General features: G+C 42.5%; 2 long non-coding RNA genes across 6 annotated transcripts; both read left to right on the top strand.

The window, feature by feature from the left end:
- The first annotated feature begins 28,244 nt into the window (after window positions 1-28,244).
- On the top strand, window positions 28,245-30,819 carry LOC307212572. Its single transcript, XR_013837031.1, has 3 exons — window positions 28,245-28,463; window positions 28,743-28,803; window positions 29,634-30,819. It is a non-coding gene; the product is annotated as an uncharacterized lncRNA (long non-coding RNA).
- Window positions 30,820-40,115: 9,296 nt separating this feature from the next.
- On the top strand, window positions 40,116-60,825 carry LOC307199604. 5 transcript variants are annotated; one of them, XR_013832101.1, is made up of 6 exons: window positions 40,116-40,584; window positions 52,623-52,860; window positions 53,856-53,973; window positions 56,416-56,481; window positions 57,075-57,142; window positions 60,249-60,825. It is a non-coding gene; the product is annotated as an uncharacterized lncRNA (long non-coding RNA). The 5 variants fall into 5 exon arrangements; XR_013832098.1 differs by lacking the exon at window positions 57,075-57,142 and having other exon boundaries at window positions 40,116-40,531; XR_013832099.1 differs by lacking the exon at window positions 57,075-57,142 and having other exon boundaries at window positions 52,623-52,837.
- Window positions 60,826-70,482: the final 9,657 nt, after the last annotated feature.

Raw genomic sequence — 70,482 nt, 5'->3', positions numbered from 1 at the left:
ATTTTTATCCACTGCCTTGCTGTAATCCCTGTCTGAATCCCTTCCAAATAGCAGTCGGGCGGCTGCTTGTACAAGTCAAACATTGATTCAGCTGCCTTTCGGAAGGTATTCAGGAAAGAGTCGGGATAATGGGATTTCTTGGCTGCATGGAGAAGGGTTAAATTCTTTCTGTGGGGCTCCATACAAGAGTCTCTCGGCCCGTTACATGCACGAGGAAGAGGAGGAGGAGGAGGTATTTATAGAAAGGAAAATTACTTAAGCAGTGAAAGTGGCAACTTAAGGATCTCTCCTGCTTTTCAAGGAGGATGCGAAGACCAGGTAGCTCAGTGCCTGGGCTGGGGAAAGCATGGAGAAAGGCATGCAAAAGAAGGTTGTAGCAAATGGGGCTACCAGATGGGTCTTAAAAGGGCAGCTGTCCCTCCCCACATATGATTCTATGGCACATCTGTTTAGAAATCAGCCATTTTGCTGCAAAGAAATATGCAGAGGCATGGATATGAATGCCCAATGTACTTTACAAGCACTCAGAAGTAAGCACCAATGAATTCAATGATGCTTACTCCCAGGACATAGGATTGCAGTCATCGTGGTACTCATAAATTGGGTATTATGATACATACTGCTGTTCTTTTGTGTGTTTGTGTCTGTTGGTCTGTCCATCTGATTATCAGTCTATCTGTCTATCTACTTATCTACCAACCTACCTACCTACCATCAACCATGGATAAACACGGCTGCTTGCATCTTTGGACACTCCTTGGGGTGTGGCTATGGGGCTTCTTCATTTCAAAATTTCCCACTACAGCACTGACTTCCCTTATTGCCTGCAGCATCATTCTGTGCCACACTGTGTGGCTGTTCTCGCACATTAGCCTGGGATGGACTTCTATAGATGTAGTCACGTTGATAAAATAAGATGAGGCTGAACACGAGACTGGTGGATCCATCGTTTTGCAGGTTGCACCTGCATTTTCAGATGGGCAGAGGTCCTACATGAGCAATGTGATGGCAGACTTCATTCAGCAAAAGGAGGGAACAACCCCCTCGCCGTCACCTGCATGTTGCATTAGAACTCTGGGAGTGTGTGATGATTGCTAATGATTTTGAATGTGAGTTCAGCAGGGCAGGAACATTTGCCCTAGATTTTGTTCAGCTATGAATACAATATTAATGATTAAAATAACACCCCATTCTCCTGCCTACAGTATCAGCCCTATAACATAGCCCAATGGAGGGTTGGGATTTCTTGCAGCAGTGGTCCTGGTGATTCTTTTAGACAAGAGGACTACCAAGATATCTTTGGGGGAGAGGAGTTGCAGACTACCTTCTTATTTATGTCTGGGATGACTGCCTTCAAAAATTACCATGTGTGATGGCCTGGGATTCAGACTCGGATGCTGAACCTGAGGGATCCCAGCCTGCACAGGATTCCCTGCCTCCAGAACCAGCTGAGCCAGGCTGGGGCATGAGCCTGAAGGGTCCTCACCTGTGCTGGATCCTCAGGTGCAGGCATCAGCTGAGTCTGCTCTGGCTCCTGAGGTGATGGAGGACCCATTGCCTGCAGGTGCTCCACTCTCAGCCCCGTCAGAGGAAGCTGAGGTTGCCTCTGGGTCCGGTAACCCTCCAGCCTCTCCTGAGCTGCAGAGGCTCAGGGCAGAGAGGCAGAGGGAACTAAGTTCCCGCAGCAGGAGGAGTGCTCACCTCCAGGCCAGGAGAGGTGAGTCACCAGAGGATCGAGTCAGATAAAAGCAGCCAGCCCCAGTCCCAAGTTGCGGGAGCAACATTGTTGGTTGCTAGTTCCTGCCTGAACCCTGTCCTGCCTGAGCTCCTGACCCGCCCTGGCTCCCTGCTTGCATGCCTGTTCCTGAATTCACCCGACTCCCTGCTCTGCACCCAGTTTCAGCTACTACGGACTGCCTCCTCGTTGCACCTTTGACCACAGACCAGACTTGGACCTCGCCTCTTGGGTAACCCATGGGATCAGCACACCATGGGAAAAATATGGTGGCTGCCATTTCCCACCAAGGAATTCCCTCCCCATGATACTATGCTATCACATAGTGTCTTGCTGAGGGGATGTTTGAGTGTTGCCATCAGCCACTGGGAAGTGTGTCACTGGTAAGTGTTTCATTCCCAAACATACCCCTGGTTGACCCAGCTTGTTGTTGTGTTGTTGTTGTTTAGTCGTTTAGTCATGTCCGACTCTTCGTGACCCCATGGATCAGAGAACGCCAGGCACTCCTGTCTTCCACTGCCACAGTTTGGTCAGACTCATGCTGGTAGCTTCGAGAACACCATCCAACCATCTCATCCTCTGTCATCCCCTTCTCCTTGTGCCCTCAATCTTTCCCAACATCAGGGTCTTCTCCAGGGAGTCTTCTCTTCTCATGAGGTGGCCAAAGTATTGGAGCCTCAGCTTCACGATCTGTCCTTCCAGTGAGCACTCAGGGCTGATTTCCTTAAGAATGGATAGGTTTCATCTTCTTGCAGTCCATGCGACTCTCAAGAGTCTCCTCCAGCACCATAATTCAAAAGCATCAATTCTTCGGTGATCAGCCTTCTTTATGATTCAGCTCTCACTTCCATACATCACTACTGGGAAAACCATGGCTTTAACTATACGGACCTTTGTTGGCAAGGTGATGTCTCTACTTTTTAAGACCCAGCTTAGCTGACTGCAAAATGGGTAGTGAAATTAAGGGGGAGCATTCAAGATCAACTTTAAGCAATTCTAATCTACAGCTTCCTTGATGCCACAACTCCTCTCAACTCTGCTTGTAAAGGGCTTTCTTCCTTATTGTTCTTCCTAGGGTGAGGTTATTTCTGAGTTGATGGTTTTTCACATAAATTTCATGAAATGTACAGTAGCGACACTACTCCTTTGTAATACTTAAGGTGTGATCAGTCCAGCACAGCTACCTTAAGTACAGTGTAGGTAGAATGATTTGTCCCTAATTTGGATTTGACTGTGATGATTCTTTTACAGCTCTTCTTCATAAAAGGAAGACATCTTTGTGGGCTTTTTTTATACCATTAACTAAATATACTGTATTTTTCATTACATATGCCTTTTACTTGGTGTACACACGTCAGCTTTACTTGACACTATTGAGAGTATTAACTGTTTTGAGGTGGCTGAGAAATTATGTGAAAACTCTGAATTATGTGTGGCTGTTCCTGCCTTGTGGCAGGGAGATGGTACTAGAAGGATGGGTACTCTGATTCTGATACATGATCATCAGATCTTAAGCATCCATGGGCACCTGGTTATTAGTGTGAAAACCATCCTGGCCTTTCCCCACACTATAAATACATCACTGAGGTGAGCTATAAATAAAACCAGCTGAATAAGATCTGATTCATGAAGAAGCTATGAAGAGCAATGTGGTCCATGAGCTCAAGCGCAGGGAACCTAAATCCTAATGCATATTTCCTAAAAGAGAAGTGTGCAGAATCAGTGCTGTAACTAACCATTGCTGCACCCGGTACAAACCATATATATTGTGTGCCCCCACCCACTATGGATGACTGTTTAAATTTGAACCATAGCTTTTGAATTAGAATGAAGTAAGAAATGTCACAATAAGTGGCGCCTGGTAACATGTTGACTTGGTAAGGCTGCAATTTTTAACTTTGCTGTTTTCATCACAATAGGACTTGCACAGCACTTATTGAGGAAAGTGTGCCAGTACTCATGCGCAGAGTGCCACTTTCACCTCACTTTAAAGACAAACACCCTCCATCAATTATTCTATGCACATCTATGGACAAAGAAAGAAGTTCCATGCAAGAGGGCCCAACTTTGATTTTCAGGCAAGATTGACTCCATTTCTCTTATTTAGAAATTAAGCCATACCATGTGACATGGGTTTTCCAATTCATGTATTGATTACACCTACACATGTATTGCCAAAAATCTAAACAAGCACACAAACTTCTAAGATGTGAGTTGCACTGGCATGGAGTCACACAAGATTTCCTTACCTAAGAAGCTGCTTCCTCCTCCCTCAGCCTCCCCTGCTGAAGGCAGATTCTCTCTCCTTCTCCATCCTCTGAGCTAGTTTGAGTCGGGGGGGGGGGGAATTTAACTATTGTTATATATTTATTTATACTCTGCCTCCCCCCCCCCAACAGAGACTCAAGGCGGCTTGCACATGAAAATGAGAACAACTAAAAGCATGGGGGGGAGGAAAATAATTAAAATATAATTAAACATTGATAGAATTAAAACTATATATTCTTTGCTGTTTAACAACTTCTTCCTCCTCATGATGATGATGATGATGATGCCCTGCCCTTTCCTCTGACAGGGACTCAAGGTGGCTTACAGAAAGAAATGAGAACAACTAAAAACATTGGGGGGGGGGAAATCATTTATAAACAGTTAAACATTCATAGAATTAAAACTATCTCTATATAGGATCTATTAAAAGCATACAGATAACTACCACAAAAACAGCGCAGCACCAGCCCTTTTATTAGAAGCAGTCAGTTACCAAAATCCTGTTGCAACAAGAAGGACAACAAGGATAACTCTTTTGCCGGATCCGCAGCGGCCCTTCCCTGCTCCTTCTAATGCAAAGCCAGTTCCCCCGGACTCCATTTATCTCTATAGATAGAGCATAAGCTGTTGGTTCTGCCAGAGTGGGATCAAGGAAGTCTATGCCTATGCATTGCCCCAGCTTATCATTTCCCTCTTCTAGCGTCCCCAGAGCTATCTTATTCTCTGGTGCTGTTTTGGCCCTTCAAAATGCACCCCCCCCCAGTAATGAAAGTAACATGCAGCATCCCCGTGGCACACTACAATTCTGAGCCCAGAATCTTGAAACAGAATGCTTCCATGGTGACCTTTGTTGACACATGCGTTAGTATGTAACGTGTGACCGGGGACATGTGCAGGCTTGGTAACAAAGAATTATTAAGTACACACATTGCCCACTTTACAGAAGGAATGTAGAAGTCACTATTCGTTTTCAAAGGAGTTCCCCCTTGTGACATGCCTCATTTTCTATTGGTGAGAATTTGGAGAGTATCATAGAGGCAAAGAGTGAGCTTTGTTGTTTGAGTAGATGGTGCATCTCTCCGAAGGATGGAGAGTACGTACCAGGGATTGTTAACTGAGCGGAGCTTGCTGGAGGAGACCAAAATAAAACCAACAGGGTGATAATGCACACACGTCTGGCTTCCTTCTCTTAAGAATCATGGTCAAGACTGAGCCAATGAAAGCTCTGGGGTCATCTCAGGAGCACGGAGGGGAAGGAACAGAGCTGTCCACTCACAGAGAGAATGAGAGGCTTTTGGCTGTTCAGCACTGGAGAAAGAAACTGACTCGCCTGGAGCTTGCAGCCTTGCTTGAAAATGATGGAGGCTGACAGATCTGGGATTAATCTAAAAGTTTCAGCTCTTTGCACACCAAATGGAAATTTGCCTGGAAACCATAGTGTGTGAGCCGAGAGTCTCATCACAGACTCTGCTGGGAAGAGGGGCCTCTTGTTGGGGCTTCCTTGCACCCCCATTTTCCGTACCCTAATGCTTCGGTTGCCGGCATGCAGAACTAGAAGCCAAACATGAACACCTGTCTAGAAAGAAATAAAATAGCTTCCCTTTCTATACAAGTTTGCCGACATCATTTCCTTAGCTAAATGACTTTAAAAAAGAAAAAAAAGAAAAACCCTCTGTAATTAGATGTGAGGGGCTATGCTGCACAGACCATTCTTAGCATCTGCAACAGTACCTAGTTACCAGATTGCGCACAGTCCCAGCAGATGGAGGATTAAAAGGGACAATTACGATGGCAAATAATTGTGCCTGTGATGGTGATCCTGCATTTAAGGGAAAACACAAAAGTGCACCTGCAGCATCAAAAGCAGAGTTGTAATGAATCTTGCTGAGGCAGACCTGGATGTTACCCCTCTCCCTCCGACCCACCCTGCGAAACCAGCCCCCATTAAAACATTTTGGCCACTGTCCAAAGTCGTCGTGTGCAATTAATACCCATTAATATCAATGGGACCGAAGGAGGCATAATCATGGCTAATTTCTCGAAAGCAAGGTGCAGAATTTGAGTCTATTTCGTGACCAGCGATGGGTGATTTGATTCAGCTCAATTTAAAACTGGCTGGGGAAGCATTCATGAAAAGCTTATCTGTTGTCCATTTAATTCTTTCCCGGCACATAATGTTAGCGCATGCAGACTAATGGGACCAAGTGCAAGCTCTGTTGAGCATCAGTTGGCTTTGGGGTGCCTGGTCTGCCGGATGCTGCTTTCATGCTTAGAATCTTGTTTAGCAATCTGAGTTGGAGAAAAGTTTTGCAAAGAAATGGGTTTGTATTATGAGATTGGCATTAGGAGCTTGACAAAGTCATATGCCAAATCAAAGAATAACTACAAACTTTTGCAACATCACTACTTCTTTCCCCTCTGCATCTTTTTTTAAAAATGAGTTTATTGACAGCTTACAAAGGTAAGAGGATCACAAAAGAAAGCAATATATCAACATAAAGTGACACAGAGGCTTTGCAACAGGCTTAAAGATGAATTTATTTTATGTTGCTTTTCATAGAATCATAGTATTGTAGAGTTGGAAAGGAATCTGTTAAGACAGATGGCCATCCAACTCTGCTTAAATACATCCAATGAACAAAGGTCCACCACCTTACAATATAGACCATTCCACTGTCGAACAGTTATTTACTCAGAAAGATCTTCCTGCTGTTTAGTCAGAATCTTCTTTCTTATAACTTGAAGCCATTGTTTTGAGTCCTACTCTACAGAACAGGAGAAAAAACATGCTTGCTCTATCTTTCATCCTTGAAGATGACTATCATATCTCCTCTAAGCTACACTGCAGACAGTGGCACTTGAACTAGCATGTTTAGGATTGCACTGAATTAAATTGCTCACCCCCTAGCTGTTTCTGGTGGTGCTGCCCCCTCCGCTTATGGAATCAAGGGAATTCTCTATTGACTTGCATGGGGTGAGAAAAGCTATATCCTCACAATTGTTGGGGGCAGAAGTAGTAGAATTGGACAATCTCACTTACCCTTTAAGAATAATTTTACCCTAAGGGTCCTTGGTGGGCTACCAGCCATTTTTTTTTGGGGGGGGGAAGGCCCTGCAGTTTGTTCTTTCCCCGTATGCAAGTTCATGGAGAGAGATCTCTAGCCATTACACTGCACAAGTAGGGGAAAGAATTGGCTGCTATCCTAAGTGTTTCTAGTGATGAGAAGACACCTCCCCCAAATAGATATGTTTGGGTCTGCAGCCTCTCTCCACCACAAGCAAATGCACCAACTTTTACAGAGGAGCAGACAAAAGTGGAGGGAAGAGAAAGCAAGGCATGGATAACAGGGAATGACTATGATCAAGTGGTTACATCTTCATCTTCTTTGTTGATCACTCTATAGCAGGCTTCCTCAACCTTGGCCCTCCAGATGTTTTGAGACTACAATTCCCATCATCCCTGACCACTGGTCCTGCTAGCTAGCTATAACTCCCGTTATAGGCCAAAACATCTGGAGGGCCGAGGCTGAGGAAGCCTGCTCTGTAGCGAGTGCCCTTCTGAGCATCCTTCTTATTGTGCATTCATGAATATTTGTGCTCAAGACAGTATCAAGGTTGTTATCCACAATCCTGCTTCCTATACTGTTTACATCTGCAATGGTTCAAGGTAGACATACTGTTTCATTTGTTGTACTAGAAGAGCAATAATGTTGTGACATTGGGAAAGCACTGCAAAACAACCAGTACAGCAGAATGTGTGGATGGTCCAGTATAAATCCATCACAAATGCCCTATTGTGTCAATGGCATGTTGCAGAAAACACCCTCAAGCAAACAGGAGCCTGGAGGGAGCCTATGTTAGGAAAAGGCCATGATTTGTATATGCATGTTTCTTTGATCATTGACCTAGTGAGCATGAAACTGTCACTATTTGGAATCTGAGTATTATTATTTATTATGCAGTACCATATACCTGGCATAATGCAGAGTAACGTATGCAAAAAATAAAAATAAAAAAGGCAGGTCCTATTGTCATGAAAGAAGCAGCCTTTGGAATGCTGATAGATCTCACTTATGATTACCTATTTTTCGCCCCATAGGGCGCACCGGCCCATAGGGCACACCTAGTTTTTTTTGGGGGGGGCCCAGAACAGGCTGCTATCTGCAACCTTGGGAGCCCTGCGGGAAGTCGCGCTGGGCTCCCAAGGGTTGCGGAGAGCTGCCCGAAGCCCGGGGCGAGCTGAACAGCACGCCCAGGCTTTGGGATGCAGGCAGCTCTCCGCAACCCTCAGGAGCCTGGCGCGACTTCCTGCCGGGCTCCCACGGCTTGCGGGGAGCTGCCCGAAGTACAGGGCACGCTCCGCTGCGCTCCCCAGGTTTCGGGCTGCAGGCTGCTGTCCGCAAGCCTTGGGAACCCAGCGGGAACTCGCGTGGGCTCCCAAGGCTTGCGGATAGCTTCCTGAAGCCTGGAGAGCGAGAGGGGTTGGTGCGCACCGTCCCCTCTCGCTCTCCAGGCTTCAGCGAAAGCCTGCATTCGCCCCATAGGATGCACACACATTTCCCCTTCATTTTTGGAGAGGAAAAAGTGCGTCTTATAGGGCGGAAAATACGGTAAAAAGAGAGAGACAAAAATCCCTGCTATATGCCAACAACGCCATCAGCCGCACCCACCACAGTGCCAAACATTAGCAAACCAGCAGAAATAACTATCATTACCATCAACCGCTCCAAGACACAGACAGCCCAGAATATTCTGTTCCAATTCAACAATACCAACACAGTCAATGTAAACATAAAAGGACTGAAAAAAATCACATTGTAGTGAAGAGCCCAATCTTTTAATTTACTGTGTCATTATGGGATGTATTATTTATATGCATACAAAATATGTTTGGGCATGATTTTGTTTAGCAATGTATACCATGTAGCTGATCTGATTATTTTAAAGACAAAGGGCCACAAATAAGCTGGTGGAAAGTACCCCAGTTGTGTTGATTGGTGTGGAGCGACGCCCGTTTACGCCAGTGGAAGAGCTGGCCCACTTATGTCAATCTCTAACAGAAGCTTGTTTGTATTTCTAATAAGCCAAGACATTTTGATTGTGTAATCAGCTCTGCATTCTTCTCTCCGCCTGCGCAGGGTATAATTGTAGCTCTTGGATGATAATTGTTATTAAATTATTAAATAATGGAGGATTGGAAGGTCACTTTAAGGTTGTGCTTTGCAGACTTCTTTGGTCTCAAGCAATGAGGGAGAAACTACCATTGAATCGAAATGGGAGTGCGTTGGTCTGCTGAGCACAAATTGCACACACAAGCAATTGTGAGTGTACCAGTGTCATTTCAAAGAAATACAGTTTGCCTCTGGAAAATGCACCTCCTTTTGACACTAGCAGCTCAGTCATTCTCGCTTCACTAATCTATAGACTGACTCATGCTTTTGGGAGGACACCATGATAGTTTTATCCCAGTTCCCAGGAATATTTAGAAGGCCCTGACGGCAAAACATTAGCAATTTTGCTCTGTGGTCTGGAACAAGGGACATTGCACTGTTCACTAGGCTTTATGGTCACTCCCACAAGTGACACAAAGAACATCTTTGAATAGCTAACATCTGAAGGAAATGAATGAAACTCATGAGCATCTTTGATGTAGTATGAAAAATGGCCACCCCTCACCCCCTCCATTAGAATGGGACCATTCTAAAAACAGTTCTTTGAATGCTGGTGACAACTAGTTTTACAAGCAGGACAAACAGAAGATGGGGGGTGGAAATTGGTGGCCCACTGACTCATTCTCTCCCAATCCTGCAAAGTGGACTGGCAAGAAATCATCCACATATCTGGCAGTTCCTCAGCATCTAATATATAGAATGAAAGAACATCCATTAAATCCCCCAACCCCCTTGAAAATAAGGCAAACATAACAGGAAATGCTGTACCTCACTCACGAGCAATTGAATGGATTTTTCTTTCTCCTTTTTTATAATTTTCAAATGAAGTTCCTTTTCTTATTAATTGATGGAGAATAGTAGGAAAACACACTGGATAATTTTTTTGGCAAAGCACTATCTTGGAGCGACACAGAACTCTGACCGAGGGAAAGTCCCAGCAGGGTATATATGTAAGTTCCATTTTGAACTGTATTCTGCATCTTAAACTTCCTCAATCAAAAGTATCCCAGTAAGCCTTTGTCCCCCTGGAACAGGTGCCTAGGCTTGCTGGCCCCTTGCCTGGGATCTCTGCTCATCTGTGTCTTCATATGTCTGTTTCCATAAAGGTTGAATCTTGAAAGGCTTATTCATGAGCCTATTCCCCGAAGGAAGGCCAGTCAACCCTCTCATTCCCAACATGTAGTAATGCTTGATTAGATTCAGACCCAGTAAGAGGAGGTCAACACTGCTGCTTCATGCCAAGGAGAGGAAAGGAGGGAAACAGCTCCCCCTCAGTGTGGATCCCTTTCCTCAAATTTAATGAATGGATCCCTTTATAAACAAGTTAAAATTAAACCAATCAAAATCAGTTGCTCAGTTACTTTACAGCAGTTCATTATTGGGTACAAACGTAAGGATCTATACAGCTATACAGACTGATTACTTGAGTGACTGCCTTATCTTTTATGTAAATACCCTGTAGGTCACTGTGGTCTGTAGAAGAGCTTCTTCTTCAGGTTCTATAGATATCAGAAGACTGTTCCATAGTAAATGAGAGCAGGGCTTTCAATGTGGCTGCCCCTGTTCTGTGGAACAGCATTCCTGTTGAGATACGCTTTGTTCTGACAAGCTTTGCCAGTTTGAGTGAATATGTTTCTGCCATGGCTGTCCACTTTTTATTGTTTTAAAGTTCACCTTCTGTTGATTTTTGTGCAGTTTGTAACTGTTTTTTCTTTTTTAGCATTTTAAAAAATATTTTGCAGCTTTCACAAAATAGTTCCATGATTCTAATCTATGTCAACTCAGCACAATCCTAAGCGTGTACGACAGACAGAATTTAATTGGGCTTTCTCTCCAGCACACGAGTGGGGAATCTCTGGCCCACAAGATGAATTAGGCCCTCAAGTGGCTCACCAGCTCATTTGGGGCAAGCCATGCTCTCTGGCCTACACCTGACATCATATAGGACATCAGGTGTGGGGCGAATGAAGCCATGGTTTGGCCAAAAGGGTTTGCAACCACATTGTTTTGCAAACACCGACAATCAGCTGATTGCTGGGGCTTGAATAGTTCAGGACTTGCCCTGCCCACCTACCCAGCTTGACACACTGGTTGTGTGGGAAATCAGGATTAGCCCACCAATCCACATAGAATTGTCAGTGCCCAATTCTGTACGTGTTTACTTAAACATAAGGCCCACTGAATGCAGTGGAGCATGTTTCAAAGTAAGTATGCATCAGACTGCAGCCTTAGAAGAATAAAACACGCCAAAGTTATTTTTCCTGTTTTATTATCTCTGACTCACCTGCAAATAACCTGGGTCAAATGGAGCCCCTTCAAACAAATGACGTGTGTGCTTGACACACTCCAGAGTTTTATGTTTATATTCATCTCCACCAGAAGTTGTGTTTCAAATCAGGTCAGCTGGATCTAAGTCACTCACCAAAGCCAATCTTTAATTTGTCTCACAATGATGAAACATCCCCTGATAAGATTCTGCTGCCTTGATGTTATTTCCATTGCATTGCATTCCCTGCTTGAACAAGCCTCCTCTGTGGAATATATATATCCTTCCCCCTAAGCAACTATCTTGCCCCCCTCTTTGTCTTTTAATTATTATTTAAATTATTAATTGCTATTAATCCTGAATGAGTTCATGACGGGGTCTACCTTTAAACTCCTGGACCCCTGCCAAGCTGTGTATATATAATATTCCTTTCGTCATAAACCAGTCCTTGTAGCCCTTCCATAATTTATGGCTGCTTTTCTCTGAAGTACCTCAAAGTTATCTGAATAAATTCTGAGGCTGAAAAACCACAAAAGATTCAGCAAAGGAAGGTGAGTGACTTCAGAGTCTCTGGCTAGAAGGAGGGGATTCTTTAGGAATGTCAAGAAAGCGATCAGAGGCCATTGGCTTCTTTGAACAATCAACATTACTGCCAGGCTACATTCAGACATGGGGATTGCTGTGTTTAATTTCCCTGGATGTAATACTTTCCCAGTTGCTAACGTTCCTTTTACACTGCAGTACCTGCTGCATTATGGAACTGTGGCTTTCTGATCAATATGCTGCCATGTCATGCTAAATCGTAAAACTATGGGAAACAAATGTATGCGGAGATACTGCCCCAAATTTTGTTTGGTGATTTTCTGGATCAGCAGGTTTGCAAACAGACTTTTTTTCCCCTTCTGGAAGCAGTTAACATGAAAATGAGCCACTAAACTTCCAGTAGTTTCCGCTGGATTTCCAGAAGTGACTTCTGCATCGTGTGAAAGATTGCATAAAATGCAAAACAAAACAATTAGGTGAGGAAATGTCAAGAAAGTGGAATAAAGTGCTTTCTGAACATAGCCTGTGTTTTGGCGGAGGCAGGAATGGATAAGCATATTGAGCCCATATATTAAGATCATCTTCAGAGTCTGTCCTCCATGTGCCCCCACCATCCATGATATAGTGACCAGTGACCAGAAAGAGAGTCTTTCATTCACAGTACCCCGTTTGTGGACTTCCCTCACCTACCTGGTACCCACATCTTTTCAGCTCTAAGCCAAAACCTGTCTAGTTTAAATTAGAGCTGAGAAGATGTGGGGCTCCCCCCTTCCCATTTGATCCTCACCACAATCTGTGAGGTAGGCTAGGCTGAGAGACAGTGACTGGCTCAGTGGCTCAAGAACACTCAGTCAGTTTCACGACCGAGTTGGGATTTGAACCTTGGTCTCTCAGGTCAAAGTCCAGGACTTTCACATTTCTTGGCATTAGGTGTTTGAGCTGTTGTTCTGTTCAGTGCCTATTTGAATTCTCCCTCTCTTCCTTGTATTCTTTGTAATTTCCTGGATTTTATGTAAACAACCCTGGAGGCATGTCTGAAGGATAATATATAAATTTAGTAAGTGAGTAAATCAATGCAAATGTAGGACCATTCTGACTTCATTGTGTAGACAGACAAGCCGTGTCTCGTATTTCCTCTAGCTGTGTGGTAGCTCTCATCAAATAGCTGTGGAAGAAACCCCCTGTCAGTGGAAGTGTGCTGCCATGGCTATCCCCAGATCCACCTGTGGGATTTTGGGGTCACTATGTTGCACATATCTCCTGTTTTAATGGCACTGGTATGCTGACAGGGCATCACTATCTCTTCTGAAACAGCAAGTCTGCCCATCATCACCCCTCTGCTACCAGTGAGGATGTGAGAGACATCTGCGAAGAAGCGATGGGACCTGTCTAGGGCCATTTGGAGGTGGTTCGGCTATCTAGTTTGCTTACTCAAAGGAGAGGGTGCTTGGCACTCTTTGTTTATAAGAATTGGGGTGGTGGAGCTGCTTTGATATCCTGTGTGAGCTGTATGAGCTGATCTGGTATTGAGCATATGGTTACATGCCTAGGACTGATAGATAGAGAGAATGAGCAGTGTGTTTCTGTGCAGTGCAATTTATGGAATCTTCGTCTACAGGGACAGATGAGCTATTATTGAAATCTTGGGTTCAGAGAAGCCTGTCATCCCCCCCCCCCATACGTTAACAAATACAGTAACATTTAGTCTATAACTATGCGGGGGAAATAATAAAAATAGGATTCTCCTGATTCACCTTGCATCTACACTGAAGAGTCATTGGCCTTGTTAAAGGGGGGACGGGACCTGACAGCAATTCTTTACTCCAATGCCTTTCAAGTGCCCTCCGCTACATAATGAATTGCTTGAAAATTGCTGCACATCAGCATCAACACCATTTTTAATTTGAATTTGCAACACTTCTCAGGAGAGTTCTGCGAATCTTTAGGTTGAGGAAGGCTCTAAAAGTTCAGCAATATCTGTGGTTCAAGACAGCCAGTGTGGTTGTGGTAGGTTTAAATTTCCACACAGCCGTGAAGCTCACTAAATGACCTCAAGTTAGCATCACAGTTTCTCAGCCTAATCTACTTCACAGGGCTGTTGTGAGAATAAAGTGAGAGAGGACCCTGTGGAGATAGCCCTGAGCTCCTTGGATGAATGCAAAGGCAGGAGACAAATGTGACAAACACCCTGCTGCAAAATGATTGCTTTCAAAGCCCTTTGCTTTGCACATTTCGTGTTTCCTCTATCCTGCCTGCATCAGAGTGAACATGCATTGGAGGTTTTTGCTGATTGATAGGAGGTGAGATAAAATGCTTTAGCCTGGCTGTGCGGGCGCAGAAGAGTGTCTGCCTGTCACCAGGTGTTTAGATAATAAATCACTTGGATTTACTCTCCTCAGGACACTATAAGGCTGGAAGTGTAAACAATGTGGCTGTGGCAGTGATGGAACATCACAACGACATCACAATGGGGGCAGCATGTCATGTGCTGACTCTGTGAGATGCATCCAAGTTGCACAGGAGTCTTCAGGTAGGGTATCAATTAGCAGGATGTTGGGGGAACTTGGAGAGGGAGGAGAAACTACCCATTCATGGGGCCACATTTTATTTCAGTTTTCACCTGCTCCAGAACGAATGCAAGGGCTTCTGATCCAATTTTGTTTTGTGCTCCTCTAAGCTCGCAAAAGTTGATAAATATTGTAGAGGCTCAAGCAAATGCATAGCATGTGTATGTTGAGAGCCTTCCTTTCCCTGCAGCCGCTGTTTCTGAAGCAAATGAAACAAGAACTGTGTTAATAATCCTACTTGGCACTTTTAATCATCAAAGAACTTTGCAGATTTTAATGAAATCACTTGCCTTTCAACAAACCCAACAAGAGAGGTGGGGAAAATATAGAGAACATGCAGAGACCCCCCTAGAATGAATCTGAAAGCGGAATTCGAGAGACACTGGGTTGGACTCGATGGCCCTTGTGGTCTCTTCCAACTCTATGATTCTATGATTCTATGATTCTTCCTTTTTATTAATTTTTTACCCATAATGTTTTATTGATTTTCATACAGTTCAACACATTCAATTCAGTTTCACTACAACATTCCCTTAGCATTTTAACTTCCCATCCTTACTTCCATGATGCTTTTGTTCAGATCCTTTATCTGCTACCATAAATACAGTACCTGTTTCTAAAACATATATCCTACATTACATTCCTTAGTCCCACTCATTCTTTTGCTTATAGGCACTAAGTCTCTTCCAAGGGGTGCAAAGACTAGACTTCCTTGCCAAATGCTAGTTGCATTCCCTTCTCTTGGGCTACATTCACACTACATGTTTAAAGCACTATGATAGCACGTTAAACACTATGGCTTCCCCAAAGAATTCTAGCAGCTGTAGTTTGTTAAGGGTGTTGAGAGCTGTTAGGAGACCATATCCCCCCCCCCGAGCTATATTTCTCAGAGTGGTTTAACAATCATTCCCTATTCACAGTGAACTCAAGGAACCCAGCAGTTTCATGAGGATGTTCAAAAACTGTGGGAGGTAAGTTGGGTCATTGTAGGACTCCATAAGCCAAAAAACATCAGCTGAAGTTGGAGTCTACCAACATTCCCATTCTTGGACCAATCCTCCAGGCATGATGGGAACTGCTGCAGAATCCTTTCATTCCGTCCCAGCTAAGTGGAACCTGAACAGGTGCACTACACACTACAAGAGTCCACTAAATACGGTAAAAGAAGTACAAGTAGATTATTTGTTTGTTTGTTTGTTTGTTTGTTTGTTTGCTTGCTTGCTTGCTTGCTTGCTTGCTTGCTTGCTTGTTGCAGGTCCCACTAGTAGTAGTAGCAGCAGTAGTAGCCATGGCTGTGTCTGTTCATATGGCCGCTCTGCTTTTGTGCTGAGTCAGCTGAGGACATTCCAAAATTTGTTTGTTTTTTCCTCTTATGTGCAGTTCACACATCCTCCTTTGCCTCCCATAGCTCTGGCTGTGAAGGCGCAATTGTGGCCTCATTGATTGTTCACCTCCTGGAATTGTCCCACATGTGCCAGTGCAGTGTCAGAATCAATATCGCAGGCTTCATGCAGAGACTGTGCTGGGGCCAAAAGAAGCAATTTGCTTACTGGGCAGGTTGCTGTGAGATAATATTGTGTCAGGAGGTGAGGTTGCAGTAAGAGTGGCAATAAATGTTTCTTTTCTTCAACAAGGAAAAAGAGGGGATTGATCAGCTTCAACTTCAGATCCTTCTAGAGATAAAATGTAACTGGAGGAACAATAATTTCAATGTACTAATGCTCCCTTAAGAGGAAGCCCTTGCAGAGCTTCACAGCCCTCACTCATTGCAGAGGTGGCAGTGGGGCAGCATTTCGCCTCAGGCGGAAAAACGTCTTGGGCTGCCCCTGCTCTCTGGCAAATAAATCTGAGCTTTACTCTCAAGTGGCAGGAAGTGTAGAGTGCTATCTGGCCTCTTTCTGTGTTGTCCAGCTGCCCATCTCAACCCGTTGATTATGCTGATCCAACACTGCTGAAGGAAAGATCCAGCTACGTATGAGCAATATCCTACACCAAGGTCTGCAAAGATGTGCACCCCTCTACTCATTGCTCACTCAACCACAGCATGGTGCCACTGCACAGCTGTTCTGGGTGTTCACTGGGTAATACTGCGGCAGTGCCAGCTGGGCTGAACTGAGACAAAGATCAACATGGGAAACAAACTATGGTGGGTATCACCAACTGGAACAACTGCTTCAAAGTAATGAAGCACATTATTACTGTAATGCACAAATACAGCACAGAGGAGAAATGGTGAGGAGGACTTCCACTCAGGCTTGGCTCAGCATACCTCTCCACATCAATCAATCAATCAATCAATCAATCAATCAATCATTTTCATGGGATTGTATATTTTAATTATATTTCAATGCTTGCATAGTAGGCTTCTAAGTTATTTGCAAGTACAAAAACCAATTTTGGCATTAAGCCATCTATAATGTATTATTTCTTTATATATTTTCTAATTGCAATGTGGTGTTGGAAGCAGGACGTCAAATGCATATAATAAATACATGTGCACACATCTTTCAATATGCAGCCCCATTTTATAGCTGAGAGACACCAGGGCACACCAAAATGTGGGTATCCTTGCTGAATTGGGACATCTGGAATGCAGCAATCAGGGATGGGGAAAAAATTTGGTCCAGTTCACATTTTAATGCAAATCTATCTAATTCACAGTTCCCAAAACAGTAAGCAAAATAAAATAAGCTTTGCTTTAGTACTTACACACAGCAAAGGATACCCTCCATTGAGGAACTGTTAACACTTCACTGGTATCTTTGCATTTTCCTGGGAAAACTCCCATTCATGCAAGTTTTGCCTGTCTCTGCTATGTGCTTCTCCAGTGAGCATTTAGCTATATAGGAATCATGGCTACAGATTTTGTTCTATTTTTGGGCCATGTCTTTGAATGCCTTGCATTGTGGTGTACAGGAAAACAAGGGAGGCACACACATGCTTCACATGCTGGAAATAGAAATTCCACATTTATAGGCTGCTTGTTGCTTTCTCACAGCTTCTGGCATGCTTCAGTCTGCCAGTCACAGTGAACACAGTGTCCTGGGAGTGATGATCATTGTGAACAGATGGTCCCACGAGGGACAGACAGATGGCCCAGAGACTGGAAGCTTCTAGGGATTTTGATGGAACAGAGAAATCAGGCCCTATTTCTCACTCCAGGGTTCCATGCTAGGGACAGGCTAGAGCCCACCTTCCCCACCTTGTCACCTCCAGCAACTTCTCGTCATTTGTGCTATTTAGTAGGAGCTAGTGAGTGCTGGTGCACTAGATCCCAGTGGTAGAGCAGTGCTCACCCTTCTGCTCTGCCTGTGTCTTCAGAGCAGAAGACGTTTAGCACAGGAAACAATGAAACAAGCAAGGAAAGCACTTTGACTATGGGGAAAAAACAATTTCTTTGGGTTTCCCAGGTAGTTCACAACATTGTTTCAGACTACTGCCTTAGCAGTGCAAGCCACATAGTATTGAGACCGGAGACCCAAACCTTTCTGTTAGTCACTCCTCATCTCAAGCTACTTGTTCTCTTCCTAGGAGATTGCATGACCCACATAACTCACCAGACTTGGCATCAGATGTTGAATTCCTCATGTCTCTTTGAAAAGGGGGGACATGTTTCTGGCTTTGAAAACAAGCTGGGTGGGTGAGAGCTTCTGGGCTCTTAATTGGGGCATTCAACCCATGGCAATTTAATCTCTAAGGGGTCTCCAGGGGAGAAAAGAATCAAATGGCTCTTAGGTCACTCAGCTGCAGCACAATGCAATACTTTTGGACATCTAACTCTCTGCTGCTTTGATTGAGAATTTGGGCTCTGGCAGTCCTCACTAGGGATAGAAGGTTCTCTCAGCTTTGGTTCATTCCACTTCTCTTTTCCCCAATCTCAAATTCAGTTCACATTTGTGTAGCAACTAGTGTTAAAAAAAACCACACCCCTCGTGTAAATTCTTTAACGTTTTAGTGCAATTCAGCAATTAGTATCTTGTGGAGCAGTCAGGGGGGTTGTCAAGTGAAGTAAGCAGTGGGGCAGAGCCCCCACAGTACCTAATGAATGCTTTTAGACACACATTGGTTGGAGAGCTGTATCACAACATTCAGGTAAGTGCAAATGTCAAAGGATGGCTGTGTTTCAATTCTCATTGTTTCAGAAAGTGAAGATTTGATCATTCTGTGAACAGAATCAGATTTCTTCCCCATCTCTAGTCCTCAGCTTCTGCTGGAGGTTATGAGATCTAAGTTAAGCTATTGCAGGGAAGCTATTGTTGGAAGAGCATTGGCTATGCCTGGGAGCTGTCCCAGGTCCTGAACTTCTGGGTCCCCTGTTGTTCCCCATCTTGTTCTCCAACTCTGTTAAGTGCAATGCAGAAGTTGCTTCTGAGTGACTCTAGCTGATAGGCAGTACCCATGAGTTCTAGCTTACTGTTCTGGAGGCATATAGCCTATCCAGAAGAGGACACAGGGCACAGCAAATATGCACAACAGGTCTGCTGCTTCATGGCTGATGGCAGCTCTCTTTCATCTTCATTTGCCTCCTTTCTATGTCCAGCAAGAAAAGGAAAAAAAGAGGCAGGCCTCTCGTAGACAAAAGCAGGAAACAAAATGAAAAACCAATTGCAAATGTACAGAAAGAATATATAATAGAAATAAATCACAAATAACAACAAACAAGAATAGCACGTGCATCATGCGCTGGTGCAAATTGATTTAGCACACAGTAGGACATAAACAAAGCAAATGCTCAATATGCATGTACAATAATTATGAATTCACTAGTTAATATAGTGATTTTACAGAGTAATTATAAATTCACATGCTGGATATAATTGTTTGATGGATAGCCTGAAAAGATCCATTTTGAGAAATTCTTCAGCATAAACCATCCATGTATTATGAGAAGAACGACAATCGGAATCAAATATGAGGCATACATTTATTTATCTTTGTTAAATGTGGAATTTATTCCCCCAACAATGCCAGCCACACAGCATTGTGAGTTGGGTGGTAGACCTCAATTTTAGTGCCTCCCAAGACCTCAAGCCAGGAATATCTGCTCAGACACATGGGCATTCTTACTATTCAATCTCTTTATAAGGTGATTTTTCTTATTTCATCAGTAACTTTTTTTGGAACGATTGTTGATCAAATATTTGCCATCTTCAAGATTCAGGCATTTTTAAAAAAATGTTCATTAGGGAAGCACTTAATGTTTAGAATCAATCAATCAATCAATCAATCAATCAATCAATATTGTATTAATCTGAGGCAAAATACAAGCCTATTTCATTGGTCTTTGTTGGGGTCAGTTTATAATAATTGGGCAGTTGTGCCATGACAAAATCCATATGTAGTTTGGTGTGTGTGTGAGTGTGAATGGGTTCACAACTGGCTTACAGGGCACCATGTTGGCAGAGCACTATTATGAGGCCTCATAGTGACATTTACATATTTGCCCCAGGGTGACTGGACCAAGTGGCAAAACAGCTGAGGGGAACCCCTCCTCACAGACCCTTGAGATTCATGATGGAGATTCCTCAGTCTCCACCACCCTTATCAGCTACAATCATTACTCCAGGTTTTATTGTTAAACTAGAGCTGCTATCAGCCCCAGCCAGCATGGCCCATGGTCACAGATGATCAGAACTGGCACCAAAGATTTTGTGCGCACCAGTGTCTATCCAGGTCAAGACTCTACTGTCCATAAAATCTCTGCTTTACCTTGCTACTAACCCAACTGCACATTGATCTCTTAAACTGTATGCAACATAGCACTACATCTATGGTTCCATCGGGACAAAAATTTTCCTTTAGCAATGGAAACTTTCCTCTCACTTCCCCCTGCATCCCTCAAATCTGTTCTAGGTTCTACCCAACCTTCTGGAGTTCTGTCTTCAAGTACTGCCTCTTGACTCAGGAAGTAACTATTTGCACATTATCAAGGCTTCATTGTTCCTAGGTCTGCTTCTGCCTTCCTTGAAGCAGACTAGAGTGCCCTGTCACACTGTTTGGTAATTGCTGGTGTAGTGTGAATATGCAGAGCCAAACTACCAGCTAACTCAGAGTGTCCCATTGCAAGGCACAACTGCCCAGAGGGTATGGCTTGTGGAGGATGCTTGCTGTGGCCACAAGTGTGAATTCCACAGGATCTTAAATTTCTTTGACACTCAGCTTACATTTGTAGTTTTCTCGCTTGTTCAACTTGGCAAAAGAGACTTGCATCCTCCTTCTGGCATGTATATATGCAGACATTTTTTAATCACATAGTTGTGTTTTGTAAATCTGGCAAACATTCTCACCTTGCAGCATAAAAGAACTCAGACATAAAATTTAGACTAAAAGCTGTTCTAAACCCAGTCTTCTTTTCTTTGCTTTGTCAATCCAAAGTGCATTAAAATTAAACTCCTGTGCTTCTCGAAGCTGCCTCTGTTATTATTGGAACTGATGCACATTTACTATAGCCAATCTATTTTTATTTGAACCACTTATGCTGTATGAAACCGAGCATAATAACTCGAGTCAATACAGATATATTTGTTTTTATTTAAACTTATAAGTGTGCTAAAAGCAACAAATGTTTTCCCCACTGAAAACCAATACAGATATATAATACATAGAGAAGATATGCAGCAATCAAAACAGTGGTGTCCAGTTGCTCCAGGGGCTGTTTTAAGAAACCATTGCATCTTATTTTGGACAAGTTTAGGAAACCAAAGTTAGCAGAAGCTGCATCCTGAGTGCAGTGAGTGGTATCTGGAGTTGGTCCCTTTTAGTAAAGCTGCTATGAGTAAGCAGGGAACTACTCATTAGTAGGAGAACTAAAACCAGCAGGGGCAATTTCATGAGATCAGCTTGGGTCTGAAGTAGGAATTCAGCTTATTACACCTTGGCAGAGAAAGACCTTCTAGAATTTGTGGAAACTGTTGTGCAGTTTACCTTATGTTCACATGAATATCCTTCCATTTAGTTAGGCCATGCATAGTAATCAGTGGTGCACATGTGAGCACACTTCCCCCCACAGCAAGTGATCCTAGATACACTGTGCAACATTCACTTTTGATAAGAAAAATACTAGTTCACTAGTTGCATATTGTTTCCTAGGTGCATTGCATAGATTCCACCCCTTTTGAAGAGAGTTGCAGGTGTGTTCTGGGATGGTGATGGAGACATGACTTAATTGTGCATGGTTCCTCAAGTATTATTTCATTTATTTATTATATGCATTAATATTCCATTCTGAAGGTGTGGACCAAATAAATAAAACCAAAAAGAGACCATATGAAAACTAAAACCAAAAATTGACAATAGAATTTAGACCTTGACCAGTCTGTTCATTTGGTTCTCCATTTAAAATCCTCTTTTACCTTTTACCTATAGCTATTATGCTGCTCAGAGCAGAGGTTGATAACATGAGGGCCACCTCCAGATACTGTTGAAGTTCAACTCCCATTAGCCAGCATAACCAATAGTCAGAGATTATGGGAACTCCATACCTTGGGCTTAGAGTGATGCTTAATAAAAGCATAGAACTGTAGAGTTGGAAGGAACCTTGGTTATCATCTAGTTCAGTGGTTCCCAGTTGGTTGACCATGGACCCCAGGGGGACTGCATAACCCACCCATGGGGTCTGTGGCACCATTCACATAACAAAATGCCATAGAGATATCAAAAATTTCAAAATAGGGAGTCCGTGGCTTGACTTTTCGAAACAGGGGTGCTCAGTACTTAGCTATTTGGGAACCACTGATAAAGCCCAACTCCCTGCAATGCAGGAATCTTACATGGTCTCCTTACATGGTCCCCCATACTGGATCCCGTGGAACTCCCTTCCATTAGAGGCTAGACTGGTCCTCTCTCTACTTTTCTGTTGCTGGCAGACAAAGACAGGTCTTTGGCCACTAACTGCCTGTTGTGAGAGGGTCTGCTGTTGTTCTGTTCTGTTTTGTGTGTGCCTTTAAATGTCTTTTTCAGTGCTGATTTTTAATAGGGGGAGGGAAGACGTTTATGCATATGCATGTGTGAGGAAGTGTCAGTGAGGAAAGGCATGGTTTGCGCCTCTGGATCAACCCACGTTACCCTCAGTTTATACAGATTCAGCAGCAGATTAAGTTCTGATGTTTCCACGACTCATTTGGCCTGAACCCAACAATTGACACTGATCTCATGTGATTTTTTTCCTCAGCCCTTTAGAAGTCTGATTTCCAAGTCGTCTCCCACCCAGGTGGTGGTGGGAATGCCTGCTTTAGAAAGGCAGTGGAGTTTCCTAATGTGTTTTCACAGCAGCTGCTCATGGGTCCCTCCTGCTGTGAGTCAAGAGGTTGCCCTGCAAAGTTGGATGGTGTAAAGGCTTCCATTGCTGTGAATCTTTGCCTCTCATCTCTGCTGCTTTCACACCTCAGTGGATCTCATTCTTCCTCATGCCTTCACCACTTATATTAGCATTTCTTTCTCAACTGAGGAGCCTGGCATTCAGATAACGCCATATTCCTTTGTCCCAAATCATTCTCCCTCTCCTCTCCATGTTGCAGTGAGCAAGTAATACTCCTGTGTCAAGTTAACCATGAGAGACCAGGTCTGAGCAGTACAACACGAGGAAAAGAAGGGAGACAGTGTCTGAGTTCTGGCATTAATAACACCCAAACCTCCACCAATACAAATACAGTGAGCTCCAATTAATCCTGTGGCTAGCAGGGATCCGTGCCAACACAGAGTCTCTTGGTGTCAAACTAAATCTGAATCTCACATTGACAGTATTGGCATCGTTCTTCTTAAAGGTAAAGGTAAAGGTAAAGGGACCCCTAACCATTAGGTCCAGTTGTGACCGACTCTGGTGTTGTGGCGCTCATCTCGCTTTATTGGCCGAGGGAGCCGGCGTACAGCTTCCAGGTCATATGGCCAGCATGTGAACCAGAGCAGTGCATGGAAACGCCATTTACCTTCCCGCCGGAGCAGTACCTATTTATCTACTTGCACTTTGATGTGCTTTCGAACTGCTAAGTTGGCAGGAGCAGGGACCGAGCAACGGGAGCTCACCCCGTCATGGGGATTCGAACCGCCGACCTTCTGATCAGCAAGTCCTAGGCTCTGTGGTTTAACCCACAGTGCCACCTGCATCTCTATCGTTCTTCTTACACAGTAGCTAAGTGCTGATGGTAGAGGATCGGGTAATGCTGGAATGGGGAAGCTGTGGCCCTCCAAATGCCATCAGATTGCAAACCTTGTCTGTCTTCATGAGCAGGGCTTATAGTTGAGGATGAGCCACAGGCTCCCCATCTCTGATGTAGCAGATGACGGGAATGACATCTGCCTGAGACCCTGGAGAGCAGCTGCCAGTCAGAGCAGACAATGCTGGGAGGTGGATGGACAAAAAGTCTGACCTGGTATGAAGCCATTTCCCATGTAATCCAAGCTATTCATAACAGTAGAGCAGAACAATCAAAACTGTAGGAAAACAGCATAATTTATGTTACAGATAGGTAGCCGTGTTGGTCTGCCATAGTCAAAACAAAAAAAATTCCTTCCAGTAGCACCTTAAAGACCAACTAAGTTAGTTCTTGGTATGAGCTTTCGTGTATCTGAAGAAGTGTGCATGCACACGAAAGCTCATACCAAGAACTAACTTAGTTGGTCTTTAAGGTGCTACTGGAAGGAATTTTTTTTTGTTTTGAGCATAATTTATGTCTGGGTAAGTTATTCTGAAGTCACATGCTCCTATGACACACTCCATTTGGCAGTGAGGCTACGGCCAGCTGAACTGAGCATGGCAGAGGGAAAGCAAGCCTTTAAAATAGGGGTTGATTTACACCACCTCTTTTGCCAGTGTGGCTTCTACTAGGTTGCTAGATTATGTGACCAAGCTCAGCAGAATATGGAAGAGGGGAAGCAGGGGGGCCAGGGCCCCTACAATATTTTCATGAAGGGGGATAGGCCCCCACAAAATTCCATGGTGATCCTCAAAAGGATGCGTCAGGACAAAGATGCTTGGCCTTGCGATGTCATTTGGAGGCTTGCCAGAGTGCCCTCCTGGAAGGCGCTCTGGTGATCTCTACCTGGGATGCATGCGAAGAAGCATCTTCACTCTGTGCATCCCTTTGGGTAAGGCAGCTGGCAGTGGGTGAGGGATGGTGGGCTGAGTTGGCCTGGCCTGGCTAGGGGGAGCATGATGTCATGCTGCACCGCCATGATGTTGTGGGGTGGCGTGCATTGGTGCATTGGGGTAAGTCTTCTCCTGCGCTGTCCCCCCCCCCATTTTTGAGACTTCCCACAGCCTAGGCTTAGTGAGCTTTAACTGGCCTATGCTGACATATCTCTGGCTGAGTTTGGACAGCATAGCCCTTGTTGGCCCAAACCCAGCCAGAGATCTATCTATTCCAAACTCCACTCCTCCTGCTGGATCTTGGGTCTGGATTGCTCCCTGGTCCCCACCATGTCTTCTCTTAACCATTTTTGCCTCCTTTCCCTCTGTGTTGCAGTGACCAAATAATGCTTCTTTGTCAAATTCCAGATATGGCTCTCCCCTTGAATCTTTAGGGGCAACTTTATGCTGAGTTTTCCATTACAAAAGGAGGAATATTATGTCAAATATTTACTAAAATACGAGCTTCAGCAAAGGGCATAGTTTGTTGCTATACCCCCGTGCTCATTCTTCCTTTGTAAAGTCTCCTGCCCATTCTTTTCGTTTCCTGCTTCCTTAAGGGAAACAATGGTATTCCCTACAGTGCAAAAAAATCTGCTAAGTTTACCCAAGAGAGATTCTATAGTGGGGCGGGATAATGTCATCAATACTGAAAACTAAAGCCTCTTCTTGTTCATGTCTGTCTTTTTAGCTCACTTTGGCTTACCCATTTGCTCCCATTTTTGCAGTCCTCCCCTCCTTGCAAAAAAAAAAGAAGAAAAAAAGAGAGGATCTTTATGAAGGAGAGTATTTATTTGAAATGATGAGAGGAAGCAAACAAGATAAAAATGGAGAGATAAGTGACGAGACGGGATTTCAGTCCTGGCCTAGGTTTCAAGTGAACGATTGTCAATACTAATAACATAAACCTAACTGTGAAGGGGACCCAATACACAGTGGCTTGGGAATGCTTACAGACATCTGAAAATTTAATCAGAGGGTGCCATCAGAAATGTAGCCAGTGTGTCTGGAATTTGGGTTTAATGCATTTGTTTGAAATATTCTACATTAGCGAGGGGGGAAAGTGCAGGAGATATTTGCATGAGGTGCAGTTGCTTTGCTGTGTGGGGAGAAAAAATGTGTCTTCTGTACAATCATAGAAACAAAGGAGAGATAACTCACCTTGCGTTCCACAATAGTTTTGCATGGTCCATGTGAGAGCCAGTGTGGTGTAGTGGTTAAGAGCAGTAGTCTCGTAATCTGGCAAATTGGGTTCACGTTCCCGCTCCTCCACATGCAGCTGCTGGGTGACCTTGGGCCAGTCACACTTCTTTGAAGTCTCTCAGCCCCACTCACCTCACAGAGTGTTTGTTGTGGGGTAGGAAGGGAAAGGAGATTGTTAACTGCTTTGAGACTCCTGAAGGGGAGTGAAAGGTGGGATATCAAATCCAAACTCCTCCTCCTCTTCTTCTTCTTCTTCTTCTTCTTCTTCTTCTTCTTCTTCTATGATAACTGTGGGATTTCCCACTCAGACATTGGTGTGGTCCTTCCTTGACCCTCCATGAGAAGGTACTATCCATCTGTTTAACCCCTCAGCTCTGGATGGCGATGAAAGAAAACTACTCTGAAATCTAAATGGTAACTTTGCAGCTCTAAGAATAAATAGATAAATAGATAAAATCCTCAGAAACCTAGTAGATTTCTAGGCCTGCACCCGTGAAAAAGTGTTGTTGACATTAAAGGCTCATTACCTCAAAGAGGAATAAACAGAAGTCATTTATCATCATCATTATGATGATCATCGCCATTATCATTAGCGCTGCCATCTTGAAGTCAATCTCACACTTGTCGTTGGATGGAAGCAGATTTTAGTGTGTGCTTATCACAATTGTACATAGTGAGGTTTTGCATGCAACAGATTACTTTGTGACATTGAAAATAAGTACATTTCATAAACAGTAATGGAGCTGAAACACAGCTTGATCCCAGCAAGGTACACAAAAATGATTAGAGCCTGAAATGAGAAATTAAGTTTCTTTTAAAACAAAGGACACAAAAGTTATTCACTGTGGTAAAGCTAAATGAGAATGTGCTTATAAAAAAAATCTCCTTCAGTGACTTTCCCCCATAATGTCTCATTGTGGCTCAGTGGATAAATTATATGGATTTGGAGGGGGGGGGGAGGTTGTCCATGAAGCTCAATCAGTGGCAAGGGCCAAGACACAATCACTCAGAACTAGCCTACCTCACGCAAGCTGGCTGTGGGGTTAGGTGAAAACTTTAAAATGTACTATACAAAGAAGGGATAGTAACAACATGAGGAATGCATTAGCTGCAGGTGTAATGACTTTTTTGCCTTACGAGTATTTAGAGGGCTTGTCCTATCATTAGACAATGTGAGGCAAATGCCTCAGGCAGCAGATGCTGGGGTGCACAGTGGAAGGCAGAACTGCATTTGCTACATAGCATCTCCAGACCTGCCCTCCAAACTAGCCTGCTGCTTCAAGTGTGGCGGAAGACACAACACTTTCATCAGTGTCGAATAAAGATTCAGCTGCCAGTCCAGTCAGCTTCTCTGTGTGGAAAAGCAAGAGTTAAAACCAACAATGCGTAGACAAAGATTCCATTGCAATGTTCTGAATGAAAGCTTTGATGCATGAAGGAAGTATCAACAATAAGTGCACCTTCCTGAGTTTGCAGGCAGCCTGAAGTGGAGACAATTCGTGAGTTTGGAAAGGATATGAGGTGAAAGGGTATCATCAAAAGCTCTAGGTGGTTCATCGCTGCTTTTGTAGGCAGTGGGGACAGGGATAAGGAGGCAATCATGTACAGTGGTACCTCAGGTTAAGTACTTAATTCGTTCCAGAGGTCCGTTCTTAACCTGAAACTGTTCTTAACCTGAAGCACCACTTTAGCTAATGGGGCCTCCTGCTGCCGCCGCGCCGCCGGAGCACGATTTCTGTTCTTATGCAGAAGCAAAGTTCTTAACCTGAAGCACTATTTCTGGGTTAGCGGAGTCTGTAACCTGAAGCGTATGTAACCCAAGGTACCACTGTACTCCTATTCATGTGGCATTGTGTTCAGCAGAGGTTTGTAAGTCCTCGTTTGCTAATATGTCCAACAGCATGCCAGGGTATAATTCTCGACAGGCGCAACATGTCCTGTTCTACTGCCTAAGGTGATGCCCCCCCGCCACTGCCCCAGCCCTGCCCTACCCCGCTGCTACCTCCCTTACCTGAGAAGTGTTGCAGTGCCTGTGAAGCAGTGATGCTACTGCCAATGGTTTCTAGTGAGATCTCATGAGATCTCGCCGAAATCTCATGAGATCTCATGCACTTGAGGTCTTGTGATATTTTGTCAAGATCTCAAGAGATCTTAGCAGAAGCCAGCGTCACTGCCAGTGCCATGATGGAAGAGGCTGGAAGGGAGGGGGCACTGCTTCATGGGCAGGCCAGCCCTGCTTCTCGGACATATGTCAAGTAGAGAGATGAGACGTGAGCACTGAAGATGGGTGGAAATATTTGCACCAGTATTTCAACCCACTTATGACTATTTCTTAGGAGTACTTTGACTTTCTGGTTATCAGAAGATATAAAAATGAAAATAATAGATGCTCTTAAAATACACTGCCTTGTTGAAAAATGTGTTAGTTTGGTACATTTGTAAGTTAGCCTTTGAATCTTCTTAAGTGAATCTCCCCTTGCCGATCCATAACTCTCATTATGCTTTCCTTCTAAAACCTGAATCAACATGTTCGGAAGCAGAGCCATGGGAGGATGCAAAGCTCTGTTTTGTGCACGTCTGGTAGCAGGTAAATTTGGATTTCCCTCTAACTTCCTTTCACTTTTTGTTACGGCTGCTGTGCTGCTAGATCTTTAGTTAGAGGTATGCTGGTTCACTTCCTTATCTTACTATCTTGACAGCACTACTTCCTGTTGGGTCTCTTCTCATTTCCTGCAGATTTGCAGAAGAATAAGAAGAAAAAGATGAAGTGAAGCAAGTCAGAAAGCAAGTGACAGGATAGAAGTAGCTGTTTCAAGAGACACAAACGTGCTGCCACTTTTCTCTCTCTTCACACTGTTATCTGTAGAGTGCAATGAAGCCCCATCAGAGACAGGAGAGACACAACTGTCAGAACAACTGCAGAGCAGGTAAAACACTTGCCATCCCTTAGAAACATTGAATCATAGAGTTGGGAGGGACCCAAGGGTCATCTAGTCCAACCCCCTGCTATGCAGGAATCTCAACTAAAGCATCCATGACAGGTGGCCATCCAATCTCTGCTTAAAAACCTCCAAGGAAGGAAAGTTGACAATGTTCCACTGTCAAGCACCTCTTAATGTCAGAAAGTTCTTCCTGATGTTCCATCAGAATCCCCTTCCTTGGACCTTGAATCCACTGGTCTGAGTCCTATCCTCCAGAGCAGGAGAAAACAAGCTTGCTCTATCTTCATGTGACAACCCTTAAGATATTTGAAGATGGCTATCATATCTCTTCTCAGTCTCCTCTTTTCCAGGCTAAACATACCCAGCTCCTTCAACCGTTACTCATAAGGCTTGGTTTCCAGACCCTTGATAATCTTGGTTGCCTTCCTCGGCACACGTTCCAGCTTGTCAACATCCTTCTTAAATTGTGGTGCCCAGAACTGGACGCAGTATTCCAAGTGTGGTCTGACTAAGGCAGAACAGAGTGGTACTATTACATCCCTTGATCTGGACACTATACTTCTGTTGATGTAGCCTAGATAGGGTTAGCTTTTTTTTGCTGCTGCATCACACTGTTGACTCATGTTCAGCTTGTGGTCCACCAAGATTTCACATGTACTACTAGTAAGCTAGGTGTCTCTCATCTTATATTTGTGCATCTGGGTCTTCCTGCTTAAGTGCAGAACCTTACATTTGTCTCTATTGAAATTTATTTTGTTGGTTCACTTTTCCAATATGTTTAGGTCATATTGAATGCCGATTTTTCTCTTCTGCAGCTTTAGTTACCCCCTCCCAATCTGGCATCATCTGCAAACTTTATGAGCATCCCCTCAATTCCTTCATCCAGGCCCTTCATGAAGACGTTGAACAACAACGGGCCCAGGACAGAACCCTGCGGCACCTCACTTGTCACTTTTTCTCAGGAGGGCGAGAAACCATTAATGAGCACTTTTTGGGTTCAATCAGTCAACCAGCTTCAAATCCACCTAACAGTTACCTCATCCAACCCAGAGGCAACATGCCTCCTATATCAGTTGCTGGGGATCTCAAGTGGACAGGGTGCTGTTGTGCTCATGTCTTGCTTGTGAGCTTCTCAATGACATCTGGTTGGCCATGGTGGAAATGCAGTGCTGGACTAAATGGGCCATTGGTTAAATCCAGCAGGGTTCTTTTTATGTTCTCATGAGCAAGCAGGCTACAGCAGCCAATACTTTTTTTAAAAAAAAGAAAGAAAGATAGTTTAAGGTTTGAGCAGCAGAGAAAATAAAGGAAAGGTCAGGATGGTGCTGGATGGTAGTGCCAGAGTTGCAGAAGTGGAAGAGCAGCTGAACGCCTAGTATCCCTCAGGGAAACAGCAGTGATTGAAAAAGGCAACAGCAGGCAGCTCAATACGGGTGGGTTTGTTTTCATTAGCAACAATCATGAAAATATTTCTCTCCATGCTCCACTGCCTTTGTCCTTTTTTCTTCTTCTTTTTTCCTAGAGTGAGCATTTGGAGTCAGTGTTTCTGCTATAACTAGGTCAGGGAGCCTAAGTAGGTCACGTTGTCTTTCTAAACGTGGTAAATCTGGAAGTGAAGCGAGGAGGAATGGCCTGTAAACAAAAGACAAAGGGCTGGGCTCATGCGTATATGTGCAGGCAGGAGGGCAAACCCAGAGAGATGTGTCATTGGAGCCTGCCATCATCTACAGCTTGGGATGTTATGGAGAGAATATGGAAGATGGGAAAGGAAACAGAACATGGAAGGTGCTAAGGTGCCACGTGAGCGAATCAAGGGTAGTCAGGGCAGGAACAGCATTTGCAAAGTCTGGGCTGCCTACATTGGGCCATCAAACGGAGACTTCAATCTCCATGCCCAAACTAGTCAGTAAGTCAAAGCCAATGGGAAATTGGGATCCAGATGCTGGTGATTGTCCATGGAGCAGTTGTGGAGATTGGGAAGGTACAGGGGGAAGACTGGTACTACTGACACCCAGGTGGGGTGAGCTCAGGGATGGCAGGAGCACAAGAGGTCAATAATTCACATTCGGGTCAGTATATTGGAGAGATAAAGCAGATGTCCAGAAAGGAAGGATCATGGCTTAGTGGTAGAGAGCCTCTGCTTTGCATGCAGAAGGTCCCAGGTTCAGTTACCTGCATTTCCAGGTGGGCTATGAGAAACCCCAGCCTGAAAACGGGCTGCTAATTAGTGTGGACAATACTGCGCTGTATAGGCCAGTGGTCTGAATTGGTGTAAGAAAGTTTCCTATGCATATAGAAAAGCCATTGTAATGCTGGAATAAGAACAAAAGGACAGCAGTAGGAGCTTCAGGAGGAACAATGAGAGGAAACCTCAAAATTATTATTCTGCAGTATTTATACTGGGAGCAGCCAATCAGTGCCCAGACTGCAGCCAGTTCTGTAGTGTTTTCTGTTCTCGCATCATATGCCTGTAAAGTATGAGTAACATACCCCTACATGCAACACTGCATCTGACATGGACAAAGAGCTGGTAACCAACCAAACTTTCTTTAAGGTTTTCGTCAGGCAATCTCTAATGCTCCCAAAACATTGGAAAACATTTAAAAACAACAGAAACGAGAAGCATTTCAGAATGCAATGTTGTAAATGACTCTGAAAATATCCAGTCCAAGGGCTTCTGCTTGTCCCATGCTTTCTAGACATGGCTCCGAGTGCTTTTCTGTTCCTCCTGCCACATTCCCCGGGAAAACCTGCTCTTTAGTGCTGATTTGGAGCAAACATCAGTCTGTGAAAAACCCGACTGACATTTGCTACAATTCAGCAGTAGTGAGTGGGTTTTCCCTTGGGAAAGTGGTGGGATAAGTGGAAGTCTGGATAAGTCCGAAGTTACTGAAGTCCTGGCAACAATTGGCCTCACTGGGAAACAGGTGTGGGTAGGTGGGAGTATCTAAGGAGAGACCCAGCACTGGAGTGTTCATTATACAGTATACAGCATATTGCCATTCTTAGCTAGGGAAAGGGGGAAAAGTCAATTCATATTTAAAGCTGGATCTATCTCATCTGCACTCATAGCTGCCAATGTTTTCCTTTTTTTAAGGGAAATTCCATTATTCCGAATAGGATTCCTCATAAGAAAAGGGAAAAGTTGACAGCTGTGTCTGCACTTTCAGAAACAATAAGCAATTTATTTATTTTTTTGCAATGCAGTTTTCCAGCCACGTAATGTGTACAAAATATGTATATTAAAGTAAAGCGGGGGAGGGGGGACTTTGGCTCCATGAGATATATTATTATCAGGATTGGGCTTGCAGGACAAATTTGACAGGTGAGTGGGACCACTCAGTCTCTCAATGATATGATTTCATGTGATTGACAGAGGAATGGGGCTGCCCACCTGGCAAATGCACAGTATTCCAAATTTTCCTCTCCCCCTTTAAGCTCCCAATCGCAACATTTTAAAAGGGAATGTAGGGAAACTTGTAAAGGCTTTATGACAGCCCCCATGCTCACATTTCAGCCTGAAATATGAGTGCAGGGGCTGCCTTAAAATTTTGCAAACATAATTGTGAAGGAAGTGGTTCAGTCAAATAGTGTTTTTGAGAAGTACATTAAGGTAGCAACCCCACTGCCCTTTCAGCTGAGATGGAGTGCTGGGGATGCCTTAAATAACTTCTCAAAAGCGATTCTCAAAAGAGGATGAGGCCAATCTTCCTCTGAGTGAGTAGGTGGCAGTGGGTGGGGTGGTCAAGATTCCCCAACCCCACTGCTGCTGCCTACTCACTTAAAGGGTGGGTGCTGTCTGAAGCAGCTACTCACTTCTCCTTGGGAAGTAGAGTGGGATGGATGCTTCAAAAAGCACGCCTGAGAACTGCTTTTAGGCAGCCCCAGCTGAAGCAGGATCATGGGCACTGCCTTACATCATTTCTCAAAAGCACTGTTTGAAACAGCTTGTGTGCTTCTTCCACCCACTTGGTGAAGTGCACGGGCTGCTTTAAACAGCGATTCTGAGAAGCACTTTAATCCACTCTCATCAAATGATGAGCGAGGATTGAATCCTGCTGCCTTGACTGTGTGATCCTGCTTGCTGCTGGGAACAGGTCATATAGCCAAGGCAGGATGAAACTGTGTTCTCCTGTTCATGGGCTCATGTGTGGGTGGATGTAGTTTGGGGAACATGGCCCAAGCAGGTCAAGATAGGGTAACATTGTATATAATACTGAAAATAACATTCAAAAATGTATTATATTAGAGAAAACATAAATATTAGGCAAAATAAGCTTTGCAAAAACGTGTAAGACAAAAATTGCATGCAACATTTGTATATTAGGACAAATTCACAATAAAAGGCTGATAAATTTTCATGTGGAATTTTTTAAAAATCACAAACTGATGTGGAAATGTGGAGAACTGAACTTAAAATTGGAAAAATGACAAACTGAGAGAAAGTGAAATTGATAAGTTTGCTCATTCCTATTCTCAGCTATAAAAAATTCTTTATTTAGAGCACACACATATCCCAGTTTGCATGGCATGTGTACAATGTAGGCATGAACGGTAGTTTGTTTTAACACCAACTGCTGCAGTTTTTTTTTATTACTTGTGTTAAGGTTGTGGGGGTTTTTTTTGGCTTAGAGACAATACTTTAGAGGTGGATTCTGCTGACCATATGTGTCTAGGCTATCATTGTAAACTGTCAGAAGATGAAGAGCTAGAAGATGTACTAACAATCCAAAAGGAAGAAGGCGACAGGCTTTAACAAAAAACAAATTTTTTTTTATGCATGTCCCACATTATAAGACAAACCATTCATTGTATCTGGAAAATTCATCCCCCACAATGTTTAATGCCTGCTGTTTGTTAGAGCTGACAGTGATTCCTGCCAGAAAGAAAGAGTTGTATGAGTCTGATGTGAAAAAATAGCTGCTTTGACACAAAGGGAGGGGTTTCTCCCACATTTATAGCATTTTTTTTGTCTTGTGTCCCCATCTTCTATGTTTATGGCACATTAAGGCCTTGGCAAGTTGAAAATTATGCATAGGCCACCTCCTTTGACTGCCCTGAAGGAGCTCCTAAAACTAATGTTCCATGTAAATGATTCCCGTTGCTCCATCTGTGGCTCCTTGATGCTCCTATCACAATGACAGTTAATGACTCTCCTTTTCTTAGTGGCAAGGGGGCAAAAACGTTGCTTACTGTGCCAACAAATGTTATATTTATGCCCATGCTCTTCTTTTCATACGACAACTCTAGAATTCTAGATGTCTTGGGGAAATGATTCTAACTTCTCCTTGGCAATGCATGAACCTCAGGTAATGGATTCATCAGCTGGATTATAAAGCTTTGGGATGCATGCATTTGCCTGTACTGGTGCTGGTAAAAACCAGTGGTCTGCAGTGTTGTACACAAGCAGAATATAAGAACTTGCACATTTGTGGAGCAAGGAATGTGTGATCCGAGATCCCAGTCTCAGGGACTGCTGTAACAATGTTCACCCAAACATGCCCCTTCACACTTTCCTGCTCAGCATAAGAAACCTTTGTCTGAAAAGGTCAGTGCTGGATTAGGGCACCAGCAAAGTAAGGACACAAGAAAGAAAGAAAGAAAGAAAGAAAGAAAGAAAGAAAGAAAGAAAGAAAGAGGAAGGTAGGTAGGTAGGAAGGAAGGAAGGGGAAAGGATTTGACATTAAAAAAAAATTTGAAGCAGTCACCATGGGAAAAATCAGGACTTTCTTACACACCAGTACATACTTTCCCCACATTTTGTGTTCTTCTTTTGTTGCTTATCCCCACCTAAACCAGGGGCATCCTACTAATGTAGATTGAAATAATGTGACAAAATCATATCCTGCCATGAGTCACACATGACATATGTGTAGATGCATTTCATCATACATATAAGTTTTATGTCATTTTGAAAAGTACATTCTTATTTTCTGGTTTTTGTTTTGAATTACACAAGAGGGGGCACACCATAATCTTTTCCGTACTTAGGGACTCTAAAGGTCTTAATCCAGCCCTGAAGAAGATATCATAAAATGCCCATCTGATCAGAAGTTGCATCAGATCACCCAGGCTGTTTCTTTACAAGGTGCATCTAAACGCCTGACGTGCCAAAAACACATATGATTTGGGAGATCTTTGACCAGATCATTTAAAATAACAACTTAAAAACAGCTAGGGGTGTTTAGGAATCAAATTGCCTCATTTGGCACTGTAGTTTCTGGGGCCTATGCAGTGCCTAGGGGCAGTTCAAATAAGCCCTCCAGATATCCAAATAGGTATCCACATGTACTTGACAAATATGTTTGAATATAGCCAGGGCACTAAGGTCATCAGACCCTTGCATAAGATATGGGAGGTATTTATCCTTCCAGGTTTGAAGTATAAGTCTCTTGGTCAGTATAAGAGCTCATAATGGCTACTTTAAAATTTTGCAACCACCACAAACTCCACTGGGATTGGTTCCACTCAGCAATCCCCAAGTGGAGCCAATCTCTGCTGAAAGTGGAGCTTGCAAGACCTACTTTCGGCAGGAATCTTTGCAGCCCTGGCTTGGATTCAAACCATTTCTGGGGGTGGGGAGAAAGAACTGGGGTTGCCTTCCTTTGATGATGAACCACCTGCCATCATATAACGTCAGGCGATCAACAGGTGGATAGCCAAGCCCAGCTGAAAAACTGGTCCACAGAAGGTGGGTCAGTTCTGAATCGAGCCCATTGGTTGGATCCAGTCTGCCACCCTGTCTTATCCTAGGACTGCTAATTTTAGTCAGGGGTCTTTGGTGAGCGACCACCTGCTAACTACATACTTATTAACATTTGAACTCTAAAAGGTGAATGAAACAAGACAGGGATGACTGTAGGCAGATGGGTGACAGCTGCCATCCAAAATAATGTGCCTTTTGCTTTGGCACTGCCCCTTCAGTTTCTTCCTTGTCCTTTCGTGGGTACAAGCACAGCCAGGTCCTGGTGAGTGACAACACAAGGTTTTTTCCCCCCCTCCAATGGTCAGACGCCTGAATTGCTTTAAAGGTCACATGAATGTGCTACGTGCCCTTGAGGCATCCCTGACTTTTTCAAACTTGAAAATTCCTGAGCCAATTGATTGCTCAGGAGCCAATGTATTGTTTTGTAAACTATATCCCCTTTCATTAAAAACCAAAAAAAACACCACACCAATTTTAGTCAATTGCAGCAATTGTCAAGATTAAGGGGAATAAGGGGTTAAATAATTGTCTTCTGAGCATACACCAACAACCACTGCCTTTGAGTGCCCAGCTTAATGAATGCAGAGTGCGCAGGTACAAAATTTGATGCATACATTTGTAATATCCTTGTCCTGAAGCTCTCCCTGGAATACATCTGGGTATTATGATCTGGGGAAATTGGTATTCTGAATTTGTCATTTTTGAACTTCATCAGGATCACCATGGGGAAGAACATCAGTAAAGAGGAAATTTGTGCTGCCCTTTTCTATACTTCGTAATTGTGGCATTAAGGCTTCAGGCCATTCATTCCATCAGCACTCAATCCACTTCATAAGGGAAGTTGCACTCACCACTGCCAGCGAACAGAAAGGAGAGTTGAAGGCAGAGTTGATAGAGAAATCATTTGATTTCATTCCTGATCACAGTAAGAAAGTTCAGATGCCTCCGTCTCCATTGGCGCCGAGCACTCTCAGCCTTAATTAAAGTTAACGAAAGCTGAAACTGCTTGCCCTTTTTTTGAAAACTGAGCAACAGCAAAGGTGTCCTGGCTGCTATTAAATATACTACGCTGGTGCCCTTCAGATGCTTTGGGTTACAGTTCCCATCAACCCCAGCTTGTATTTCCAATGGTCAAGGATGATGGGAGTTGTAGTCCACCAATATTTAGAGAGTGCTAAGTTTGGGGTGGCTATTCTTTGTATGAAAACCATAGCCATATCTACCTCACAAGGCTGATTAAGTTTATTTGAAAGTAATAGTTTTAACTTCTGCAGTTTTAGAAGGAACCAACAGCTTTATGAGTCAGTTAATTCAACGACAGTAGAAATACAAAAAACAAAACAAAATATCAATAGCATAAATTGAGACAACTGAAAAATTAAAACAACATAAGAGAAAGGAGGCTGCTTTGGTAAGAATCTGCTCTGATCAAGGATACATGTTCCAAGAAGCTACAAACACTCTACAAATATGGTCATACTGAGGCTTGAATGAGATGTCCTTTGAAATGTTGCACCAGGACATCAGCCTTTTAAAGGAATTTGGAAAGACCCATGCAATCAGCTCCACTTATATAATTGTGGGCCTTTATATCGGGGGGGGGGCAAGCTTTGGCTTTCCAGGTGCTGCTGGACCACAACTCCCATCATGCCTGACCACCAGCCACAACTAGCTGGGAATGGTGGATATTGAAAGTCCAACAACTTTGGGAAGGTGGGGGACACTGCTTAACCATGCCTGCTTTATATGTTCAGAAGTGCCTGGCACTGCCCAAGAGTTTGAAGAAACCAATAAATATTGAGATTTATAAATGGACAGCGTAGTCTGTTAGGTTTAGTCCTCTACACAGCTCTCTCCCAAACCAGAGCTCTGGCTGCCCTGTGGGAAACCTGACCTGATCTAGTCTCAAATAAATTTGGGGTGGGGATGATGTTTAACTGGGTTTTGAAAAACCCTATATGGTCAGGAGTAGGGTGTGGGAAGGCGGCAATGCATCTCCCCACCCCCCTCACCACACTGCAGAGAGTAGGAGGGTTCAGTCTTGTTTGGTGTTGCCTGCAGGAAACATGCTGACAAAGCAGATCACAGGAGGTTTATCTCTCTTTCTCTCTCCCCAAAAGTCCTGGGGTTAAGTCTCCTCTTCCAGCCTTTGCAGACTTGGCCAACTCCTTTTCAGTCTTGCTGGGATCTGCCTCCCCAACACATTTCCTGAAGGCATCACATGGTGAAGAAGACCCCTGCAGCTAGCCTTCTCAGTGACTGATCCCAGACTTTGGAACTCCCATCCCAGGCATGGGCAAACTTGGCCCTCCAGATGTTTTGGGACTACAACTCCCATCATCCCTAGCTAACAGGACCAGTGGTCAGGGATGATGGGAGCTGTAGTCCCAAAAACATCTGAAGGGCCGAATTTGCCTATGCCTGCCCCATCCTAATGAGACTCCCTCCTTCTTGTCCTTCTGCCAGCAGGTGAAGACCCTTTTAATGTCATTTTAATTTTTTTTTTTTAAGCTGCTTTGAGTCCTGGTCTGGGGAAAAGGTGGAATATAAATAAATATAATGATGATAATAACTATTATTCTTATTTTTATTAAACCCTCTGCTCAACAGTTGATGACTGGAGGGTTCAATTTTGCTCATTTTGACTGTTCCCATGTGCTGGGCACTGGCGTATACAAAGTGCAACACAAGGAAGTTTGAAAGCCCTCTGTTTTTAAACAATGGCAGACATTTGAGTAAAGCAGGGGTGTAGAGACACTGAGGAAATGGGTAGTTTTAAACAATGGCAGAGAGCCATTGTGGTGTAATGGTTAGACTGTTGGATGGACTATGACCTGGGAGACTAGGGTTCAAATCTCTGCTCAAGTTCATTGGGTGTTCATGGGCCATTTACCATATCTTAGCTTAGCCTACCTCACAGGGTTGTTGTGATAATGGAATGGGGAGGAGAAGAACCATGAATACCGCCTTGAGCTCCTTGGAAGATAAAGGTGGCATATAAATGCAACAAATAAATAAATAAAATTTGAGTGGAGCAAGCAAGCGAGCCACAGAGGGGGGAATGGTGGCTTTAAACAGCAGCAGAGGTTTGAGTAAAGCAGAGTGGGAGAGACACTGAAAGGAAAATAGTAGCAGTTTTAAACAATGGCAGAGGTTTGAGTAGAGTGAGCAGGAGGAACTCTTGAGGCAGACAAAGTGCTGGTTTAAAATAAGGTTTGAGGGTGATAAGGGAGTTGGGAAAGGCTCTGTTGTGTTAGCTTTTTGGTGTTAGCTTTTGTGTTGTACCCATCTCTGCTATTTCTCCTTGTTACTAACCTCAGTGCTTCTCTCTTCTGAATCCATTCAGATCTCTCCTGTTGTTTTAATCACCACCTTCTGACTCTCCATGAATCTCCTTTCTCACCACCATGCCACAGCTGCTGCTGCTGCTGCGAAACCTGCCTTCTCTTTTGCTCCCCTAGCCCACCCTGCAAACCCAGGATTGTGATGAGGCATTACAAATCCTCCAACAGGGGGCTATGTGATGACACCCTTACATTTTCATTATATGTAAGACTAGCGCTATGGAATCTGCCCATGGAAAAACCCCTCCACCAACATGGTTATCATGTTTAATGAATATTATTATTAATAATAATAATTTATTATTTATACCTCGCCTGTCTAGCTGGGTTTCCCCAGCCACTCTGGGTGGCTTCCAACAGAATATTAATAAAAAAGCGATAAAACATCAAACATTAAAAACTTCCCTAAACAGGGCTGCCTTCAGATGTCTTCTAAACATCAAATAGTTGTTTATTTCTTTGACATCTGATGGGAAGGTGTTCCACAAGGTGGGTGCCACTACTGAGAAGGCCCTCTGCCTGGTTCCCTGTAACCTCACTTCTCACAGTGAGGGAACTGCGAGAAGGCCCTCAGAGCTGGACCTCAGTATCCGGGCTGAACAATGGGGGTGGATGCGCTCCTTCAGGTATACTGGCTCGAGGCCATTTAGGCTTTAAAGGTCAGCACCAACACTTTGAATTGTGCTCAGAAATGTACTGGAAGCCAATGTAGGTCTTTCAGAACCGGTGTTATATGGTCTTGGCGGCTACTCCCAGTCACTAGTCTAGCTGCCGCATTCTGGATTAGTTGTTAAAGAAGTGCCTAGCTATACAGAAAACAATATAGGACAAAAGTTGTTACTGGATACTGCCTGACTTAATTTTATTTATTTATTCAACTTACCTGTTACCCAATAACAATCATTCTCTGGGAAATGCACGAAAAACAATTGAAGCAATTTTAAAACTCCAAAACCCACACAAGTAAAATTCTATATGGCAGCAGTAATGCTAAAAACAATCATTTTAAATCAGAGAAGAAATCTAAAATCATGGCGAACAGCAATTAACCTAAGGCGTAGGAAGTTCCACAGAACTAAATAACCATGTGAAAACACAGTGTGGAGAACTGCTGTGTATATGGCTGTCTGTTGATGTTTTGTGCTTTGAAGCGGATTTCTATGGCAATGTCAGAGCACAACTGTCAAAGTCCAAGGCCTTGTGCTGTTCATATGTTGCAAGACTGCTTAGTGGTGGCTTCTTGGTGACAGGCTCTGAAAGGGGAGAAAGAGGCAATCACTTTTAATATTGATAGACAGGGTCGGGATCAGTAAATTTTGATTGGTCGGGGGGTGGAGAGAGAGACTCTGTTTAGCTGTATATTCAAGCCAGTGAAGAACAGTCAGTTAACTGTCAGTTGGGAGATAACTGTCAGTTGGAAAACAAAGTTGGGGAAGTCAGTTGACGAGGGAGGTGTGAAGCAGTGGCCAGAGAAAGATGAGGTGAAAGTGGAAAGATGAGGCCCGAATATTAAGCTGTTCATTCCCAGTGTGTAAACAATACTTTGCTGGTAAAGATCGGAAAAAAGGAAGCAGGTGGCTGAGTTAGGCTAGGAGAAGCCTAATGTCTTACCACAACCAGATTTTTTAAATCAGCCAAACTGTACAAGCAGCCGGAAGTCCAGGTGACGAAGCTATGGGATCATAAGCAGACTGTCCTTAGTAGTTGCAATGGGTTGTGAGTTAATTCAGCTGTGGTTTAGAGAATTTGGCTTGAGGTAAAAGCTGTTTAACTGTGGGAGGCAGTGGAAGACAGGAGTGCCTGGCGTGCTCTGGTCCATGGGGTCACGAAGAGTTGGACACGACTAAATGGCTAAACAACAACAAAAAAAGCTGTTTAGAGGCTGGTGTCAGCAACATTGTCTCTCAGTCTGTAGAAACTGCCATAAAGTGCATGCAAGACACCAGTTTAAATATCAGTATTGCCTTAAATACACAAAACTCTTTAATAAACAATATTCTCAACAGATCATACTATATCCAGTGCTGGTGTCCATCTCATGCTTAAGCCTACTGCACCAAGCAGTGAGGAGGATTTTAAAAGGAACGAGCAACTGTCGAAAAGGGTCACCTTGAGGAACTGAATTATTGTGGCAGGGAGTTCCATGGAACCCAAAATATAAAAATTAGAAAGCACGAATACCCAAACTTTATAAAAAGTAAGATAGTTTTCCTGTACATGGTGGGACTGGTCTCTTCCCCTGATAATGCCAGAGATTTTAAAAGTGGAGCTTAAAAGATCAGTGAAACCGAAGAAACTCTTCTCAGGTACTGAAGAGACATTAAAAAGGGGTGCCAGGCAAAACAGTCTGGAGGAAGCATTCCATAAATGGGGGTCACTTCTAAAAAAGCCTTTTGTCTTGTGGCCACCCATTTTATCTCAGCTTGTGAGAATCCTCTGTTGGTGATCTCAGGGTTCAAGTGGATTCGGCATGGTCCCAAGTTGTAAAAAAATCTTTAAAGGTCGGAATCAGCACCTTGAATTGGACTAGAAACATTGCAGGAGCCAACAAAGATGAAAAAATGCTGGCATAATATTACTGGAGTGTCTATTTCCAGTTAGTACTCTTGAAGCCACATTCTATGCCAAATGAATTTTCTGGACCATTTTTAAAGATAGTCCCCACCTACAATGCTTTGCAACAATCTAACTGTAAAAAGTCTCCACTGTTCTCACATCATTTTACTGGTGCTTCTGGCCTATGATGAAAGCGGATTATGCGTTCACCCTCTGCATCTCTGCTGCTTTGTTTATTGTCTCTCAACTATGCTTCTATAGCAAAAGCACCAATTTGCACCACCAATCAAATGTGTTCTCTGAAAGGAAAGGCACCAATGAGAAAGAACAGTTGCTTCCATTTTCATCCTGATCTCTGTGGAGCAATAATGGAGTAAATAAAATATGTTTCCCCACTTGGAGCAAAAGAGTTGTAAAGTAGAAAGCCAAAGTAAATATACTATACAGGGACAAATAAAAGGTGTCTGTGAGAAACAATTAATTGGCATGTTACTAGCACATGGGGATTTTAGTTTCAAATCTCTTCTTCATGTTTATATAGTCATTCTGATGCTAAATCTCACCTTCAAAAATCATGCCCGGAAGAGCTTAGATGCTAAATGTTACCTTCTTTAATGACCAGCCTGGCTGGATGAGGCTCTCCAAATTGCTATGCTGCAGAGGTTCACCTCATGGTGATCAGGAGAAGGGCCTTTTTTGTAGCGGCCCCCTTCCTGTGGAAACACTTCCCCCTATGAATTGAGGCAAACATATCCATTAATGCAACGGTGCTTGCTGAGGCCTTTGCTGACCATTAATCCTTGTTGCAGTCTTTAAATTACCTGCCGTTGACCTAGCGGTTATCTGCCGTTGACTAGATTTCAAGTTTGTGGGTGGAATATGACATTGTGCTATTATAAATGTTCTGTATGCACAAGCATATCAGCTTGCCAGGTGAAATGATCTCCCCTTCCCCCTGTCCATGTGCTGTTCTGGGGATTCTCTCTCCCAAACCAATTTCTTGGGGGGGGGGCACATTAGGTATGTGGAGGGAGGAAATGGGGGGGGGGAGGCCAATTGCAAAAGTTCTTGTGAGTCTTGCTGATAGGGCTCATTAGTTGAACCCTGCCCACTCTATTTTTCTTTTGGGAGACCACTATATGAAGGGTCAGTATATAAATATTTTTATAAATATAAAACTGACTGCATATTGGTTAACCCATGTTAAAGAGGTGCAAAGAGTTACATTCGGGGGAACATTGATTCAAGTCTTACTGAGACAGGAATTTGCTAAGAGGCCTCGGGCAAGCCATTATCTCTGAGTTTGTTTATTTATTTATTATTTATTAAAGGTCTACACTGCCCTTCATCCAAGGGTCACAGGGTGGTTTACAATATAGAAACACAAAAATACATAATAAACAAAAACAATAGTGCCCCCACCAGTTTAAAGGGCCATAGGTTGTTTAATTAGCTGAATGCCTGGGAGGAGAGGAATGTTTTCACCTGGTGCCTAAATAGATGTAATGAAGGTGCCAGGCAAGCCTCCCTGGGGAGAGCATTCCGCAAATTGGGAGCCACCACAGAAAAAGCCAGTGCTCATGTTGCCACCCTCTGGACCTCTCAAACACATGATGAAGGGTCTCAGATGATGATTTCAGGGTCTGTGTTGGTTCATATGTGGAGAGGTGATCCTTGAGGTTCCAGTTCTTCATCCATAAAATGGGAATAAAGACACCTATATCAGTATTATTGTGAGGAAGAAAGAAGTTATATACCAGCCTGCCAAGTAGAAGTGTTGAAATAACACAAAGAGGCAGGCCAGGTTTAGGTTACACAATTGTGGTTAATGTCAGGATACACCCTAGGGCCCAGGCAGCCCCTGAGATGAGACGAAACCTCTCTGGGCATCCTCCTGGTGTTGCACAGTTCTGGGATGTCCATAAATCTTTTTTTGCCAAATATATTTTTATTAATTTTTACAATACAAAATTATAAAAAAGACATCCACTTTATCACCAATACAATCTTTTTGGACTTCCATCAGCTCCTCTGAGAACCCTCAGTTTTAATCACTTCCCCTATTTAATATTGCCTTACGTTAATAACATATCCTGTCTTTTTCTTTTTTACAATATTTCTACTATTAATTCTTCACAGAGCTTCCTGTAAACTTACAAACGTTGTCTGATCATCACATATACTTTTCATGTAATCCGTAAATTTACTCCAGTCCTCAGTGAAGTTCTGGTCCCGCCGGTTCCAGATCCTTCCTGTTAATTTATCAAGTTCTGCATAGTCCATTAGTTTCATTCTCCACTCTTCGGTTGTAGGTAATTCTTCTTGTTTCCATTTTTGGGCCAATAGTATTCTTGCTGCTGTTACTGCATATAAAAACAACCTCTATTCTTTCTTATTAATTTCATTTCCCATTATTCCTAAAAGAAATGCCTCTGGCTTCTTTATAAATGTATATTTCAACATTTTTTTCATTTCATTATATATCATCTCCCAGAAGCATTTTACCTTTTTACACTCCCACCACATATGATAAAATGTTCCCTCTTTTTCCTTACATTTCCAACACTTATTACTTACTTTATACATTTTTGCTAACTTTACTGGTGTGATATACCATCTGTATATCATTTTCATCACATTTTCTTTTAATGCAGTACAAGCAGTAAATTTTAATCCTTCATTCCACAATTTTTGGGATGTCCATAAATCATCAGTCCCAGCATGCTCCAGTGACACGCAGCAAATGTCTACGTGCACACTCACTCAGCAGAGATCAGCAGAAACGAAGTGGAGAATTGTGTGCTCATTGTAAGCTTTTATTCAGCAATATTTACAGGACAAACGGTCAGGGCGTTCTCTCACTTCAGCTCTGAGAGAAAACAGAAAGTAAAAAGTACACAAACACAGAAAGCGGAAGAGACAAGGCTAACTTCCGTTCTCAGGCTTTTCCAAGCTTAGAAAATAAACACAGGCAAGTGATGTAACAATCACACACCCAGCAACAGAGGACTGATATACTTTTTTTTAAATAAATTATTTTTATTCAATTTTTCCAATACAAAATTTATACAAATCATACCTCTTTTTTATATCCATTCTCTTTTTGACTTCCCTCAACTTGCCTGATACTCCTTCCCTTCTTAATTTCTTACACATTTCTAAAGCCTTTCTTCAATTGTTTTTATAAATTATTTCTTACTCATATTTTACTCATATTCTAACATTTCTTCTTACAGAGCTTCATTAAAACTTACAAACGTTATTTGATTATCACTTAATTTATGCATATATTCTGTAAACTTTTCCCAATCTTCTATAAATCTCTGATCTCGTCAATTTCGGATCCTTCCAGTCAGTCTATCGTGTTCTGCATAGTCCGTCATCTTCATTCTCCATTCATCTAGTGTAGGCAACTCCTCTTGCTTCCATTTCTGAGCCATCAGTATTCTTGCTGCAGTCACTGCATATAAAAATAACTTCTTATTAATCTCATTCCCTGTAATACCAAGTAAAAACGCTTCTGGTTTCTTAACAAAAGTTTACTTAAATATTTTCTTCAATTCATTATATATCATTTCCCAAAAGCTTTTTACTTTCTTACACTCCCACCACATATGATAGAATGTACCCTCTTTTTCTTTACATTTCCAACATTTGTTACATCCTTTATACATCCTTGCTAACTTCACTGGTGTTACATACCATCGATACATCATTTTCATCACATTTTCTTTTATTGTTGTACATGCAGTGAATCTTAAACCTTCTTTCCATAATTTTTCCCAATCCTCCATTTGTATATTATATCCAAAATCTTTGGCCCAGTCAATCATAACCGATTTTATCTCTTTGTCCTTTGTGTGCCACTCTAGTAATATCTTGTACATTTTAGCCAGCACTTTAAAATCACAATTTATTATTTCTTTCTGAAATTTTGACTCTTTATCCTCAAAGCCTCTTAATCTTAAATCTTTTTTAAACATTTCATTGATTTGAAAATAATGCAGCCAATCATTAACATATTCCTTAACTACCTCAAACGGCTTCAAACTCCATTTGCCTTCAATTTTTGTTATTAGGTTCTGATAAGTTGTCCATCCCCCTTTCATATTGATTTTTTTTCACACTCAACAACTCCAATGGTGATAACCAATACGGAGTTTTGGCTTCCAACAAGTTTTTATACTTTTCCCAAACCTCTATCAGAGATTTTCTTATGATGTGGTTTTCAAAACCTTTATGTACTCACTTTTTGTCATACCATAAATAAGCATGCCACCCAAATCTGTTATCAAATCCTTCTAGGTCTAATAAATCAGTATTTTCTAATTTCATCCATTCCTTCAACCACCAGAGGCAAGATGCTTCATAATATAATTTCGGGTCTGGCAGGGCGAAGCCTCCTCTCTCTTTCGCATCTGTCAATAGCTTAAACTTTATTCTCGGCTTCTTACCCTGCCATATAAACCTTGAAATTTCTCTTTGCCAATTTTTAAAAATAGCTGCCCCCCTGATTACTGGAACGGTTTGGAATAGAAATAGCATCTTAGGTAGCACATTCATTTTTATTATTGCAATTCTTCCCCAAAATGAGAATTTCATTCTTCCCCACACCTCTAAATCTTTTTAAATCTTACTCCAAGTTGGTATATAGTTGTTCTGATACAAATCAATACTTCTGGGGGTTAACTAAACTCCTAAATATTTAATCTTCTTAACCACCTCTATTTCTAGTTGTTGCTGCACTTTATCAATAGTTTCTCGGTCCATATTTTTACTAATCATTTTTGTCTTTTTCTTATTCAAAATAAATCCCGCTAATTGGCCAAACTGCTCTATTTCATTCAGAACTTCTGTTACAGTGTTTGTCGAATTTTTCAGAGTTAGTACCAAGTCATCAGCAAAGGCCTTAACCTTATATTGTTTACTTCCTACTGTTATCCCTTTTATCTGTTCATTACCTCTTATTGCTCTTAAAAAGACTTCCAAGACCGTGATAAATAACAATGGTGAAAGCGGACATCCCTGTCTTGTACCTTTGGTTATTTTTATATTTTCTGTTACCACATTGTTCACTATTAATTTTGCTCTTTGATCTCTATATATTGCACTAATACCATTCATAAATCCTTGTCCAATATCCATCATCTCAAAGTTTTTTAACATAAATTCCCAAGAGATATTATCAAAGGCCTTTTCCTCATCCACAAATATCAACATAGCTTGCTTGTCATTCCTGGCATTCAAATACTCCAAAATATTAATTACATTCCTAATATTATCTTTCATTTGTCTGCCAGGAAGAAAACATGCTTGATCTTCATGTATCAAACCCTTCAACACCTTTTTCATCCTATTTGCTAATATGTTAGCAAACAGTTTATAATCATTATTTAGAAGTGAGATCGGCCTATAATTCTTAACTTGAGATAAATCTGAGTCTTGTTTGGGTATTAAAGTAATATATGCTTCTTTCCAAGTGTCTGGTATTTCTTTTTTTTGTTAATATATCATTCATTACTTCTCTCAGTGGTACAACTAGGATGTCCTTCATTTCTTTATAATATCTTGCACTAAATCCATCTGGCCCTGCAGTCTTTCCGCTTTTTAATTCTTTAATTGCGTTTCTTATTTCTTCTATTTCTATCCTCTCATTTAGTTTACTTTTCTCTTTCGTCGGAATCTTCTGCACCCCTTTCTCTTTTAAATATTTTTCTATTTTCTTTAAATTGTCTTTCTTCTTCTTCTTATATAGTTGTCTATAAAAGTCCACAAATCCTTTCCTTATTCCTTTCAGGTCTTCAATCTCTTTATCTTCAATCACAATCTATGTACCGTATTTTGTTCTTTCCTTTTTTTAATCTGCCACGCTAGTAATTTCCCAGATTTATTTGCATATTCAAAGTTCTTTTGTCTCATCCTTTTGATGTTCCATTCCACTTCCTTGTTTATTATCATAGAGAATTGCGCTTGTAATGTCTTTATATTAAGTTTCAGTTTTTTATCGTTAGGTCTGTCAATAAGTTTCTTCTCGTTTCCCATAATTTGTTTTAGGATTTCTTTTCCCCCTTTCTCTCTGTAATTGTTTTTGATTGCATTCTGTTTTATGAAAAAACCTCTCATAACTGCTTTGCCAGCGTCCCAAACCATACTTGTTTCTGTTCGATTCATGTTATTTATAAAATAGTCCCTCAAATATTTTTGCGCATTCTCTACTATTTTTTAATCATTGAAAAGATTTTCATTTATTCTCCACCGAAAAGATTTTTCTTCAAATCCTTTTAAGGTACATTTTATTGGGTTGTGGTCCGAAAGCACCTTAGGTTGTATTTCAATCTTTAAAATTCTTGTTGTAAGATCATTTGTTATCCAGATTTGATCGATTCTTGACATTGATTTGCTTCTGATTGATAGGTAAACTGCTTTTCCAATGGGTGTTTCAATCTCCAAATATCAATTAAATTGCAGTTTTCTACCATCGAGAAGAAAGTCTTTGGTAATTTCCCTTCTTTTGATTTTCCTGTTGCTCTTAATCTGTCCATCTCCATTGAAACCACTGCCTTCATATCACCCATAATTATAATCTTTTGATCAAAATATTCAAATAGTTTCTCTTCTAAGTTTCTTAAAAAGTCCATTTTGTTTTCATTAGGTGCATACACTCCAACGATTATTATTTTTTCACCTTGCCAATTGACTTGTACTGCCACAATTCTGCCTTCTTCATCTTTAAAAATTTGTTGGGCTTCTATTTTATTTTTAATATATAGAACCACTCCTCTTTTTTTAGTTTTATCCGATGAAAGGACTGATATACTAACAGTTCTATCACATGGAGAGGGATTGAGGTTTTATAAAGTTATGTCATGAGATGTGCCAGATTCTGCAACATATGAACTGTATTGTAGCATAATGAAATTGTCCGCAATACAATTTGAGGAAAGAGAAGGGAATTACCTAGGATGGTGATTAACTAGAACATCAGCAGAGATAAATATTTATCAATTTTATTCACTGGGTTTCTAAAATCCAATTAAGGCCAAAACCCAGTTGATATTTTGTCCATCACCTTTTCTGTGGCTCTCAACTGCGTAACTTCAGAAATATTAACACAAATGTGACTGCATGGATATAGGTAATCTTCAATTCTAGAGGATTAGACCTTTTCTGAAGTATAAGAGCCCTTCAAATGCTGTGGCAACTTAGGAAAGCTTCAAAGTCACACATTTTCTAAATGGAAAGTAGGTACAGCAATGAATACTATATATAAGGGGTCCAGAGTGGCAATTGCAAACAAATACACATTGCATATATGTATGGCTTTTCTGCCTGTAAATATGGTCTCTGTTCACTGGGAAGTGCCATGTTCTGAGCACACATGCACACAGTAAAACACACAAATTTGGGTGGGTGGATGACTGTTACACATGTTTCTTTATGTGCTTAGCAGAAAGTTCTTAACAGCCCAACTGGCTCTCATAGCCATATACCAGCCATGTATGTCGTCTTGTCAGTGGGACTGATAAACCGCCCATTTTTGCTACCTGGCTGGAACTGCAAAACCAGGGGTTTATCCAGCACAAGCCACATGGCTGGTAGGCAGATTTCAGCTCATATAACTCAAATTTATAACTTCTGAGTTGTCTTTCTTGCTCTTATAGCTTTAGAATGGAATTGTCATCAAGCGGAACCTTCTTTACAGTCTCGGTTTACCACTTGCGTACTTTATGAAGTATCTCCTGCTCTCCGATGTTTTTACTGATTCTTTTAGTAGGTCCTAAGGGTGGAATAACCGGGAATTTGCCAGGGTTTTAATACTGGAAAAGGACTCACCCCTCTGATAGTCCTTCACATCTTACTTTCCACAGATTCTCTAAGCAAGTCAGAAGGATATCAAGAGACCTCTCAGTTTGCACACTCCACCTTTTCCACATGGGGGTCCATTGGGCTAACCTATCTGAGGAACCCCCAAATCCTGGTTCTTGAACTGTCCTTTAGGGTGAGGAAAGAAATACGGCACTTTCTGCTGCCTCTATCAAATCTCTTGACATGGAAGATGCAGCCTGTTCATACCATGTCTGCTTGGGTTATGCTTTTATTTAGGATTAAGAAGAAAGGAGAGATATTCTATTGTGGTCCGCCATGCCAACATTTTAAAAGTCACTTATTTCCTTTTACTTTATTATTAAAAACAAAGTTCCATGAAATGTATATGCAACAATATTTTATAGCTCTATAACTATCCTGACAGCTTCCACAACCTCACCTATAATGCTATATTGGCATTTCCTTTTGCATATAAGCTTTACTATAGACCAGCCATTTTCATCCTCCATATAATATTAGAGGTAGGTTGCAATTATCCTCCAGATTCTAATTTCTGATGAATTACCTGTAGTTGGTCTGTCCAGTGAGCACATGCCAGTTCAACATCCGGCAGTAAAACATCTGCTTTGCATGCAGAAGATCTCAGGTTCAAACTCCAGCATCTTTACATAGGTCTGCCTGAAACCCTGCAGAGTTGCTGCCAGTCAGTGTAGACAGTACTGAACTAGATGGACCAATGGTCTGGACTTGGTATATGGCAGCTTCCTATGAAACAGTTTGCTCCTATGCAAAGTTAAGCACATCTAAACTCATTATTTTCAATGAGCTTTGGCATGTCTAACTGCCTAGGGCTGTAAAGGTTCCTGATCTCAAATGATCTCAGCACTGGACTAGCTAGCTTGCTTTAACCTGTTTGAAGAGAATATCCATGGCAACCTGTGTGATGTCATAAGTCTTTGTGCTGGAAACACCAAAGAAGGGCCTTGCCAAGTACACAGGCAACTAAAACAGGTGATGTCAATAAGCTGCCAATAGTTAAACTAAGGAAGGAATATTGCAGGTGAGCTAGATGGACCAGTGGTCTGGCTTAATATAAGTCATGTCCTATGCACCTATGGAACTTCAGCATAAGGACTTGCCAATTTACTTTAATGAAGGGAGAAGCTCCTGTCTCTCCATTCTGTGGCTACGAACGAGGAAGCCCTTGCAGACGTAAACATTTCTTGTGTGCACTGGAACCCAGTAAATGGAGATAACTGTGGGATTGTGATGACTGATTCATAGGATGTTTGCAGCCCCAAAGTACAGCAATTACCTGTTGGTAACCAAGAGGGAAAATGTTGTTTGTATAAACACACAGGAAGCCTGCTGCTTGGGTTTACTTTTGTTCACAGATGTATCACTGTACCATGATTTAGCTAATATTAAAAATACACACATAGCAAAGTCTTAAAGAGGTCACAGATAAATTATGCCTTGATCTGCTTTCTTCTGAACTAAGTCAGGATGGGCAGGTAACCTAGATCTGAGATAGAAATCTATAGTAGGGGCTTAGGTTCCTATAGCGAACTAATGCAACATCATACTGCAGAGCCATTTGCAATATCTCTGTGATGCAGCCGAGCCAGCATATAATGTGGAGTAAATGTTGTTTAGTAAAAGAAAGAACACTGATAAATGTCTGGCCATTAAGGTCAGCCCATGGAGAATGAAACAAGAAACTGCTGTGAAGAGGGAAATAGAGGCGAGGGAGGAGGGAAAAGTTTAAAATTCAGCACCATGGACAGTAGCACTCACATTTTGGTATAATGGAGTTTGCACAAAGCTTAATTTTCAGTCTTACATGCTGAAGCACCATAATACAACAGTTATTTTAAGCCTCTTGGAGCTTTTCTAAACTCTTTGTGTGCCGAGCGCTTGCCACACGCCCACCTGTTTTCAATGATTTGGGCGGGGGGGGGGGTAGAGAAATGGAAAGAATTCTTTGCAAGAGCACTCAACAAAATGACAGGTTTAATAATTTGCACTTAGACAGCACTTTTCATCCAAGGGTCTCGGAGATCTTTATAAATATTCATGCACTTTATACATATTTTCAGCCAATGTACCATCCCTTTCCTCCATCCCAAACAAGTAAATATACCCCAATTCCCCTTTTGCAGATCTGGAAAGGCAGACTCAAAATTCAGGGAAAGCGAAATTTAAAGGGCAACCCTCTGTATATCTATTGAGAAGTATGTCCCATTGAGTTCAGTGGGACATTGCTCACAGGCAAACGTATACTGGATTGCATCCTCAGAGTGACCAAGCAATTCTTGTGGACTCATAAAAAAGAGTCAGCTATAAAGATAGGAACAGAAATAGGGTGGGAGATAAGAAAATAGGCTTTTTCTTTTTACCAGTCGTTGGCAATCATTGGGACATAGGGTCATGTAGTGTGTAATATTGTGGCTTTTATGTAATGTCAGCAATAAATGCACAGTTTTATCAGTAACTCTTTATAGCAGACTTTAATGTGCAGCTTTGAAATCTTGTAGTTCTAGGTGGCATAGGAAGCTGCTATATACAGGGTCAGATTATTTGTTCATCTAGCTCGGCATCTACTCTGACTGGCAGTGGCTCTACCAGGTTTCAGGCAGAGGTCTTTCTCATTTCTGCTCCCTGATCCTTTTAAACTGCATATATCATGGACTGAACTGGGCATGTTTTGCATGCAAAGTGTGTGCTGTGCCACTAAGCTGTCTTTCCCCATAGCTTCATTGCCTTCCAGTCTCTTTCCGAGCTTAATTCAAAGTGCTTTTCATTAGTTTTAAATCCCTAAACAGCTTATAGCCAGGATACTTAAAGGACCATCACCTCCTACATTAGCCTGCTGGTCCACACGATGAGCTAGGAGACCCTAATATATGCACTGCTGTCATCTGATGTTTCGGAGTTGGGAACACATGAAAGGGTATTCTCTGTTGTTGCACCCTTCCCTGGGGGATCCTTGGTGATTTATGTTTCATCAGGTCATTGACCTGATTGATAATTGACCCTGGCTCCTTTATGCACTGACTGATCCATTTATCTGTTATGCTTATGTTTTCTAAGAGAGCACTGCATAAGCGGTAAGACTGTCACACAATTAAATAGTTGGTTAAACACATTAGTCAAATTGATCAACAGATCAAACTTGTACAAATCTGCATGTGTATAAGTCCCATGATTTGTAAATAAAATGCTTTCTGAATCAATCTACTCAGAAGTAAACCCATCTAATTTCAATGGGACTACAAGGTAATCTGCAGAACTGCAAGTATGCAAGTACTCAGAGTGTTCTTTTCCCTTGGTTGTCAGACAGAATAATCACCATCCTTTCTCCTTTCCAGACTGACTCCTCCAAAAGCAAGACAAGGACCAGCAATGGTACTCGCACACACAAAAGCTCTTAGCCTCCATGCCTGCAACTAAGCCATGCTCCCAGTTCTGTCAAGCAACTGAGGAGTGGGCGGAAGAGAGAGGAAAATGGAAGATACCAAGATGAGAGTGGGGGAAATGGAAAAGGCTTCTTCTAAGAAGATATCCAATTAATTTGGAGAGATTTGTAATCATTTCGAACAAGCAAAAGTAATCATTTAGACCAGATGTTTTGGACTGTAACTCCCATTAGCTCCAACCAGGATGTCTGTGCTGGCTGGGGATGATAGGAGTTGTAGTCCGAGACATCTGGAGAGCATCAGGATGGCAAAGCCATTTGATCAATTGATTAAACATCACAGCCCTAATGATAATTTATCCCATTCCTTTGCTGGTAATATTGTGATTAGGATATATCAATTCAGCACTAAGAAAAACCTGTTTAGACATGCACTCACAGCCTTGTTGACTTAATCCTAGAAATTCCTAAGAACAGATTATTATTAATTAGAAGTTATCGACAGCCTCTTTATTCCAAATGGTATCTTTAAATTAAGCCAGTTTCAGAATACCTAACTCTCTGGGCTATATTTTCTATCTCCTTCAGTATCAGGATAAATTCCCAAGGGAGAAATAGAATTGTTTCTTACAGTGAACAGGATAGGAAAGGACGGCACTCAGAGACAGTGGCACTGTTTAATCAGATGCAATAGACTTCTAACTTACTTTGAAAAGGTGCACAGCTTTGCACAATTCACTATCTCTAAAACCTTAGTTCCCCATCTGGAAAATGAGAGTAAAAGTGACCTGCATTACTATTTTGTTATAAAGTCAAGCAGGCCACAAGCCACTGGGAAGTTGTTCTGCACAAGTCCCCTTCCAAAAACATTGTACGATGACATTGTGCAGCTCCTATTTATTTCAATGAAATTTGCACAGAGGAGTCCCTGGTGGATTGTGCCCATGGGGTGTGTGTGTTATGCACATTAAAAAGTGTCATGGGCCTGGAAAGGATGTGAAAGCCACATAAATGCATCCTCGGGGCAAAATGGCAGAACAACGAAAGCTTTGATGGATTTATGCTGTGAAACAAACTCTTTAACATTCACTGTTCTTCACAAAAGCTACCCTTCAACGTGGACTTTGTCTCTGCTGCCTTGCCTAAGGCAGGCTGCCCAGCTTTTATCCATTAATGTTCATTGCAGAATCTCAACCCCTTTAAGAAGTGGCAGCGAGCTTGTAAATCCTGCCATCCGATGAGCTGTGCTGTTGCAGTGTGTCAACTCAATGTGTGGAAGGGAAAACAGATGTGCTAAGTAGAGGGTGGGTTTCTCTCTCTCCTTGTTTACTGTGTGGTTTATCTCCTTTTCAGTCTTCCTCTTTCTGTTTAAATATTTGATGTCATTTTGTTTATTTCTGTGACAAATGATTTGGGGTTTCATTTCCAGAAACAGAAAAGTGTCAGCAATGCCAGCATTGTTGGGGCATCTGTTCCTTGCTATTAATTAGTCCCTTTCCCTGCTTGCTTGCTTGCTTGCCTCCTAAAAACAGAGGTGCCTACATCATGTAACTGTCATTTATTTGTAGCAGCAGATCCATTTCCTTGAGACTGTCTCTCTGGCTGCTTTTCAGTGCCTGCTTGTGTCCAGTCTCAGTGAAAAGTTTGTGGAATTTGAAGCCACAAGATGTGATGGTGGTCACAAGCTTAAAAATGCACTTCGATAGATGCACAAAGGATAACCAAGCAATCTGCTGGTTGGGAATCTGAAGGCCCTGGGCTTCATCCCGGTCCACCAACAATACGTCTGTAGCACCCAAACCATTGGAACATAGGAAGCTGCAGTGTACTGAGTGAGAATATTGGTCCACCTAACTCAGTGTCATCTTGTAGCAGCTCTCCAGTATTTCAGACAGGGATTCCCTCCCTGGCTTACGGATACTGAACCTGGGACCTTCTCAAAGCAAAGTAGATGCTCTATAACTTAAGTACAGCCCTTACCCAATTGCTTTTGGGACGACACAAAAAGCATGTTAGGGGTTGTGATTATGTTCCTACTTCATTCCTTCCCACTGGAATTAGTTAGAATGAAATGACTTACACAAGGGCAGGCTTGTGGAATGTTTTGGGTGACCTCATGGAATGCAGAGCAGGTAGGATTTGATGTAGATGTGCTCCTCCCCTGTGCCATCTATGCCCACTCACAATGCTTCCCTATTTTCAGGGATTTGGAGGGTGGCCTAGCCGGCAGAGCCTTTGTGTAGCATACAGAGACAATCCTGCAGGTGGGGTGGGTTTGAACTCCAGAAGTTCTCTGCCTCATCCTAACACCCTTCACTTGATGGAGCATTGAATGTAGGATTGCACCCTAAGGCCATCAATGACTACTAGCCATAATATAGCACCTCCAGGTTTGGGGGAGGTATAGCCATCAATACAGCTTGCAACAGGAGAAGAAGGCAATTGTCTTCATGTCCAGCTTGTGAACTTTCTAGATGAATCTGACTGGCCAGTATTAGAAACAGGGTACTGGATTAAATGGACCTTTAGTCCACCCTAGCAGGGTTCTTCTTATGTACAAAGGAAAGTTATTACTGTAACTGGCTTTAAATAAGGCTGGAGCAGTGTTTTTTCAAAGGTTGATTTCTTGTTAATGATTAAAGTAATTACCCCAGTTTATGAACACTTCTAGGGCTTTCAGCTGGCAAGTGGTCATCATCTTGAAGATAATAAAACCCAATTTGTTTGCTTATTAAAAGCATTTATATCCTGTCTCTCCATCCCCAAAAGGGCTCTCTAGGCAACTAACAACCACCTTAAAATATACCATAAAATTTAAAAAAAGAAATCCGAAACAGTAGCATTAATACCAAATTATCAGCAACAGGCAAAATGTAAACAATTTAATATAAAATTATCCAGACTAATGCATGTCTGAGTAGCAGCATCTGTCCTCTAAAGCAGGGTTGGCAAACCATTTTACACTCAAGGGCTGAATTCCCTTCTGGAAAGCCTTCCAAGGGCCACACACCACAGGCAATAGTGAGAGTAATGAATGTAAGTTTACCTTTGTGCAGTAGGATAGTTTCTATCCACACGTACATATCCCTCTCTCCTCATCCAGACAAGTAAGAGGCATTAACAGAGTTCAATGACACATTCTAGCCAGGCAAGAACACTTTGGGTTCCCTACCCCTACTCTAAAGACATTGAGGGAGAACATTAACTAGGCTTCCTGTGGCAAGGAATTGCATAGCTACCTGAAGCTTTGTGAGACACAAAGCAGGGCTTCCACTAAGCCACTGACCTAAGCAGTCAGGCCAACTTAAAGTTATCAGCACCAGCATTTATTGACACCAGACAAGAATTCCATTCTATGGCCACATTCACACCACACCTTTAAAGCACTATGATACCACTTTAAGCAGTTGTGGCTTCCCCCAAAATAGTTCTGGGAGCTGTAGTTTATTAAGGGTGCTGAGAATTGTTACGAGATACATTTTCCCTAAAAACCCTAATTCAGGATTGGGGAGCCTGGGTGTCACTGGACACCCAGTGTCACTGGACTACAACTCCCATAACCCCTAGCTATTGGCCATGATGGCTGGGGTTTATGGGAGTTGTAGTCAAAAAAAAAAGTCTGGCAGGGCATGTGTTCTCCAACCCTGCACAAAACAGACTGGGTTCTGGGTATGTTAAGGACAATATTTTCTTATATGAAACTGCCTGACAACTCTGTCCTGCCATTTCTCTGCCCTTCTCAGCAGGTATGCACAAGAGACAGAGCCCTTTCTGCTATGACGCCCAAACAATGGAATAGTTTCCCCAAAGAGGTACACCGAGCCCTGCCTTCCTCTTCTTGACAGACAGTGTGTTGTCCCAGTGAGCTCCTTAGAAATGCTGCCATACTAAATATTGTATACTGAATCTGCTGTAATTTATTATTTTATGTTGTTTTTACAGTGCTTGGACTGTGCATATTGTAAGATACTGTCAGGGAACTGCCATCGGAGAGTCAGGTGGTGGAAGGGCTCAAGGAGGCTAGGAGACCCTCGGATGCTGAGGAAGGAACCAGCAGGGGGAGAGAGAGAGTTCCCGCAGAAACTCAGTCGGAGGGATGGCTCCAAGATACTTCCAGTGAGAACAGCGGAGAGGTTTCAGGATCTCCGCTGGGGACGCCTACTCCACGCAGGAAACTGTCACGTAGAGAATCCAGAAGGAGAGTTTCCGTTATGGAACTCTTATGTTGGCGTAAATTCCGGAAGCGCCCACTGACTGATTCTGCCAGCGATTGAGGTAGCCATGCACCCATGGCTCCGTGGTCTGGGAGAGTTTTAGAAACTGATTGCATGAGTTGAGAACTCAACCATTTACGCACAAGCAGCCCCTTAACCCATAACAGATACCTTGGCTATATTGTGTGCAGAAAGGTGAGATGCAAATCACTGGAAGGAAGGAACAATGGGTGGAGGCAAGGCAGTAGGACAGAGCTAGGTAAGAATCAGTATTACATCTTGTGTAAATGTTCCCCATTTCCCACTCTGTCCTTCAAGACCTTATTCCGCATCCAAACATGCAACCCCAATGTATTTTGTGGACCTTTTGCTTAAGGGGATTATAAAAATACCACTCAGGCCTTTTCAAGTGAGGCATCCTCTACTAACCAAGTGTGAGTTTCTCAGCTCTTTGTGGGGTATGGTAGGAACTACGCTACAAGCAAGCATTCGTCATATGGGATCCCTTCCTACTCTACCTACAGAGCAGATTTTACTGAGGGCTAGTAAAGACAATTGCACGTAAAGAAAAAGAACAAACCTTCTGGCATTAACAGCTGCAGAACTGAGTCAGTGGAATCACACAGAAACACACTTTTTTTTAAAAAAACACACAGTCCCACACTGTTATATAAGTTGTTGAAGGCTGCAAATGTTAACCAGAAAGTTGAGGGGCTCTAGGATATTACATTAAAATTCAAACTTTTATACTCATGAGGACAAAGTATCTGATAAGGAGATGCCCATGTGGAAGATTCATCAATGACTAAGAGATTCATTTTACTAGGGTTCATCCACACTTCCACTTGTGCCCTGCCTAGAAAGCACTGGTCCGAGAGGCTTTCCTCTTGATGCACATTTTCTAGGCCTGAGTTCGAGTGGTTTTCCCTTTGCCCCGCTCCTTTCCAAAGTAAAACCCATTCTTTAGTGATAGATCATAACAAATGGCCATCTGGGAGAAATCCAAATTGCTGCTTGCTCCAATTGAGTGGTAAAGAGTGGTATTCCCCAGGGGAGGACGTGGGTGTTGCTGTGGTCTCAACCACTGAGCCGCTTGGGTTTGCTGATCGGAAGGTTGGCAGTTTGAATCCACACAATGGGGTGAGCTCCCGTTGCTCTGTCCCAGCTCCTGCCAACCTAGCAGTTTGAAAGCATACCAGTGCAAGTAGATAAATAGGTACCGCTGCGGAGGGGAAGGTAAACGGCGTTTCCATGCACTCTGGCACTCGTTACCTTGTTCCGTTGCACCAGTAGCAGCTTAGTCATGCTGGCCACATGACCCGGAAAGCTGTGGATAAATGCCAGTTCCCTCGGCCTGAAAAGTGAGATGAGTGCCGAACCCCATAGTTGCCTTTGACTGGACTTTACCGTCCAGTGGTCTTTTCCTTTCCCCTTTCCCCAGGGGGGAAGCAGCAGAACAAGAGGAATAAACACCTACTCTTAATAGCAGACTTGGAGAAGAGCAAGGCCAGAATAGATGATGGAGACCACATGGTTACTAACATACAAGCTATGTGTAATGTAGTCAGTGCCAGCCTTAGCCATTTTGCTGCCTGAGGAAAAGGACAAGACAATGCTCTCCCATTCCACAGAGGAGGCAGTATGTCTCTGAATACCAGTTGCTGGAAATCACAGTGGGAAGACTGCTTAGGTCTTGACTTTGGGCTCCCCATAGGCTGCTGTGAGAACAGGATGCTGGGCTAGGTGAGCCACTGGCCTGATCCAAAAAGGCCGCTCTTACATTCATATACGATTGCACTGTATGTTTCTATGTGGGCAAATGAGATCAAGGACAGTGAGAGCAAAGAGGAAGGGAAGATGTACAAAGAAGAAGAGGCCAAGTTCCAAAGAGTATCAAAGGAATACAGATATTTAGCAATATTAGCATATTGCATGTGTTGCTGGGATGGGGCAGTAAATTGTTCGGCTGCACCATACATGCATTTCAAAGCAAATAATGATTACATAGGACTCAAAGGCAATGAGACCAAGGACAAAATGAAGGCAAAGGAGGAGGGAAATAATTTTGAGAAGATCAAAGGAACACAATTGTGTCAATCAAAAACTGCAAGACTTAATAAAAATCAAGGATACGTTTTGAACACAATATTAGATCAGTTGTTTTGGCTCAACTTTATAAAAAACTCATTCTTTACTAGGTAAAGATTCATAGCATAAGTGGCTTAAATCTGCCATAAAGGCCATTGCAAGCTGATTTAGGATGATATTCATTGTTAGTCTTACTTAGACCCCCTGAAATAAATGGACATGGGCAAATTTAGGTTCATTAATTTCAGTGAGTCTACTCTGAGTAGGACTTAGTTGAATATCACCCATAATATTCCATGTCTGTGGATTTTATGCAAATTTAATAAAGTGTTTTGTTTAACAATGAAGATATACGGATGCTAACTTCATCCACCCAGTTGGCAGATGGGAAACATAGCAAAGGAAATTTAAACTGGGCTGATTATTCAAAAAACTATCCTTTATGGATGGATGCATTTGTCAGTGTCAGTTTCTCTCGGTTTCTCATTTTTCCAGTCTTAAGTTTTCCTCTCCTCCAATTTCTGCACACTTCGTTTTTTAAAACATGAAAATTCATTTGGGTGGTATGCAACTAAGCTTTCCTCAAAATAGACCCATTGAAATCAGTGCACATGATTAGGTTCATGAGATTAATTTCAGTGGGTCTACGCTGAGTAAAACTTTGTTGAAGGCCACCCTGTGCTTTTTCGTGTGCATTGCTCATTTTTTGTATGCATTTTTGCCCGTAATTTCCCTCTAATAAAATGCATCCCTATATGTTATTTTCACCAATGTGCAAAACTTTACATACACTTTCCCCAGCTATAGAAGTTGTCATATGTATGCTCTGATTGAAGAAGTGCACTGCAAAATTCAGAGGTGTGAATTTCAAAGGAGGGTGGTGTTCCGATTTGCATATTGGGTCAGGAAGTGTGAACTTGGTAGGTTTTCATTAAAATGCACACTGAACGAATGTATCCCCCCCCCCCATCTCTAAAACCCATCAGATTCAGCAGGTGACTGTGGAATAGCTGAAGAGGAAAGCCAGATTGTTTAGGGATTTAAAACGGATTGCGCAGCACTGCAGGAAGGAGCTCCACATGACCATGTAGAACATGGACAAAACCTGAGGAGACAGATCTCCATTTAAGAAAACATGAATGAGTGGCCAGTTGCTCTTTCCTCTGATGCCACTGGTATTAAGGATAGTAAGGCAACTATAGGACCAAACTATATCTGGTTGTTTGTTTGTTTTTTAATTTAAGTGCTCTTCAAACATTTTTCTTTGATGGTTTCAGCTCTTCTGACTGCTCCACCATTTGGCAAGCCCACACTGACTGCTTTGCAGATGCTGCAGTGACGTTGTCCATGAATGCTTTGTAGACTCTATGGAAACATATCACTAGCCCTCAGCAATGGCAGCCATCAGCCAATCAGATTGTTATTGGAGCCCAATGTTCTCAGCCTTGAGGAGCATCTATTTATTGGACTGTTCCATCTGAGTGAAAGGAGGGGAACACATGTTTCATATTAATCTTCATTTCAACTAAGTTGTTTTAGCTCATGCTTTATTATGGCACTTTGTAACAATGCATCAGTAACAGCAGCCCCGGGGCAGTGCTTGCGTGCAGCAGGCTGAGTGTCTAAACTGCTCTCGAGACAGTCTCTAATCACACACAATGAGGCACTCCCTGGTGCACCATATGAATTTATAATAGCAATTTATATGATGCCCTGAAGCATGATTTGTATTTGGTCTGGGATGCTGGGGTTGGTTTGGGAGGGGAACTGCTTACATTGTCCTCTCTTTCACCACATTTATATGGTGCCTTTAAAGCACAGAGGGCAAAAACCTAAACATACACTCCTGCATTAGTTGGAATTTTGGTCAAGTCTTTTATTTCTAGTGTGTAAGCACCAAACTGGACAAAAAGCTATTTTTACAATTAGCAATTGCAAGTAGCAGATCTTTAAAAGATAAATGGCAGGTGTGGGGGATGGATCTGGATTGGTATCCTGAAGTGATTGGGGGCTTAATCCTTCCCCCTCCCTTGGTGCACTCCCAGTTCAAAGCCAGTTTCCCAGCTCTCCTATTTGCGTTGGAGGAAAAGCTCCCATCTATGTCCATGGGAGCTTTTCTTCCAATGGAAATAGCAGGTCCTGGGCAGCTTGATTCAGATCAAGAGCACAGTGGGGCTTAAAGGGGTAAAGCCTTCCCTACTCTGGAATGGGTGCCCTGCACCTACTATTTATAAAGCCATTCTTTTACAATTAGTATTCTTTTAAAATTGGTATCTTTCTAATTTGGCCTTAGGGACATAGGAAGTTGCCCAGGGCCAGCCCACACTTGAGGTGAGGTGAGACAACTGCCTCCTAAGAGAATTAAGATAATTTCAGCAAGTGTAGCTTGGCCTGGGAAGACAAAGAAAGTAAACTTTCCATTAAGTTAACCTGCACAGGGCTTGCTATGTTTAGGCTAGTTAACAGTGAAATTGTAACTTCAGTAGCGGCTTGAACTTCAGGGCCCAGAGGGGCCCCAGAAGCAACTTTAGTGCAATTGCTTTAAAAAATTGGGACTAGTAGATGCAATTTGAGTCACATTGATTTGAATCAAATTGATTAATTTTTACTTGTATATATTTCAACAATCCCAAAGTTTGAGAGTCAGTAGCACAGGTGTTGTAAAAGTGTGTTGAACTGTCATGAAACAATCCCATTGAAGAAGAGAACAGTGGTTGTCCAGAACTTGTTGCTGGTTGTGAAGGGGCCCCTGTGACAGTTCAGTCTTCAGGCCCCCAGAAATGTAGGTCTGCCACTGGGGAGAGGAGACACCAACTTGTCCTCAGGCAGATCCTCTAAAGGTCTTTATCGAAAGAGTATCCTTTTTGAATGCTTGCAAAGGATGTCAGGATGACCAAGGGGGAAAGAGGACAGGGCTCCAGTGTCTTTGACACTTGTACTCTTTTCAACTACAGTGGCACCTCGGGTTACATAGGCTTCAGGTTACAGACTCTGATAACCCAGAAATAGTGCTTCAGGTTAAGAACTTTGCTTCAGGATGAGAACAGAAATCATGCTCCAGCGGCGTGGCGGCAGCAGGAGGCCCCATTAGCTAAAGTGGTGCTTCAGGTTAAGAACAGTTTCAGGTTAAGAACGGACCTCCGGAATGAATTAAGTACTTAACCAGAAGTACCACTGTAGTTTGTAATCCTTTTTGTAAGTATAGGTTATCTCACTGCATAGCTTCACCTGTTGCAATGTTCCCTTCTACACACAGTTACTATAGACACACAAATTCTTATCTCCTTTGCATCGCTTCTCATCTAAAGAGTATCATCTTTTAGAAAAAGAAATAGTACCTCGGGTTAAGAACTTTGCTTCAGGATGAGAACAGAAATCATGCTCCGGTGGTGCGGCAGCAGCAGGAGGCCCCATTAGCTAAAGTGGTGCTTCAGGTTAAGAACAGTTTCAGGTTAAGAACGGACCTCCGGAACAAAGTAAGTACTTAACCCGAGGTACCACTGTATGCTATACTGGGGCTGTCCTGCCCCACCAGGAATGCTACTAAAGGAGCACTGTCATCTTTATCTCCTCTGGTGGTATCTCAGTCATTCACAAACTAAATAGCCATGTTCTTTCCAGAAAGCAGAGCAGCTCTGGGCTAAAAGCCCCCTGACAGATATTTGTCTTCTGGTGATTTCTCCTTGTGCTCTCTCCTTTCACCTTTCCCTCCATATCTCCCCCTGTGCACCCAATAAATTGTTCTAGGGGTTTCTCCAACCCTCTGGATTAGATTTCGGGACAACGTGTGTTGAGGGGGGGGGGGAGCCCCACTATGCAAGCAGGAATCCTTGTAGTGTCAGGAAACAGTAGATGAATGCAGCCCAATGATTGTGAGTCTAATGGGAAATATACACGTGAAGTGGTGTGTCCAGCAATAGCTTGAGCCAGTGGTCAGTTCCGATTACAAATGAACCAATACACCCCTGCAGTATTTTCACATGTGCATTTACATTCTTGCAGGTATATGCATTATTCAATGCCAGTCGCACTCACGCACAAACACGCACACACACCATTTCCATAATCAAGACCCCCATGGGTTTGTTTTCAGGTGCCGTCTCACATACAGATGCAGGTATATTGATAATCCTTCCTATTATATCCCAAACAAAATGTTGCATTATCAAATAGCATCGTTTATGCCATGCAAAATTTTGTGTGTGTGTGTGTAGCTATTAAACAAATGCAATTGAGTGCGCTGGGAGGAGGTGGAAATGGATTGCAAATAAGGGGTAAAGAGATACAGCCTGTGAGTCGGCCAGAATAATTTCTGAACTGGACCTCCTGCTGGAGTGAAAAATGACGTTTACAGGAGAGAGGCTTAGAACTAATCTTCTGAAATGATGGTAAAGTGAATTCTTTCCAGGCTCTGCTGTGATTGCTCTTTCTCTGTCTCTGTTATTCCTTATTATTGTAATGAGTTCTGCTCTCTGAAGTGGGTAAGGTCACCATCCAGATAAGATCAGTTTCGGCTGCCACAACGGAGATGATCCGATCACAATTTGGACCTGCCACTTCTAAATTCACCTTGGGTATTAGCTTCTGGAAAGGAGATACTAAAAGTGCTAACTTGACAAAAGTGGGTGGGAAGGCCAAAAAAAGAAAAGAAAAAAGAAAAAAGAAAAAAAAGATGGACAATAAATAACCCAGCTACCCTTGTTCTATGACTTGAGCATTATCATTAGAAAACCTAGATATAACAAATAATCTGGAACACCTTGCTTTCCATTTCACAAAGACATTTGGCAGTGTTAATGCTCTATCAGTGATTCAACGGATGATGTCTTAGAAACAAAAAGGCCAACTTTCAGAATACTAGAGGGAGCCATTTTCTAATGGGACTGGACCAAATGCAACCCAGGACACCATCAGAAGCTCCCACCTCAAAATATCTGTGACTTGTAGTAGTATCTTATTCCTTCCTTCTGCCATTTCATTTTCAAATGTGGAAACGGTTGGTTTCTAGTTCAAGACACATACAAAGCAGCTAGGGATCTGTAAGGACAGAATGACATGCTATTATTTGAGCCACACATGGGGTTCCCAACTTCCCAATCCTGAATTTGTCTTGCAATGCTAGTAAGAACACAAGAAGAGCCAGCTGGGTGAAGCCAATGGCCCATCTAGTCCAGCATCCTGGTCTCACAGTGGCCAACTGGATGCCTGTGGGAGACCTGCAAGCAGGCTTTCAGCCCAAGCGCTCTCTCCCCTCCTGAGGTATTCAGAAGGATTACTGCCTCTCATTGTGGAGGCAGAGCATAGCTAGCACAGGTTGTAGCAGTTGATAACCTTATCCTTCACAAATTTGTTTTAACCTCTTTTGAAGCCATCTAATTTGGGGGCCATCACTGCCTCCTGTGGGAGCAAATTCCACAGTTTAACAATGTGCTGCGTATCAAAGAAATTCTTTAATTCGTCTGTTCTGAATCTTCCAACATCCAGCTTCATTGAATGGTCATGAGTTCCAGTGTCATGAGAGAGGGAGAAAAACTTTTCTGTATCCATTTTTTCCATGTTGTGTATCATTTTCTGAATGTCATGTCATGACTTGTCTTTTTTCTCAACTAAAAAGTCCCATATGCTGCGACCTTTCCTCATAGGGGACTAGCTCCATCCCCTTGATTATTCTGATTGCCCTTTTCAGAACCGTTTCCAGCTTTGCGATATCCTTTTTGAAACGAGGCGACCAGAACTGTATGTTGCACCATAGCTTTGTGAAATGGCATTATGATATTGGCCGTTTCATTTTCTTCTCTCCCCCCCCAAATAATCTTTATTAGTTTTTCAATTAGATACTCCACATACACATATTGTATTACATTTTACTTTACACTTGCTCTTCAGAGCTGACTTCCCTCCTTCCTTCTTCTGGTTTTTTATATCACATATATTTTTATCACATTATTTTCTTCCATTTTGTATATTGTTATTCATTTTCCATATTTGCCCATAGTGTATCTATAAACAAATAAGTCCTCGTGTTTATACAATTCTTGTTCTCTGTATGCATTTACAACTACTGTTAGTTATATTAGTTTCCTTATACATTTTGCTTCTTATTATTTTCATTATCCATCACTTTTCTTAATCTTTCCTGTTATAGGGGACTAGCTCCATCCCCTTGATTATTTTGATTGCCCTATTCAGAACTGTTTCCAGCTTTACAATATCCTTTTTGAAACGAGGCAACCAGAACTGTATGTTGCACCATAGTGTTGTGAAATGGCATTATGATATTGGCAGTTTCATTTTCAATGCAGGGAAGAGGTAACTGGTGCAGTTGAAGGTAATTCACTCTGCATCCGATTTCCGCTTGCCAAGGTCCCTTTTGTCACCCTGTTCCAGAACTCCCACTAAGACAGAAGGGGGCGGGGAACTTACAAGAGAGACACAAGGCTTACAAGAGAGAGCAGCGCATGAGGAGAGGTAAGCACATGCACCCACCCACCTATTTCCCCCCAACACCTACACAAATGTCAACTCCTTTACTGGCATTAATTTGGGGGAAAATGGGTTTGGCCACATTTATTTGCTGCAGCAGTGTGGATTCCCACCATTTTCAATTAGCCCTAAGAATAATTGAAGGGAAAAAATATGGTGCCAAGTCCCATAAAGTTTACTTGTAGTTTCACAGTCAAAAGCAGGAGTAAGATGACGTGAAAACTGTGCGCATCTATATATTTTTATCCCCAATGTATCCACTGAAAAGTAAACATAGGCTTCTTCAGTCTTATAGTGACCACCCAACTGTTAAGCAGTATGTTAAGGATTTCCCATATGTAGATATATGAATTTCCAAGGAGGAGAAAATAATGTGGGAGGGGAATCCTGGGAATTTCAGGTTTTCATTTAAAAGCTATTTTAACTAAGGGGGTGGGGGAGAGAAAGCAATTTTGTTCCTTTCAGCTCTGTGAAGAAAAGGTTGAAAACATGATGGCAACATTTCTAAGAGGTAGGTAACTAAAACACCCCCAATGAATTATGTCTTCAGAGTCGTGATTTTAAAGGGCTGACTCATTATTTCATTTCAAATGTATCTACTTAGTGATACCCAGGTTTCGGTCATTGACGGAAAGATTCAGAATGTGGGAGAAGGCTTTTCATGGCTAATATGTCAAAAATTGGTTCATTAAAACTGAAATCCTATTCAAGGCAGAGAGTCAAAGAAATGTGGTTGATGTTGAAGGGGGGATGTCATTAAAGTTTGATAGAAGGTTCTTTCCTCTGAACAGAAAACAGACTGTTCCTTAATGCTCTCTGCTTTACAGGAGAAGTGGAAGTTAAGAACAAAAGCCCACGCGTATTGTTCCGTTTGGGGGACATAATGGGGATGGGACGTAGTGGGGAGGAACCCAGAGTGTGTATGTAATGCTTTCTCACTGTTACTAGTAAAGAAAAGTCCCGTCCCCCCAACTTCAGTCTCCAGAATGTAAATCTATTAAATAGTGTACATTTAAATTACGATACTATTGATATTTCTGATTTTTTCTTGGTTGAACAAAGGTTGTTTCCTTCTTCAGATGAGCTGACTACAGCACTTTTTGTAACGTTCCTCACTTTCTAAAAACACTTCGAAGTCTGCTCTGAGGCAGATGATATGGCTTTGTGAATGGTTCAAGGGCTAGCCAATGAGTTCTTTGAACAGCCCTGCTCTGAGAAGGTTGGGGGCGGGGCAGTTGCTTCAGGACTGATACAACAGCTACTCCAATCAGCACTAGGAACACTGGGCTTCTGCTCAACTTTGGAAAATCTGTGTCAAAAATGCTGTGAGTCCCTCAAAGCCATGTAACCCCCTTTCTCTGCCATCTCCTTATTGTTCTTTTCTACCCACCTTTTAGGGCAAGCTGTCACAAGATACAAGATACAACAATAGCATATATAATAGTATCAGATAAAATTATATATAGGAAGCCAGGAATAAGATAAATGCAAAGCCTGGAGGAAGGAGCTTTAGGGTTTGTTTAAAGGTCACATGAGAAGAGAGTAAGCAGAGTTCTCCAGCGAGGGAATACACAAAGGTCAGCCACCACTGAAAAGGCCCTGTCCTTAGTACCTACCAACTTGATTGGCCTAGAGAACAGGGCATCTGAGGCTGATTTTAGGGCCTGAGCAGGCTTATATGGGGGTGGTCAGTCCTCCCCCCACTGAGCCAGTTCCAAGCCATGTGGGGCTTTAAAATTTAGCACCAGCACTTTAAACTAAGTCTGGAAACAAATACAATAGCCAGTGCAAATTGGTTCAAAAGTTGTGAAACATGAGCAAACCATCTGGTCCCCACAAGCATTCTGGCAGCGGAGTATTCTACCTCCTGAAACTTCCAAACTGTCTTTCGTTGTAGTACTAAGTTGGGAGAGTTACACTACTTTAGTCTGGATGCAACCAGTGTTAGTGTGTAACTGAGTCTAAGTCCAAGTATGAGTCCAAGTCTGCTATCTCTAGATAGATCGCATATTGTGAACCAGCCTAAGATGATAAAAGCAATCCTAAGCATCTGTGTACCTGATTCTTCAAAGGAAGAGCAGCCCTGTGGCCAGCTGGTGGCAAAACTTCTGGCTAGATCAGCAGGGCTCCCCAACCAACAATATTTCTGTCTTATCTATATGAGATTTTGATTTATTTGGCCCCACCCATACCACAGAGCTGCGCTCAGGCACCAGTTTATAATTTCCCTGAGATCAGTAGATGGAAACCTTCCTTCCTTTGTGGAAAATAAATTTACATGGCCCTGTAAGAGTACTGTTTTTCTGTGTAAAAGCAGCGCTGATTTTTCTATGTATTCTGGAAGCTGGCTTTGTGCATAGCAGCACTGATAACAGTCAAAGAGGCTAATGAAAACTGCCACATGCAAAAAAAAAAAAAAAAAGTGTCATGAAAACAGAAGTGTTTCTTTCCCTTGCTTCCCTGCTTTTTATCCATTAAAAGTGCAAGACTTCTCCTGCAGTATTTTCCCCAGGCTTCTGGTACTGATGACTCCAAACTCTTCTTCCATCTCTGTGTTTACAAGCTGGCAGCAATTTCTGCCTTCTGCACAATGGCAGTGGCTTCCAAATGCTGGGTGGTTAAGAGACCCAGCGCTTGATATCCTGACACATGTGCACATATGCTGCATTGAGGATAGTGCAGCACAAAGGATGCAGTGAGAAGTGGTAACTTTGCAGTCAAGAGATCAGTCTGAGAATTGGGTTCTGAATCCCAATAAATTCCCCCTTCATGTGAACTGGCAGAGATCTGCAGCTCAAAATATTATTTTTAACCCCAAACCCCTCGCTGTATTTTTAAATTTGTTTCCATCTTTTGTTCCCACACAAATGGGCATTTAAGCCCACTCCTCGTCAGAGCTGAACCGTGGACAACTGACAAAAGGGAGTTGAGAATCAAAGGTCAGTCATGGTAGAGAACCACTAAAGAGTAAGGAGTATCATTGCCCAGGCAAAAACTGAGGCTGACAGGAAGTTCTATTTATAGCTCTTCATGGTGTGAGGAGATCCAATGGGCTGGAAATATTGTATCTCTGCTAGGGAATACTTCTGCTAGAGAAGTATTATAACCCTATGGGGCAGCTGTGTGCAGAGCTGTGCTTCCCAATTCCAGCTTATCCTATAGAACAGGCATGGCCAAACTTGGCCCTCCAGCTGTTTTGGGACTACAACTCCCATCATCCCTAGCTAACAGGACCAGTGGTCAGGGATGATGGGAACTGTAGTCCCAAAAACACCTGGAGGGCCAAGTTTGGCCATGCCTGCTGTAGAATGAAGGAAGGACTACTTTCCTGCCTTTCCGTGTGTGGACGCCATAACAACACTTTAGAAACGTGTTGCTATGCTGGAGACACTTATTCATAAATATTAATATGCAGTGTTCTTAAAAAAAAGAGAGAGGAAAACCTGTTACCCACTTTTGTATATTATCAATAAAGGTGGTTACAAGTCCCAGAGAATGGTGTCAAATGTTTATTCTCCATTATACCCTTTTATTTTCCACATCTGTTCACAGACCACTTCATGTTGCAAAAATAAATAAATAAAAACGTGCCGGTCTTTTGGACAGCATGACCGTTGGGATAGATCCAAATATAACATGCAAGTAAAGCAGACCACCCTGACTTCGTTGAAGTTTTATGAGGGAGCCTTTTTCTCTAGCACCTGAATTCTTGTTTGTAGATTGTGCCCCTTCCTATTCACCATTTTCAGCTTGCAAAAATCCCTTCTGCATCCTCTCTTTTTGGCAGGCATCTGTTATATGGATAAATCACCAATAAAGTCACTATGGAGTTTTCGGAAGCTCCACCTGTGGGAAGGCTTAGAGCTGCTTTGAAGTGTCATTTAGGGAGGCTGTGTGTCTGATACGCTTCTTGGCGGCAACTGCACATCAACAGTGGGCAAAGCGATCTATCAGTTCTGCACACTGTAACTCTTATTTATTGAGTAGCATGAGATACCTTGACGCTGTAAACAAAAGAGAAGGTTCTCAGTTCTGTCTTAAGATTCAGGAAAGAGGGATGGGAAGATGTGTTTCCATTTATCTACTTGGTAAATGCTTGTCACTAACATCTAGGCAGTGTATGCAGATTGCAGAAAAATACAGGGTCTGTCCACAAGAGACAGCCAATTTGTCATAAAGTTACAGTCAATTTTTGACTGTAAGCCTTAGGTACAGAACTGGGTTCTTCTTTTGTTCTTTATCCCAGGTGCAGACTTGAGTCTGATAAAAGGACGTTTCATTATGTATTTTGCAGAGAAGTGAGTGTGCCTGAGAACTGATTGACACCTGTCGGTGCATTGCTTGAGTTAGTGCCTCTTTGAGTACACAACACTTGATGACTCGCATCTGCATTTTGTGAATTGACTGTGATGATACAAGAGGTCTAAGCCCTGGACTTTGTTCTGTGACGGCTCTTTTGCATACACAAGTCACCACTTGGTTGTGGCAGTCATCAAATAGCAAACATGCGTGTTTAAATTGTTCCTAGGTGGTAGGTGCATGTGGAAATTCACTTCATGGAAGTCTAGGGCAGGCATAGGCAAACTTGGCCCTTCAGATGTTTTGGGACTACAACTCTCATCATCCCTAGCTAACAGGACCAGTGTTCGGGGATGATGGGAATTGTAGTCCCAAAACAGCTAGAGGGCCAAGTTTGGCCATGCCTGCTCTAGAATGAAGGAAGGACTACTTTCCTGCCTTTGTGTGTGCGGACCCCATAACAACACTTTAGAAACGTGTTGCTACACTGAAGACACTTATTCATAAATATTAATATGCAGTGTTCTCAAAAAAGAGAGTAGTCCCAAAACATCTGGAGGGCTGAGTTTGCCCATGCTTGGTCTAGGGTGATCACAAACATTTGACCAAGCCAGAGTTTATTCCAAGCTGCCTTGGCCCTGCACTGAATAGTTAATGGTGCACCCTCCCAGGTCCACAAATGTTCTATGCCTTGGAACTTTTTCAAAGAAAAGGAAAGATGAGGGGGGA

This window comes from Podarcis cretensis (assembly GCF_951804945.1).
Source record: "Podarcis cretensis genome assembly, chromosome: 1".
In the NCBI taxonomy this organism is placed as follows: Eukaryota; Metazoa; Chordata; class Lepidosauria; order Squamata; family Lacertidae; genus Podarcis; species Podarcis cretensis.
This window is presented reverse-complemented; position numbering and strand designations above follow the sequence as displayed.